The sequence below is a fragment of the Caretta caretta genome, chromosome 3 (genome assembly GCF_965140235.1).
Source record: "Caretta caretta isolate rCarCar2 chromosome 3, rCarCar1.hap1, whole genome shotgun sequence".
NCBI lineage: Eukaryota > Metazoa > Chordata > Testudines > Cheloniidae > Caretta > Caretta caretta.
In genome coordinates this window covers 1,096,781-1,147,409 of record NC_134208.1, presented here as the reverse complement: position 1 = coordinate 1,147,409, position 50,629 = coordinate 1,096,781, and the positions used below count along the sequence as shown (strand labels likewise).

General features: G+C 62.3%; 1 protein-coding gene across 8 annotated transcripts; it reads right to left on the bottom strand.

Moving 5' to 3' along the window:
* Window positions 1–19,485: 19,485 nt before the first annotated feature.
* On the bottom strand, window positions 19,486–47,813 carry TRIM54 (tripartite motif containing 54). 8 transcript variants are annotated; one of them, XM_048846148.2, is made up of 11 exons: window positions 47,445–47,808; window positions 42,934–43,106; window positions 41,603–41,774; window positions 41,004–41,099; window positions 28,024–28,257; window positions 27,601–27,623; window positions 26,039–26,163; window positions 25,339–25,446; window positions 22,825–22,863; window positions 21,004–21,039; window positions 19,486–20,489 (listed from the first exon to the last, which is right to left on the bottom strand). In XM_048846148.2, the coding sequence occupies exons 1-11, from the start codon at window positions 47,610–47,612 to the stop codon at window positions 20,479–20,481; spliced, it is 1,185 nt and encodes a 394-aa protein (XP_048702105.1). In that variant the 5' UTR covers window positions 47,613–47,808; the 3' UTR covers window positions 19,486–20,478. The 8 variants fall into 8 exon arrangements, 7 of the variants coding, with proteins under 7 accessions (XP_048702105.1, XP_048702107.1, XP_048702106.1 ...); XM_048846150.2 differs by lacking the exon at window positions 22,825–22,863 and having other exon boundaries at window positions 47,445–47,807; XM_048846149.2 differs by lacking the exon at window positions 22,825–22,863 and having other exon boundaries at window positions 21,004–21,042; window positions 47,445–47,806.
* Window positions 47,814–50,629: the final 2,816 nt, after the last annotated feature.

Here is a 50,629-nt window from a genome sequence, read left to right as displayed (position 1 = left end):
ACTGAATTTCATCTGCCATTTTGTTGCCCAGTCACCCAGTTTTGTGAGATCGCTTTGCAGGCTGCCTGGGACTTAACTATCTGGAGTAATTTTGAATCAACTGCAAAATTTCCCACCTCACTATTTACCCCTTTTTCCAGATTACTTATGTCTGTTGAACAGCACTGGTCCCAGTACACATACCTGGGGGACCCTGCAATTTACCTCTTTCCCCTATGAAAACTCACAGGTTTTTCCTACCTTTTGTTTCTTGTCTTTTAACCAGTTACTGATCCATGAGGGGACCTTCCCTCTTATCCCATGACAGCTTATGAGCCTTTGGTGAAAGATCCTGTCAAAGGTTTTCTGAAAGTCCAAATTACACTATATCCACTGACTCCCCCTTGTCCACAGGCTTGTTGACCCCCCCCCCCCCACACACACAGAATTCTAGATTGGTGAGGCAGGATTTCCCTTTACAAAAGCTGGGTTGATTCTTCCCCAACAAATCATGTTCGCCTTTGTGTCTGATCATCCTGTTCTTTACTCTAGTTTCAACCAATTGGCCCAGTACTGAAGTTAGGTTTAACAGCCTGTAATTGCCAGGGTCATCTCTGAAGCCTTCTTTAAAAATCAGTGCCACATTAGCTATCCACAGTCATCTGGACCCGAGGCAGATTTAAGGGATAGGTTACATACCATAGTTAGCAGTTCTGCAGTTTCATACTTGCTTTCCTTCAGAACTCTTGGGTGAATCCCACCTGGTCCTGGGGACTTATTACTGTTTAGTTTACCCATTTGTTCCAAAACCTCTTCAAATGACATCTCAGTTGCATCCAATTTACCAAGCCATCCAGATCGCTCTGTGTCACTGACCTGCCCTCTTCATTATTTCTCACTCTCCCCCCGCCCCCCCATCTTTGTGTCATCGGCAAACTTTATCCCGAATGATTTCATGTTTTCTTCCAGGTGATTGATAAAAATGTGTAACAGTGCAAGGCCAAGAACTGAGCCTTGCGGGACCACTCTGGAAATACACCCACATGTTGACGAGTCTTTGTCTACAATTACAGGGCCCGACCAGTTCGCCAGTTTTTAATCCATTTACTGTGCATCCGATGAAGTGAGCTGTAGCTCACGAAAGCTCATGCTCAAATAAATTGGTTAGTCTCTAAGGTGCCACAAGTCCTCCTGTTCTTTTTAGAGAAGTCTGAGTATTACATCCTCACTGTTACTAACGGCATTGGGTGGCCCCTGGTTCTTGTGTTATGTGAAGGAGTAAATCACACGTCCTGATTCACTTTCTTCACCACAGTCATGATTTTATAGACCTCAATCATATCCCCACTTAGTTGTCCCTTTTCCAACCTGAACACTCCCAGACTTATTAATCTCTCCTATACGGAAGCCGTTCCATACACCTAATAATTTTTGTTACCCTTTTCTGTACCTTTTCCAAATTCAATATATCTTTTTTGAGATGGGGTGACCACATCTGCATGCAGTATTCAAGGTGTGGGCATAGCATGGATTTATATAGAGGCAACATGATATTTTCTGACTTATTATCTATCCCTTTCTTAATTATTCCCAACTTTCTGTTCGCCTCTTTGCCATGCTAAACAGTCCCAGTCTTATTAATCTCTCCTCATACGGCAGCCGTTCCAGACCCTTAATCATTTTTGTTCCCCTTTTCTGTACCTTCTCCAATTCCAATATCTCTTTTTTGGGATGGGGCGACCACATCCGCACGCAGTATTCAAGGTGTGGGCGTCCCATGGATTTATATAGAATCAACAGGATATTTTCTGGCTCATTATCTATCCCTTTCCTGATGATTTTTTGGCTGCCGCTGCACATTGAGGCAATGTTTTCAGAGAACTCTCCACAGTGACTCCAAGATCTTTCTTGAGTGGAAACAGCTAATCTAGACCCCGTCCTTGTATATGAAGAGTTGGGATGACGTTTCCCACTGTGCATGACTTTGCATTGATCAACATTGAATCTCACCTGCCAGTTTGTTGCCCGGTCGCCCAGATCCCTTTTTAACCAGCACAGCCTTCTTTCTGACTGTTGGATTGTGGATTTTGGAGCACCTGGTACAGTGTCTTTAAATGATTCCCAGTTATCATTCACATTTTTCTGATTAAACTCTTCCTCCCAGCTGATCTGGCTCATAACTGTTTTCAGCTCTGTGAAATTGGCCCTGTTAAAGCACCAAGGGTGTATATTACTGGTCTGGACTTTATGTTGGTTACACATTATAAATGGGACCAAGTCATGACCACTTGTACTTAAGCTACCAGTAATTTTTCGCTCTGTGATCGGTTCCCCTCTGTTAGGACCAGGTCTCATGTACAATCCCCCCATCAGCTGCAACCCTTTTGGAGGTGGGGAATTGCCATTGGTAATGCTCAGCCATTCCAAGGACATGTTCGCGCTGGCAGGACAAGACCTCCAGCATGTCACTCAGTGTGAAGTCCCCACTGGTCACAGCTTGTTTCCCTGCATGTTGTAGGTAGGTGCGTAAGGAGCCGGTCATCCTGGCGGGTGGGGGTCTGTAACAGACAGCAACTCACACCCCGTCTGGTGCTCTAGCTGCTAGGACATTGAGCCAGAAACATCCAAGATCATTTTCTTCTGAGTTATCCATGACTTGGAACTGGGCAATGCCCCCTCCCCCCACCTTTGGCCCACCTGATCCTTCCTGGGTAGGGGACACTCCAGCTGTGCCATGCGTCTCCCCACCTCTGTCAAAACAACGAACACGCTCAGAAATGAGCAATCCCGACCCTCCGGGGTGCTACCCTGCCTCCGTGCATTGGTGCCTCGGCACATAGAGAATTCCTCCGGCTCCTTAACGAGTTGTGTTCTCAACAGCCCGATTCTGTTTGCAGCGCTCAGCTCTTCCCGCTTCTTACCACCTCTCGTGCTATTAGCTTAACCCCCCAGCCCCTCCAGCCAGCCCATCCCAAGGAGAGTGCCCCCCCTTGTGGAGGCCATGCAGCCCCCCCGCCCTGTAGAAGGGGGACCCATGTTCCACAGCCGCAAAGCCCTTCCCCTACACGCCTCACCTAGCCAGCAATTCCCCTCCTGCATCCTCTGGCTCCTTGCTCGAGGGACAGGAAGGCGCTCGGAGAAGAAGCCTGGCCATTCCTCATCACCAGGCTGCTGCATGCTCTGAAGTCTCCCCCTACCTGTGAGCCAGCCCGTCACACAGTGTCATTGGTGAGCACAGGATCCATCCCCAGGGATCCCTGCCTGTGGCCTTCAGCCGCCCGGCCAATCTTCACACACGACTCCAGGGAGGGAGCACCCCTTGGTGCTTGGGGAGGATGTTGCATGTGTGTGCATTGCTGGGGGAGGGACTGTGTGGGGGTGGGATGTGCTGTGAGGGGGTGGGATGTGCTGCACTGTGCTGTGGGGCGATGTGCTGTGTGGGGGTGGGATGCACCATGAGGGGGTGGGATGCGCCATGAGGGGGTGGGATGTGCTGCACTGTGCTGTGGGGGTGGGATGCACCGTGAGGGGGTGGGATGTGCTGTGAGGGGGTGGGATGTGCTGCACTGTGCTGTGGGGCGATGTGCTGTGTGGGGCTGGGATGCACCGTGAGGGGGTGGGATGCGCCATGAGGGGGTGGGATGTGCTGCACTGTGCTGTGGGGGTGGGATGCGCCATGAGGGGGTGGGATGCGCTGTAAAGGGGTGGGATGTGCTGCACTGTGCCGTGGGGCGATGTGCTGTGTGGGGCTGGGATGCACCGTGAGGGGGTGGGATGCGCCATGAGGGGGTGGGATGTGCTGCACTGTGCTGTGGGGGTGGGATGCGCCATGAGGGGGTGGGATGCGCTGTAAAGGGGTGGGATGTGCTGCACTGTGCCGTGGGGCGATGTGCTGTGTGGGGCTGGGATGCACCGTGAGGGGGTGGGATGCGCCATGAGGGGGTGGGATGTGCTGCACTGTGCTGTGGGGGTGGGATGTGCTGCACTGTGCTGTGGGGGTGGGATGCGCTGTGAGGGGGTGGGATGTGCTGCACTGTGCTGAGGGGGGGTGGGATGTGCTGTGAGGGGGTGGGATGCGCTGTGTGGGGGTGGGATGTGCTGCACTGTGCTGTGGGGCGATGTGCTGTGTGGGGGTGGGATGCACCATGAGGGGGTGGGATGTGCTGCACTGTGCTGTGGGGGTGGGATGTGCTGTGAGGGGGTGGGATGTGCTGCACTGTGCTGTGGGGGTGGGATGCGCCATGAGGGGGTGGGATGCACTGTAAAGGGGTGGGATGTGCTGCACTGTGCCGTGGGGCGATGTGCTGTGTGGGGGTGGGATGCACCGTGAGGGGGTGGGATGCGCCATGAGGGGGTGGGATGTGCTGCACTGTGCTGTGGGGGTGGGATGCACTGTGAGGGGGTGGGATGTGCTGCACTGTGCTGTGAGGGGGTGGGATGTGCTGTGAGGGGTGGGATGTGCTGCACTGTGCTGTGGGGGTGGGATGTGCTGCACTGTGCTGTGGGGGTGGGATGCGCTGTGAGGGGGTGGGATGCACTGTGAGGGGGTGGGATGTGCTACACTGTGCTGTGGGGGTGGGATGTGCTGTGAGGGGGTGGGATGTGCTGCACTGTGCTGTGGGGCGATGCGCTGTGAGGGGGTGGGATGCACCGTGAGGGGGTGGGATGCGCTGTGAGGGGGTGGGATGTGCTGCACTGTGCCGTGGGGCGATGTGCTGTGTGGGGCAGGATGGGTTGCACTGTGCTGTGGGAGTGGGATGTGCTGTGAGGGGGTGGGATGTGCTGCACTGTGCTGTGGGGGTGGGATGCACCGTGAGGGGGTGGGATGCGCTGTGAGGGGGTGGGATGTGCTGCACTGTGCCGTGGGGCGATGTGCTGTGTGGGGCAGGATGGGTGTCACGGAGTCCCTGGGCGATGCTCTGGAACTGCTCCCCATGAAGTCAGTCAGGACTCTGGGGCAGTCGCCTTTCTGTGAGCACCCTGTCTGCAGGACACACAGCTCACACAGCTTCCACCTTCCTGGGTCTGACCTCGGAGCATTCAGCATCCTCTGCCCCTCCGTGCGCTTCCCACAGCGAGTCCGCTCAGGCGGGGCTCCTGGGGAAGCCAGAGGGTCCTGCACCCCAACTTCGCAGTCAGACGTGACTCTCAGCCAGCCAGTAAAACAGAAGGTTTATTAGACGACAGGAACATGGTCTAAAACAGAGCTTGCAGGTGCAGAGAACGGGACCCCTCTGCTGGGTCCATTCTGGGGGGCAGTGAGCCAGACAACCAGGTCTGCACTTCACTCCATGTCCCAGCCAGCCCCAAACTGAAAACCCCTCCAGCCCCTCCTCCTCTGGGCTTTGTTCCTTTCCCGGGCCAGGTGGTCACCTGATTCCTTTGTTCTCCAACCCTTCAGCTCTCACCTTGCAGGGGGGGAAGGGCCCAGGCCATCAGTTGCCAGGAAACAGGGTGTCGGCCATTCTCTGTGTCCAGATCCCTGCACACACCTGCCCTCTAGGGCTCTGCAATGATCATACACCCTTACCCCACCACCTAGATACTTAAGAACTGCATAGGGGAAACTGAGGCACCCCCACACTATTCAGAGGAAACATTAAGAACAGGCCCACTTCGTCACATCTCTCCCCCCTTCGAGATTGAACTGAGCGGGGTCACTTTACCCGGTGACCTGGGGAAGTTCGAAGCCACCAATGTTCCCATGGATGCCCCGGCATCTCTCCCATTCCTTGGTAGGAGTTACACCAGGCCCTTCCAGTTTCACGCCCTCCCTTAGGTCGGGGGTGGTCGATAGCACTAGCAGGCTGCATGTGGGAAGGTTTCTGCAGCCCATGCCCTTTGGCCACCCCAAAACCCCAGGGGGTCAAACTGGGATTGGGTTTTCTCCCAGAGCTCCAGTCTGGAGGGCTGCAATTCGGGCTCTCTTGGTTAAGGGCCCCCATCTTGACCTGGGCCACATACTGTTCACTTACAGAACTAGCATGGAGACATCCCTTTCCCAACAACCTTGTCTCCCCAACAAGCTGGCCAAACACAGCCACTTGGTTATAGGACGGTATACCTTTCTTAATAGCTTTCACTCCATCTGAGACCTTCTCAAAGCTCTCCACACTGGATCTTTCAACAGGAAAGTCAGTGGATCCATTCACAACAGAAAATTTCTGGCTGTTAGGAACTGAAACTTTCTTGATTAAATCACTTTCACACCCTTCAGTGGCAGTAAACTGCTTGCAAAGACTCCATGAGGATTCCTTTCCCGAGGGCTTTTCTATGCAACAATTCACCCCCTCCCAGAAATTCTGCTCTTACCCTCTTTACCTAGGGCTTGCTCTAGGGGAACACTTTCCTGAGCAACTACAGACTCTTTCTGGGTCTCCCTTACATCCAGAATCACCTCTGGCCCATCAGGCGGATTCCTACACAATCCCCTTTCAGGCAAACTTACAGACTTCCTAGATAAAAGGTTAGAAGCCTTCTCCTTCCCTTTGCCACACACAAGTTCAGGAATCTTTTCCTCCTTGCTACAGGTTTCCACACCCTCAGTAGGTAACACAATCACACACCTTCATGCTCTCCTTGTGCCCTGGCTAGGATCTCACCCTGATTAGACAGAGTTGCTCCACCCTTTCCAACAACACACTAGCAACAGGCAAAATACAAGCACCAGAATTGTCTGGTCTCTGGGATTTTACATAGACCCTAACTGGATGCGACCTAGTTACAGGGCCATTCTCCCGAGCAGACAGAAACTTAGGACCCTTCCCTTCCTGGGCTTTAGCTGAATCCAGAACCAGCTCTGAGACAACTGCATGACCCTTAACCATCACAGGCTGAAAGGCCCCTTCTGTCTGCTCCACAGACCAAGAAGAGCCGGACACACTTTCTCCTTTACCAGACACACAGGTTGGGATCCCATTCCCTTTGTCCCAGCACACAAGGCTGGTCACAGACAACTGCTTGGAGATCAGGGTAGCTCCCTCCATAGGCAAGTCAATACCCCTGACAGAGAGACCCATTTCCTTCACTGTCCCAATTCTCCACCCAGCTAACAGGTAAGGTCCAGGGACTCTCATCTTCCACTCTCCTCGCCTTCCCACCCTGCTGACTGGACACAGCCATCAGCTCACAAGGCTGCCTAGGCTCATCCAAACTTCCCTTACCAAGCACCTTGCCACTCCCCACAGATCCCCTGCCCTGCCTGTGTCTCCCCCCACTCAGCTGGGGTCTCAGCTCCCACTGTGCTCAGCACTGCCCTTGCTGTCCCAGTGGGGGCAGGCCACTGCTTTCCTCACTGCATCAGAGCCAGCGAGAGTCCCCAGTCTGGTGTGCAAGGGGGCAGGGAGCATCTCTCTGTCCCACCGAGTCCCAGGGGTCTGGTTACAGGCAGGCAGGTAGCCTGAGCCTAGCGGCTCCTCCCTGCTGCCAGCCAGGTCATCTGCATTTTCACTGACCATTTCCCTCTCCACCGATTGGTTCCCTGGATTCAAATTCAAACCCTCGGCAGTTACAGGAGCAGGGCCTGGATCCTGTCCCAAAGAGACACAGTCACCCCACAACAGGGTCTCGCAGCTGGTGTCCTGGGGCACCCCAACGGCCAGCCAGCCCCACCCCTCCTGGGTCTGCACAGGGATCTGGGCCATAGGCAGGGCGAGGGGCTTCGTCCCTGGGACCCTCACCCAGATCACACAGGCCCTCAGCCTCTGAGGCTGCACCACCCAGGGTCTGACACCAGTTCTCTCTGTCCCAGGATCTCGCCACCCCAGGAATGTCTCCCCATTGACCATCCCCTTCTGCTCCCACTGGAGGTCCGAGGGGCCTGACCCCAGGGAACTCCACACAGACATATAGGTTGGGGTCAGGAGTGGGAGCCTGTCCACCTCCCCACCCATCTGGCTGATGGAGTCTGTGGCCTTGGGACCCAGCAAGGGAGCTAGACACCGGGGCTTTTCCGCAGGGTCCCCCGGTTCAGATCTCCAGCCTGCTCAAAGGCAGTGAGGTGGGCATCCACACCCCCCCCCCTTAACTAGGGGCAGCAATTTAGTCTCGAGGTTCCCTGCGGAACTGGCCCCCCGGGATCTATCCCCACTCACCCCGGGGAGGTCCCCTCGGCCTCTCCGCCCCACCACCGCCAGTTCATCCTGCTGCTGCTTCTGCAGCTCTTTCTCGGGCTCTCGCTGTCTCCCACGGTCCTCTTGCTCTCTCAGACTCCGCTCCAATCCCGTCCGTCTCGATCCCCCGATGGGGAACCCGATCGTGAAGACCCCCGTCTGGTCGGGGACAGGAGTCTTGGCGATGCCTGGCTCCCGCTCCAGCTGCTCCCAGATCCTGCTATAGCCCCAGTTGGGGTCAGGAATCTGTTCCTTAGAGCGGTCATCCTCCTCCAGCTGCACGATTAACTCTGCTTTGGTGAACTTTCCAACGCTCAACCCTCTCTTTCTGCACAGGGTTACAATGTCCTTCTTAAGGAGACGGTGACAGGCCATCACTCCGCTCCTCCCAAGTTGTTGTGGACTCACAGGCCCGTGTGCTCTCAGCTCCCCACGGTTTCCAGGGAGAACCCCTAGTGTGCCAGCCCTTCTCGAGGTCACCACCTCTTTGCCAGGGTCGAGCTGCAGACTCCTCCGCCCCTTGGACTGCTCGCTGCAGTCCCCAGGGGAACCCTGTTACTGCACAATCCTTCTCGCTGGTCACACACTCCCAGGGGTTAACCGCCCCCCGAAACCGCTCCTCTCTGAGCCTTCAGCAGGCCTGGTCCTCGGCAATCCCCCTTCGTGTTACTGCTCCCCAGTCACTTACTGCAGGAAGCACCATCCACGGGGTGCAGTACATCCCACCGCTGCCACCAGTTGTCACGGAGTCCCTGGGCGATGCTCTGGAACTGCTCCCCATGAAGTCAGTCAGGACTCTGGGGCAGTCGCCTTTCTGTGAGCACCCTGTCTGCAGGACACACAGCTCACACAGCTTCCACCTTCCTGGGTCTGACCTCGGAGCATTCAGCATCCTCTGCCCCTCCGTGCGCTTCCCACAGCGAGTCCGCTCAGGCGGGGCTCCTGGGGAAGCCAGAGGGTCCTGCACCCCAACTTCGCAGTCAGACGTGACTCTCAGCCAGCCAGTAAAACAGAAGGTTTATTAGACGACAGGAACATGGTCTAAAACAGAGCTTGCAGGTGCAGAGAACGGGACCCCTCTGCTGGGTCCATTCTGGGGGGCAGTGAGCCAGACAACCAGGTCTGCACTTCACTCCATGTCCCAGCCAGCCCCAAACTGAAAACCCCTCCAGCCCCTCCTCCTCTGGGCTTTGTTCCTTTCCCGGGCCAGGTGGTCACCTGATTCCTTTGTTCTCCAACCCTTCAGCTCTCACCTTGCAGGGGGGGAAGGGCCCAGGCCATCAGTTGCCAGGAAACAGGGTGTCGGCCATTCTCTGTGTCCAGATCCCTGCACACACCTGCCCTCTAGGGCTCTGCAATGATCATACACCCTTACCCCACCACCTAGATACTTAAGAACTGCATAGGGGAAACTGAGGCACCCCCACACTATTCAGAGGAAACATTAAGAACAGGCCCACTTCGTCACAATGGGTTGCACTGTGCTGTGGGGGTGGGATGTGCTGTGAGGGGGTGGGAAGTGCTGCACTGTGCTGTGGGGGTGGGATGCGCTGTGAGGGGGTGGGATGTGCTGCACTGTGCTGTGGGGCGATGTGCTGTGTGGGGCAGGATGGGTTGCACTGTGCTGTGGGGGCGGGGGATGTGCTGTTATCTATCTCTGGCACCCCCCCCCGACACACACACACTCTCGCTCTCTGCAGGGTAGAGGACACCATGGTCCAGGAGCCGTCTGGCAAGCTGCTCTCTGGAGCAGCGGATGGGAACTGCCCCTCCAGCCTTCAGGTGTTGGCCAGGATCCCAAGGGCTGCAAGTGGTTTGCAAAAATGGGAGAAAAGTCCAGCTGCCTCCTCTCTGCCAGCATGGAGGGGAGACCCACGAAGGCACCAAGCTGCTCCCCATGACAGCTGGACCTGGGGGCCAGGACCTGGCCGAGCTGGTGCCGGCTGCATGGAGTGCAGGTCACAGGCCCAGGCTGCTTCTTGCCACTGTCACAGGGATCTCCAGGGAATGCCCCAGACTGAGCCCGCGGGTCCCTCCCTGACTGATTCGACTGCCCCCCAGGATGGCCTCAGCCCCCGACCCTGCTGAGACAGGAGCAGACGTGTCCCCCTGGATGGCTGCAGGCAGAGGCTGGGAATTCCCATCTTCATAAACTTCCCGCCCAGGACCTCACCCCAGGGTCGGGGGGACGGGGCCTGGGAGCCATGGTGCTCAGGGCAGAGAGCCTGGGGGATAGTTTGCCCCCAGCAGAGACCCAGGGGGTGCTGCCTGCCCTGGGATCACCCCAGCCAGGGCGCTGGGGACAGGAGTGCCCTACATGCGCACAGTGCCCAGCCCACAGGGTCCTGTGTGTGATCGGGACCTGTGAGCACACGGAAATGCCTGACTGGATCCGAGCTAGGCCCAGCTTGCCCAGTGCCCTGTGGCTGACAACGGCAGCACCATACGCTGCAGGGGAAGGTGTGAGAGCCCCACACAGTTAGCCATCGCCCTCAGCCCCGAAGCCGGACATTTTCTCTCCGTTATGCCATTAACGGTGCTGGATCGTCTGGGGATCCCTAGGCATGGCCAGTCCCCTGGGATCACACTCAGCTCTTGACCCAGAGACTCCCAGCGGCAGAGAGTTCCACAAGCAACGTACACCTGGCATGGAAAAGCGTTTCCTCTTCTCACTCCTCACTGCCCCCTTTGTGCCACTGACCGTCCCCTTGGCCTTGTGTTCGGTGGCCAGGAGAACAGACACTTCCCTCTCCACCAGCCACTGGGTTCCATACGCGTGTCCTGGCCTCCCGTAGCCGTCTCCCCTCCGCGGCGCCAACCCCACCTTTCCACCCTCCCTCCCTGGCAGCCCCCGGGCTCCCGGTCAGGCTGGTCGCCCAGCTCTGGGCTAGGCCGGGGCGGGGGGGTGCCGTGCTGCAGGGCAGAGGTGCCTGCCCTGCTCTCTGACGACACCGCGGCACAGGCTTTGTGCCACTCGCCGTCCCACTCCCACAGCCGCCCTCGCTTGCTCCCGCTCTGGGCAGCGTGGGGGGTGGCACCTTCGTGGGCCGAGCCCTGGGGAGCAGCTCGCTCGGCACCCTAAGGCGAGCGCCAGACCTGCCAGGCAGCCCTCCTCAAACCCCAGCAGAGCGACGGGCACCGGCCAGCCCCCGGCAGCGCCCAGCGCTGCCAGCGGGGTCCCGGGGCAGGGCCGATGGATCCCAGTGCAGGCCAGGCCGGGAGCCCCGCGCCCCGTAACCGCGGCAGCCACTCCCCTGCCCCTGGGTTTCCGGGAGAGCAGCGGCCGGCAGGAGACTCAGCACCACGGACAGCGACACGCAGCGCCCGCCGCCTCCGGCCCGGGGGGAGGCATATGCGGGGGCAGAGTGTGGGGGGCTATGGGGGCAGTGGAGGGGGGCTAGGGAGGGCAGTGAGTGTGGGGGGCTATGGGGGGCAATGTGCTTATGGGGGCTGGCTCTAGGGGACGGCTGTGAGTATGTGGGGCTGTGGGTGGGGTGGTTATAGCTGGGGGGTTGCTCTGGGGGGCAGTGCCGGGGGGCAATACGCTATACGGGTGGTTATGGGGCAGCCAAGGAGGGGGCATGGCCACGCAGGAGGCGCTGAATGGGGGCCACACGCCTATGGGGCTGGCTATGGGTGGGGGAGGCTTTCTGGCCGCTGCGCCGCGCCCCTCCGGCAGCTAAGAATCTGAAAATAAAGCGCAGGGAGCGGAGAGACGCAGGGGCTGGGGCCGGGCCAGCACAAACCGTCCCCGAGCCTCGGCGCTCGGTCCCCCCGGGGCTCGGCCCCCGTCCCGCCCCGCCTGGCTCAGGCTCGCCAGTTGCCAGCGCTGCGCGGCCCGGTCCGACGGCGGGGGGCGCCCCCGCGGGCGGTCCCGGCGCTGGCCCCGGGGCTCCCCCGCCCCGCCCCGCCCGGGCCGGACCCTGGCTCGCTCCATCTCTAATCAGTTCATGTCCCACTGACGTCAATGGAGCTCCCGGCTCTATATAAACATCCCGCGAGCCGCGGCTCAGCGCGCTCGGGACGGACCGGACCGGACTCACCCCGCACGGCACCACTCGGTGAGGCCGCGCGATTCCGCAGGGCCGGGCTGGCCGCGGGACCCTGCCCGGGGCGCGCAGCCGGGGCGGGGGGAGGGGGCTCGGCGCGGCGGGGCGGGATGGGGGGTCGGCTCGGGGGAGCGGCTCGGCGGGGCGGGGAGGGGCGGGATGGGGGCGGGGCGGGATGGAGCTCGGGGGAGCGGCTCGGCGGCGGGGCGGGGGCGATGCGGGACGGGATGGAGCTCGGGGGAGCGGCTCGGCGGGGCGGGTCGCGATGGGGGCTCGGCGGGGCGGGGGCTCGGGGGAGCTGCTCGGGGCTCGGCGGGGCGGGTCGCGATGGGGGCTCGGCGGTGCGGGGGCTCGGGGGAGCGGCTCGGCGGCGGTGCGGGGGCGGTGCGGGACGGGATGGAGCTCGGGGGAGCGGCTCGGCGGGGCGGGGGCTCGGGGGAGCGGCTCGGGGCTCGGCTCGGGGCTCGGCTCGGCTCGGTCCCCGCTCACCGCCGGGCTCTCTCCGCAGGTCCCGGACGTGCCCGGCATGAGGCGGGCGCTGCTGACCGCGCTGCTGGCGTCGCTGCTGCTCTCCCCGCTGCGCCCCGCCGGGCCCCGCAGCAGCGCCGAGGCCGCGCCCCGCCCGAGCCGGTCCCTGCGGGGCCCCGCGCCGCGCCCGCCGCCCGCCCCGCTGCTGCGCGCCCTGCGGCCCGTGGGCGGCCTGGCGCGGGCGAGGCGCGAGGAGCCGCCGCTCTCCATCGACCTGACCTTCCACCTGCTGCGCCATATGCTGGACGTGGCGCGGGCGCAGAGCCAGCGCGCGCAGGCCGAGCAGAACCGGCTCATCTTCGACTCGGTGGGCAAGTGAGGAGGCCACGTGCGCGGGCCGCTGCGCTGCGCCGCGCCGCGCCGGGCCGGGCCGCCAGGGGGCGCGCAGAGAGCCCGGCCCGCCCCGCCCCGCAGCGCCCCGCAGCGCCCCGGTCCGGCCGGCCCCGGAGCCCCGCGCCAGGGCGCAGCTGGAGGCGCGCGCGGCCGCTGCGATTTTCTAATAAAATGTCTTGGGAAAAGCCCCGGCGTCTGCGCGTCTGTGCGGGGCGCGGGCGGGGGGGGCTCTCCCGGGCGCAGGGTCTGTGCGGGGCGCGGGTGGGGGAGGCTATCCCGGGCGCAGGGTCTGTGCGGGGCGCGGGGGGGGGGCTCTCCCGGGCGCAGGGTCTGTGCGGGGCGCGGGGGGGGGGCTCTCCCGGGCGCAGGGTCTGTGCGGGGCGCGGGGGGGGGGGCTCTCCCGGCCCCAGGATCTGTGCGGGGCGCGGGGGGGGGGCTCTCCCGGGCGCAGGGTCTGTGCGGGGCGCGGGGGGGGCGGCTCTCCCGGCCGCAGGGTCTGGAGCCGCTGGGGGGAGCCTGCCGGGGGCGATGCGGGGACGGGGGGCGGGAATCCGTGCGGGGACGAGCTCTACTGGGGCTGATCTGCCCGGAGCGCAGCTGGGCTGCGGGGACGGGGGACCTGGGCCCTGAGTGCGGAGCTGCCTGGGGTCCCAAGGAGCGGCCGGGCCAGGCCCCCATCGGCGGCTGGGCGGATCGTTAGCCTGGTCCCGCCGGCACCAGCACCCGGCCCGAGCCCCATCGCGGGGGAAAGGGGAGGCTGACCCCGAGGGAGGGAGCTGGGGGCGGGGAAGAGCCCAAGGGGGCAGACCCTGAGAGGGAGAGGCCAATATCTCTCAGGGGCTCCAGCCCCATTGCTGGGGGCCTCCCCCCTGCAGGGCTCTCTGCCGCAGGCTGGGGGCGCCAGTGGCCCAGCTCTGGGTAAGTACTGGGGGGCCCTGCCTGTCTATGGGAGCAGGGGCCTGAGGACCCCCTGGTGCCCAGGCCTGCTGCTGAGCCGCTGCCTGGTGGGGGACAAAGGGGCGAGGGGCGCCCCATCCAACACCCAGCCGGGCTGGGGGGCAGGTGCGAAGCCCTGAAACCTTGGTCTGCCCCACGGGGTGCCGGGAGATCAGGCAGTGAGGCGCCTCCCTCTGTGCCCAGGGCAGAGCGGGGTGCTGAGCCCCGAGCTCAGCCCACCACCCGCTTCTGGTTGCAGCCTGGGCACCCCCCTCCAGCTGCAGGCGGGGGGGGATTTCTATGGGGCAGGGAACCCCGATGGGCCAGGGGCATGGGGGGGGGGAAGGACCCTGGGTGCCCTGGGCGGCGTATCCTGGGCACAGTGGCTCGATGGTGTCTGCTCAGAGCCCAGGGGAAGGCAGCCGGGTGCCCATGGGGCTGGCCTCTGCCCCTGCTTCCTTTCCCCCAAGTGGGGGCAGGCTTTGTGCGGGTGTTTCCCTGCTCTCCGCAGGAGCCCAGCGTGCCAGGAGGGGCAGAGACTGGGGTGCCCGGGGGGGGGAGACAGGGCAGGGTCTGGCCCTTTGCGGCGCGATGCCAGGGCTGCCATGCTGCCCGCTGTTGCTGGCAGGGTGCCAGGGCCCAGGACGACCCAGACCTCAGCAACCTGGTGGGACCTAGGGGGCAGAGCGAGGTAGGCGCCTGTGTGGGCTGCAGCTGACCAGCCCCTCTGTGCAGCGAAGGCACCCGCGGCTCCCCTGAGTGCACCGCAGCTCCGCGTGGGCCTGGGGCTGGACGGGTTTGCCTGGCCACAGACATGGGGAGCGGGTCCAGCCCCCTGCACTGGGGGAAGCAGCCGCAAGTGCAGCCCAGGAGGAAGCAGCTTGTAGGGCACAGGTCTTGCTGGCTGGCACAGGGTTTGCAGGATGGGGGGACATTGGGAGGCACGGGGGAGCTGGGGGGCACGGGGGAGCTGGGGGGCACGGGGAACAGAGGTGCAGAGGAGGTGGGGGGCACAGGGACAGAGGCACGGGGGCATGGGGGGGACACCGGGGCAGAGGAGCGGAGGAGGTTGGGGCCATGGGGACAGAGGCGTGGGGGCACTGGGGGACACAGGGACAGAGACGCGGAGGAGGTGGGGGGCACGGAGACAGAGGCATGGGGGCATGGGGGGGACACAGGGACAGAGAAGTGGGTGGCATGGGGACAGAGGCACGGAAGTGCTGCCAGGGAATGGGCGGTTGTGGGAATACACAGGGTCACTCCAGGATTTCCCTGACGCTTGGCATCAACCCCTCTAATGGCAGCCGCCGTGTGAGGCCCGACTGCCAGCGACCGCGCAGGCCACGGAGTCCGGCGCCACCGCCAGAGCAGGGGCCTTGGCATGGCTGAGGAGGGGCTCAGCGCCCAGGATGTCATCTGCATGTCAGGGCAGGCTGTCACGGAGTCCCTGGGCGATGCTCTGGAACTGCTCCCCATGAAGCCAGTCAGGACTCTGGGGAAGTCTCCTCTCTGGGAGCAGCCTGTCTGCAGGACACACAGCTCCCCCGGCTTCCACCTTCCTGGGTCTGACCTCGGAGCAATCAGCCTCCTCTGCCCCTCCGTGCACCCAGGCGGGGTCCTGGGGAAGCCAGAGGGTCCTGCCCCCCAACTTCGCCATCAGACGGGACTCTCAGCCAGCCAGTAAAACAGAGGTTTATTAGACGACAGGAACATGGTCTAACACAGAGCTTGTAGGTGCAGAGAACGGGACCCCTCAGCTGGGTCCATTTTGGGGGGCAGTGAGCCAGACAACCACGTCTGCACTTCACTCCATGTCCCAGCCAGCCCCAAACTGAAACTCCCTCCAGCCCCTCCTCCTCTGGGCTTTGTCCCTTTCCCGGGCCAGGAGGGCACCGGATTCCTTTGTTCTCCAACCTTTTAGCTCTCACCTTGCAGGGGGAAGGGCCCAGGCCATCAGTTGCCGGGAAACAGGGTGTCGGCCATTCTCTGTGTCCAGACCTCTGCACACACCTGCCCTCTAGGGCTCTGCAACGACCATACACCCTTATCTCACCACCTAGATACTTAAGAACTGCCTAGGGGAAACTGAGGCACCCCACACTATTCAGAGGAAACATTAAGAACTGTCCCGGTTCGTCACAGAGGCTCTGGGGGCACCTGGAGCCTCACGGGGGGTGGGCACCGCTGGGGGGCCCAGGGAGATGGACCCTGTGATGAAGCGGGGCTTTCCCCTTGTTATGTTGCATGTGAGTCTTACTCTTTGCAGGGATGCTGTATGTGACTTTTGCGGAGGCTGCTCCAGCTGCCTGCAAGGATGCTCTGGCCACCCCCTCATCACCTGAGACCCAGGAGGGGGCTGTGAGCAGTTGACTCTTGGCCCAGGACGAAGGAGGAGCAACAGGCTGGGCAGGGGCCAGGCAGCTGGGAGGAGTCGGTCTTGTCACGGAGTGTGGGGGAGTCCAGGCCCTGCACCCCTCTTCCTGGGATTCACTGAGCCTCTCAGCCAGCCAGTAAAACAGAAGGTTTATTGGACAACAGGAACACAGTCCACAACAGAGCTTGTGGGTACAACCAGGACCCCTCAATCACGTCCTTCTGGGGGAGCAGGGAGCTTAGACCCCAGCCCTGGGGTTCCCTGCGTTCCTCCACCCAGCCCCAAACTGAAACTAAACCCCCCCAGCAGGCCCCCTCCTGCAGCCTCTGTTCACATTCCTGGGCAGAGGTGTCACCTCCCCCTCCCGCTCCTGGCTCAGGTGACAGGCTCTCAGGTCTCCCCTCCCCAGGGCACATTCCCAGGTCAACACCCCCTCTCCCTGCTGCGTCACATCGCCACAGGTCTCCACTGGTTTGGGGCGCAGGGGGAGGGCAGAGCCCTGGCTCTGGGCTCCCTCCCTTCAAGGTGGGCTTGGCTGAAAGTCACTGATTTCTGTGCTAACAAGTTCTGCCCTACGCTGTGATCCTGTCAACTAATAAACTTCTGTTTTACTGGCTGGCTGAGAGTCACGTCTGACTGCGGAGTTGGGGGGCAGGACCTTCTGGCTTCCCCAGGACCCCACCTGGGCGGACTCGCTGTGGGAAGCGCAGGGAGGGGCAGAGGAGGCTGAATGCTCCGAGGTCAGACCCAGGAAGGTGGAAGCCGGGTGAGCTTCTTGCCCTGGAGACAGTCCGCTCCCGGAGAGGAGACCTCCCCAGAGTCCTGCCTGGCTTCGTAGGGAGCAGTTCCAGAGCATCGCCCGGGGACCCTGTGACAGACCCACAGTTGGACAACCGTGGGGCCAGGCCCATTGCCAGGTGCCCGGGCCCATGGGGAGGAGCCCAGGGCTGGGTTCTGGGGGCGCTGGCAGGCCCTCGGCGTCCCAAGGCTGCTGACATGAGCCCCTGGCTGGCCCGGGCTACGGGTTCCTCACAGGCCCCAGCGTCACCCACTGCCCTTGGAAGTGGCTATAAAACTCTACTGCTCCGTGGTGCTGACACTGCGGACCTGGGGGGGCAGGGGGGCTGCGTCTTGTGCCTGCCCTGACGCTCCCCTGGCGTCCTGCAGCCCCCGTGTCCCTTGCATCAGATGTGGCATCTCGTACAGGGCTGGGCGTCTGCAGGCTGGATGGGCCGCCAGTCCCCACACCCGAGGGCCGTGGCTGGTGTCTGGGGGCCACAGCTCAGCCGGGCCGAGCTCCCAGCCGGGCCCCGGGCCCCAAGGAGCCAAGGCCACTCTGGGGCAGACTCCTGCGCTTTCCGGGCACTAGCAGTGAGCTGGGGAAGGGGATCTCAGCTTCCTTCTGTGACGAAGTGGGACTGTTCTTAATGTTTCCTCTGAATAGTGTGGGGGTGCCTCAGTTTCCCCTAGGCAGTTCTTAAGTATCTAGGGGGTGGGGTAAGGGTGTATGATCATTGCAGAGCCCTAGAGGGCAGGTGTGTGCAGGAGTCTGGACACAGAGAATGGCCGACACCCTGTTTCCTGGCAACTGATGGCCTGGGCCCTTCCCCCCCTGCAAGGTGAGAGCTGAAGGGTTGGAGAACAAAGGAATCAGGTGACCACCTGGCCCGGGAAAGGAACAAAGCCCAGAGGAGGAGGGGCTGGAGGGAGTTTCAGTTTGGGGCTGGCTGGGACATGGAGTGAAGTGCAGACGTGGTTGTCTGGCTCACTGCCCCCCAAAATGGACCCAGCTGAGGGGTCCCGTTCTCTGCACCTGCAAGCTCTGTGTTAGACCATGTTCCTGTCATCTAATAAACCTTCTGTTTTACTGGCTGGCTGAGAGTCACGTCTGACTGCGAAGTTGGGGTGCAGGACCCTCTGGCTTCCCCAGGAGCCCCGCCTGAGCGGACTCGCTGTGGGAAGCGCACGGAGGGGCAGAGGATGCTGAATGCTCCGAGGTCAGACCCAGGAAGGTGGAAGCTGAGTGAGCTGCGTGTCCTGAAGACAGGCTGCTCACAGAAAGGCGACTGCCCCAGAGTCCTGACTGGCTTCATGGGGAGCAGTTCCAGAGCATCGCCCAGGGACTCCGTGACACCTTCCGCCACAGGAGAGGGGAGGCCAGGCCTTGCCCCACAAGGGGGGCTATTCGGAGTGGGGGGCGGAGCCCCCCCATGCCACAAGTTCTGCACAGATCCGCCTTGGCAGTGGGGCTGGTGTCCTGCGGGCGCTGAGCCGGGGCTGGCTCCTGCGTCACTCCAGGGCCGGGGTCAGGTTTGTGGAGCTGGCGGGGGCTGCTGCAGGCACAGTGCGGGGGGGCGGGGGGGCGCGTCTCCCCGCTCATGGCACTAATTGCACACGGCCCCGCGCTGCCGGCCGCCCCCTCGGTCCAGCCCTGTTTGCTCGCTGCCGCCAGAGGAAATTGCTTGTGAGACACCCAGCACCTGCCCGCTCCGCACAGGCCCCTGGCAATGGGGGGGCTGGGGCCGCCGTGCTGCTCCCCCTCCCCAGCCAGGCCCACAGCTCCTTCCCAAGGGGGAGCCACCACCCCCACAGCCGGATACAACTGGGGGCCCAGCAGGCTCAGGAGGGCAAAGCCAGAGCCCTGCACCCCAGCGTGGGCAAGGTGAGCAGGACGGGAACGCAGGATGCCTGGCTTCCATTCCCTGACACCCCCCATGTGTTAATACCTCACAGCACCGACCCCAGGGTGGCGCTAGGGGGCGCTGGGGGGCAGGGAGAGGGCTGGGGGGGCTCAGCAGGGGGCGCTCTCCCCTGGCAGGCAGGGCTGCCCCCAGGCTGGGGCTAGGGGCCATGATGCCGGGAGCGGGGCAGGGGGGTGCGCTGGGGTGCTCTCCTGTTGCAGTCGCTGGGGCACTATCCAGTGTTGCCCTGGTTGGCGGAGGTGTCAGATCGGGGGGGGGGGTGTGTGTGACAGGCCTGGCCATTGGGCCTGGGGGGGCTTTGATGGCTGGGGCCCCACCCCCTGTTTATGACCAGGGCTCTGTGGGACGGGGGCCTGATGGCCCTCAGGGCTAGTGCAACTGGTGACACAATGGGGAGATCCCCCTCCCCCGGTGTTTTCTAAAGCCCAGCCCCCCACTCCGACCCCAGCACCACCCAGCCAGTGACACAGGAGGGTTTTTCACAGGCTTTTAACAAAATTACAAACAAAATTCCATTATTCTGGGAACATAGAAAACCTGAGGGAAGGGGGCCAGGAACGCAGGGTCTCTGGCCAGGGGAAAGGGGGCCAGGAACGCAGGGTCTCTGGCCGGAGGAGAGGGGGCCAGGAACGCAGGGTATCAGGCCGGGGGAAAAGGGGACAGGAACGCAGGGTCTCGGGCTGGGGGAGACGGGGCCAGGAACGCAGGGTCTCGGGCCGGGGAAGAAGGGGCCAAGAACGCAGGGTCTCGGGCCGGGGGAGAAGGGGCCAAGAACGCAGGGTCTCGGGCCGGGGGAGAGGGGGCCAGGAACGCAGGGTCTCGGGCCGGGGGAGACGGGGCCAGGAACGCAGGGTCTCGGGCCAGGGGAGAGGGGGCCAAGAACGCAGGGTCTCGGGCCGGGGGAGACGGGGCCAGGAACGCAGTGTCTCGGGCCGGGGGAGAGGGGGCCAGGAACGCAGGGTCTCGGGCCGGGGGAAAAGGGGACAGGAACGCAGGGTCTCGGGCTGGGGGAGACGGGGCCAGGAACGCAGGGTCTCGGGCCGGGGAAGAAGGGGCCAAGAACGCAGGGTCTCGGGCCGGGGGAGACGGGGCCAGGAACGCAGGGTCTCGAGCCGGGGGAGAGGGGGCCAGGAACGCAGGGTCTCGGGCCAGGGGAGAAGGGGCCAGGAATGCAGGGTCTCGGACCGGGGCAGAAGGGGCCAAGAACGCAGGGTCTCGGGCCGGGGGAGAGGGGGCCAGGAACGCAGGGTCTCGGCCAGCGGAGAAGGGGCCAGGAACGCAGGGTCTCAGGCCAGGGGAAAGGGGACCAGGAACGCAGGGTCTCAGCGAGGGGAGAAGGGGCCAGGAACGCAGGGTCTTGGCGTGGGGAGAAGGGGCCAGGAATGCAGAGTCTCGGCTGGGGGAAATCAGTTGCTGATGACACCATGTCCTGGAGGTCTCACTCGTGGGCTCCTCCTGCATGGCTCTCAGTGCTGACCTGGCGTGGGGAGAGTGGGAATCAGCACCTGCCCCCTCCGCTGGAGTCCCCTGGGCTGGCACTGGCTGAGATCCCAGAGGGTCAGGCCTGGTGCTGGGCTGAGCACATGGAAGGGGCTCTGGGGGGCAAGGGCTGGAGGCTCCCATCCCAGCCAGGCCAGGGCAGGGTCTGGGCAGGGTCTGGGGCAGGCCTGTCCTGACATTCGGGGCTACAGGGCTCTCCCCTGGCTGGTTCCTAAGCGTCCGAGCAGCCAGGCCTCTGGCTCCCCGGGAGACACACCCCCGGCTGCACCCATCTCCCTGCTGGGGAGTTTGCAGTTCCAGCCACTCAACCTGTAGCCCCCCTTTCCCCATGGCCTTTGCCATCTTATCAGCTCCTGCCCCCAACTACACCCTCCCCTGTGGGTTGGGACCTCCAGCTGGACGTCAGCTGCCCGCAGTGTAGGGCCCCCCACCCCCAGGCTGGCCCAGCTGCGCCTCAGCCCAGTGGGGGCCTGGCCGGGAATGTCACTTACCATGCGGGGAGCTCGATGGCTTCTGCCTGGGCCCCACTGCTAGGGAGGGAGAACGAGAGGGCGGGTGAGCTGGAGAGGGAGGCTGCCTGCATCTGCCCCTCCCTGAATATTCCCCCTCTGCCCCCGCTGCCCAGCACCCAGACCCAGTCAGTGGTGGGCCAAGAGTGGGGCCCAGCAGTGTGGGAGCGAAGGTGCGTGGGGCCCTGGGCTCAGGCCTGCATGGCCTCCAGCCAGACCCCCAGTGTAGGCCGCGCCTGCCCCTCCCACCTCCCTGTGGCCCAAGTCGCAGCCTCTGACCCGTGCGGGCCCCAGGGCTGTCAGGCTGGGACTAGGGGGCATTTCTTGTAATATTTTATGAGCCCTGTGTGTGCCTCAGTTTCCTCTCTGTGCTGCATCATTACTGAGCGGGTGGATGTGACGAAGTGGGACTGTTCTTAATGGTTACTCTGAACAGTGTGGAAGTGCCTCAGTTTCCCCTAGGCAGTTCTTAAGTATCTAGGGGGTGGAGTAAGGATGTATGATGGTTGCGGAGCCCTAGCGGGCAGGTGTGTGCAGGGGTCTGGACACAGAGAATGGCCGACACCCTGTTTCCTGGCAACTGATGGCCTGGGCCCTTCCCCCCTGCAAGGTGAGAGCTAAAGGGTTGGAGAACAAAGGAATCCGGTGACCTCCTGGCCCGGGAAAGGGACAAAGCCCAGAGGAGGAGGGGCTGGAGGGAGTTTCAGTTTGGGGCTGGCTGGGACATGGAGTGAAGGGCAGATGTGGTTGTATGGCTCCCTGCCCCCCAAAATGGACCCAGCTGAGGGGTCCCGTTCTCTGCACCTACAAGCTCTGTGTTAGACCATGTTCCTGTCGTCTAATAAACCTCTGTTTTACTGGCTGGCTGAGAGTCACGTCTGACTGCGGAGTTGGGGGGCAGGACCCTCTGGCTTCCCCACGAGCCCCGCCTGAGCAGACTCGCTGTGGGAAGCACATGGAGGGGCAGAGGAGGCTGAATGCTCCGAGGTCAGACCCAGGAAGGTGGAAGCTGTGTGAGCTGTGTGTCCTGAAGACAGGCTGCTCACAGAAAGGCGACTGCCCCAGAGTCCTGACTGGCTTCATGGGGAGCAGTTCCAGAGCATCGCCCAGGGACTCCGTGACATTGGAAAAGGGCTGTGTGCTCTCAGGGCAGGGGGAGAACTGCCCAGGCCCCCTACCAGAGGCAACAGTGGCAGCTCCAAGGGGGAGAAGATCATGTCCCACCTCTCCACAGGGCAGCTGAACACCACTCCCCAGCAGAGAGCAACAGGCAGGCGGGGGGATAAGCGTTGGCTGCTGGAAGCACTGCCCGGGGCTCGGACCAAGGAGCGAGCCGGAGCCAGACAGAGCTTGAACCCCGGGGGTCGCTGCGGCTGGGCTGGGCGCTGGCTGCCCAGAACGGACTCTGCTGGAACCACTTCTCTGTGTGCCAGGCCACCGATACACCCGCCTGTCTGCCTGCGCTGGCTGGGTGTCCCTGCAGACGCTGGAGGGGGGGTGCTGCTCCCCCAGATGGGACACATCTCCCCCAGGGTCTGAACTTGCTACCTGGAGCTCCCGGGGTGGGGCAGGGGGCTGCAGGCCCAGGGGCCCAGTCTCAGGAGGTGATGAGGCCTCGTGGCTCACCCTGGCGGAAGAGCGAGACCCCAGGGGGGTCTAGGTCACCGAAGGGCTCCTCCCTGAGACTGTTCACAGGCTGGGGCCGGCCCTGGGGGTCCATGACAGTGTGACATTGTGAGTGTAATATAATAGCTCATGGAAAGGTGACAGGGCCAGAAAGAGTTAATGAACTCCCAGACTGACCTGACCCAGGGCCGGACTGTAAAGACTGGTTAGGAGGATCTGTAAATGAACAGAGCTGTGAAATGCAGCCGGCATTGTGAGAGAGAGAAGGGGAGCTGTGTGCTCAGGTCTTGTGATGTCAGCAAACAAGTCTTGTCTATGGCTCTGGCTTTGATTCAAAGATCAAAAGAGGAATATTAACATTTAGGAAGACACTGGAGTGACATGGTATTATTGTCTATATGGCTCTTTGAAGGTTGTGGTAACCGGTATCTGAACTGTTCATGGATAAATGACCCTGGGCTAATTGCCAGGATGTTTGGGAGAAGGAAAGAGAAGCCGATTATTTTCTCAGGCCAAGGGGCTGCTGGAAATGTATAAATACCCTGGGACACGATCCTTCTTCATCTCCAATCTGCTTTGGGTTTCAGGAGGGGGAAACCCTGAGCCTTAAGGATTGAGATCCCCAGTCACTGACTGGAGTCACCCTGAACATGGACATTGGACTGTAACCCGTGGACTATTTCTAAAAGGACTTTTGGCAACTACAGACTCACCATCTCTGCTCTGTATCTGAACCTCAAGAACTGAACTCAAGTCTGTCGGTATACTGATCTTTTAACCAGCACGCGCTCTCTTTTCTTTTTTTTAATACATTTTAGTTTAGTTACTAAGGATTGACTGTAAGTGTGTATTTGGGGTAAGATCTAAGTTTTATATTGACCTGGGTCTGGGGCTTGGTCCTTTGGGGTCAGGAGAACCTTTTCTTTTCTGTGATGAAATAAGATTTTCAGAATTTAGCATCCTATGTTTGACGTGTGTGTCTGGATGGAGGCCTGCGGCTGGGCACTTTAAGGGCACTGCGTTGTTTGGATGTCTAAGTACCCAGGGAGGTGCTGGAGAAGCTGGTTTGGGCTGGCTGGGTAACTCTAAGGAGTGGAATATCCACCAGCGTTTGGGGTTTGCCCGCCCCGGTCTGTCTGCAGTTCACCCTGACTGAGTGACCTCAGCTGGCTCCCACGGGCAGCCCCGTCACAGACAGACATGCCCCTGCCGAGATCGGCCGACCGGCCCCAGCACTAAGAGCCCGGGGGTGAGATCAGGAACTGGAGAGGGGTCAGGGAAGAGCCGTGGGAATGATCGAAGGGTTAGAAACCTGCCTCAGTGACACGCCAGGAGCTCAAATGAGACAAAGGGAGGGTCTAAGGGGTGATGTGATCCCAGCCTAGAGCAGTGGCTGCTTCTCCACCTTTGTGGGCTCAAGGCCCATCTGTGAATGTCGCGACCCAGTAACTAGTCTGGGGGTGGGGGCCCTGGGGTGGTTTTGAACAGGTCCTGCCCCTTCAGGGGGCTTGGGTCCTGCCCAGCTCCTGTGCTATGCGGGGGTTGGGCTTGGCTCTCTGCCCTGGGCCTTGCACCTCGGGGTGGCAGGGCCGCTCAGGTTTGGCCCCGCCCAAACTGGCGTGAGTGGAGCTGTGCCCTGGATCACGGGGATGGCAGCACCAGCCACTGGAACCCGGCCTACCCTGACTGCCGTCGTCATGACGTCTGGGCCAAACCTGAGTGGGGCAGGGACCCGAGGTGCCGGAACGGGAAGTGAACGAGCCTGGCCTGTCCGCTTTTCGCCCCCGCCCCCGCGAAGCCTGCCCCCAAGCTGGAAGCTGGAGCCCGGGCCGGGGAAAAGCAGCCCGTGGAGCCCAGGCAGCTGTGGAGAGCCACGGACCTGCTGCCTGCCCGGGGCAGGGACGGGGGCCGAGAGCAGCCCCTGGCCCATGTCCCCGCCCCATGGTCCGGCTGCGGCTCTTGGGCCCCAGAGGACCCGCCCCCCGGCCAGGCTGGAAGCCGGAGCCAGGTCAGGGTAAGAGCCACGGACCCTCCACCTGCCCTGGGCGGGGGGCCCGGGGGTCGGGGATACAGGCTACAGGCTGCTCTTGGCTCCCCCACCCTGGGCAGGTGAAGGGGCCCAGCCTCCCTGGCCCAGCTCCAGCTTCTGGCTTGGCCGGGGGGGCCTCGGGGGAAGAGGAGGGGCAGGGGCGGGGCCATGGAGGGGGCCTCGTGGCCCCCCCACCTTTAGGAAGACTCGTAGCCCCTGGCAGGGAGGGACCAAGAGGTTGCAGTGCCTGGAGCAGGGATGGGAGCACAGCCAGCCCCGTGGGACAGGAGCTGCCATACGACCCTGCGGCACAGCCTGGGGCCGACTGTGGGTCCCGACCCCAGGTGGAGAAGCCCTGCTCTGGCAGCACCTCCATGGGAACAAGCCTTGACCAGGTGCTCTGCGGGCAGGTGGAGGAAGGGCGAAGCGGGACAGATTCCCACTGGCGATGGGGGTCGGCGTTTAACGGGGAGGTAATTAGCCATTGGACAATCAGTGCATCCGGCTCTGCTCTGGGGCAAGTCTCGGGCCCGGGTCGGACAGGGGGCAGAGCACATGGTCATGGGCCTTGCTAGCCGGGGCTCTGGGGGTCTCTGAACAGCAGGAGGAGGCTGTTACCTGCGTGTGGCCCGGGGGGACTGTCCCTCACCCCAGTCACTCACCTTCGGCCTCCTCTAGCGCCTCTGGCCCCTCTGGCCTGTCCTCGTCGGCTCCAGCATCTCCTCCATCCCCGCCTGCAAACCCGTCCGAGTCGTCCTCACCCAGCGAGTCTGGGAGAGCGAGGGAATCCCAGAGTCAGCAACCGCACCGGGGGGGGGGCCAAGCCTGCCCCACCCTCCCCACTGAGGGTCCCTGGCCAGGCCTCCCCAGAGAGCCCAGCAGGGCAGAGGCCTGGAGCAGCCAGAAGGGAGGCTCTGGCCATGCCACCTGCACCCAGCTCAGCCAGTCCTGGGGTCCCTGCCAGGCATCCTGCCCCCAGCACATAGCCAGCTGCGTGTGGAGAGGGGCAGAAGCCAGGACCCACTGCTGGGGAGGGGCCGTGCTGGCAGCCGCCCCAGGAGGCTGAGATCAGTGCTCTGCCACCCCCTTCTGTACCCCAGCCCCCCACCTGCAAGCCAGCCACACCCCCTTAGGGAGCCCGTACACCCTGGGCCCCACACCCCTCCCCGGGGGGTCCCTGATACAGCTAACGCCAGCCCTGCCCCCGCCTCGTTGCATGTCAGACAGACACACAGATGGACATGGGGGCTGAGGAGCAGCTCTGCCCACCCCACACAGCACCCAGGACAGGGGCTCACACCATGGCCCCAGGGCGACCTGCTGGTGCCAGACCCCCCTCGCCCTGCAGCGCCCCTGGGTCACCTGTCTGAAATTCGATGGTTCTCAGCATCTCGGCCAGGTAGTCCACATTGACAAAGAAGTGGTCCATCTTCTCGTAGCCAGGCTCCGGGCGGCTGCTCATCGACACCTTCGACATGTCTGTGATCCTGCCAGGCAGAGCCAGGGGCATCTCAGCCTCACAAATCTGGCCTGACTTCTTCCTTCAGAGCCATTGCAGAGCACCGGGCCTGTGACTCCACAACACCCCCGCACAGCCCGACCAACCACCCCACTCTGGGATTGGGGGCCCTGGCTGAGCTGTGTGTGGGGAGCCCAGGGCTGGGGCAGCAGAGGGCTGCGGGGTGGGATTGGGGCACCGGCAGAGCTGGGGAAGCGGAGCCCAGGGCTGGGGTAGCCAGGGGGCTGTGGGGAGGGATTGGGGGCACTGGCCGAGCTGGGGGAGGGGAGCCCAGGGCTGGGGCAGCAGGGGGCTGCGGGTCAGGATTGGGGGCACTGGCAGAGCTGGGGGAGGTGAGTCCAGGGCAGGGCTGGCAGGGGGCTGTGGGGCAGGATTTTTGTGCTCACACCCTCCCACAGATACAGGCAGCGCCTCATGGGATCCCAGCCAAGGTCCGTCCAGCCCAGTGTCTCATCCCCAACAGCAGCGCAGGCTGCTGGGGGCAAGTGTGTGAGAGCCCCATGGCAACTGCTGTGGGACAACCTGCCTGTGAGGACGTGGGGATATTTTGTAATATTTTTATGAAGCCTATGTGTGCCTCAGTTTCCCCTCTATGCTGCATTGTTACCCAGGATGGGGGAGGCTGGGCACCTCTAGGCAGGCTCAGGCACAGATGGGAATGGCACCCAGGTGTCTGGGACTCCATGGGTCATTGGGAAAGGACTGGCTGAAGCCAACCTCATATCAATGGAGAATCTATGGCAACAATGGCAAATCTAATTGCCAGGAATGGACACCTGGCCCCACCTCTCGGCAGGAGATGAGAAGCATCCCCCCACCTGGAGAATGAAGGGCTGGGAGGTGCGAGGCGGGTGATAAGAGCTGGGGGCTGGAAGGAGTCGGGCTCTCGCCTGGAGTCTGACCAAGGAGGTTGGATGGAGAGACAGACAGAGCGTGAACCATGGGGGTCACTGCAGCTGGGCTGGGCTGTAACCGTCAGTTCTCTGGGCCGCCCGGGGGGCTGCCTGGGCCATGCGCCAGGTGACCAATAAACCCACCTGGTTTCACAGCGCTGGGCGAGTGGCCCTGCAGACACTGGGCGAGGGGCAGTGATCCCTGAGGAGAGGACACGTCTCCCCCAGGGTCTGTCCCAGACTCGCTGCCCAGGGCTCCCGGGGTGGGGCAGGGGGCTGCAGCCCCAGGGGCCCAGTCTCAGGAGGCGGTGAGACCACGTGGCTCACCCTGGGGGAAGAGCGAGACCCCGGGGGTCTGGGTCACTGCAGGCCCCTCCCAGAGACTGTTCCCAGGCTGGGGGCTTAGCACCGGCCCCGTGGATCCATGACTCTGCCCAAAGGACCCCTGACCCCTACAGAGATGGGCTCCAACCGGAGGTTTCTCTCTCCTGTTGTCTCCCCCCCAGACTTACTTTTTAAGCAGCTCCTTGGATTGCTGCAGGGAGGGAGAGGCAGAGAGCTTGGTTAGCATCAGCACCTGCTCCTGGAGCCCAGCCCCCACCAGCCCCTGAGCCCAGGGCCCTGTTCGACCAGCCTGCAGGCTGGCGCTGGCCTTGGCCCCAGCTCTGGCTGGGGGCAGGCTCAAGACCACGTTTCCTTTCCAAGCAGCCTGCAGCATGATCCGCCCTCGGGCTTTACCACTCAGCCAAGCAGGACCTCCTGGCTGGGGGCAGAGAGGCAACCACAGGCGCCCGTGGCCTAGCAGGCCCCTGCCCCCGAGCCCTTGGCCCAGGCCCTTATTCCGGGAGGATGGTGCCCACGGCGTGGCCAGGTACCAGTGTGGAGAAGCCCCTCCCCTGCCCTCCCCTGCCCAGACGCCCCCGCCCCGCACAGACCTGCAGGTACGCGGCCATCTGGGGCTCCTCCATGGCCTGGATGGCCGACTCCACCAGCTTGGAGGCGATCTCCAGGTGCTCCCCGTACTGGCGGATGAGGGAGCGCACGTGGCTCACCCGCTCCTCCTGCTCCCGGCTGATGCGTTGCACCAGCTCCTTCTTACGCTCCTCCAGGGAGCTGCACAGGGAGTCGAAGCGCTGGCAGAGATGCTGCTTCTGCCGCCGACTGTTCTCCTGCGGGGGGAGCCGCCCCCACGTCACTGCAGGGGCTCGGGGCCACCCCTCCTCCAGCCCCCGCCCGGTCCCCTGACCTCCAGGAAGAGCAAAGGGGCCAGGGCTCCGGGGTTCTCTCCCCAGCTCCGGGAGAGGAAGGGGTCGAGCGCCGGGCCAGGAGCCGGGACTTGCGGGCTGGATTAGCCATCAGGTCACGGATGCGCTGTGGCCGTTCCCTTCTGGTCTCCAGAGTCAGGAGATCACCCCCCTGAGCCCTGTGCTGCTCTGGCCTGAGACCCCCCCCCAGCGATTCCTGCATCAAGCCCCACCATGGGCCCAGCGGGTCCAGTACAGATGCCTGGCCTGTGACAAAGTGGAAATGTTCTTAATGTTTTCTCCAAATACTGTGTGTGCCTCAGTTTCCCCTGTGTGTTATTCGAGTATCTAGGTGGAGGGATAAGGATGTGTGATCATTGCAGAGGCCCCTCAATGGCAGGTCTGGCTGAACAGAACAGGGAATCATCAAGTGATCCATCCCCTGTCACCCATTCCCAGCTCCTGACAAACAGAGGCTAGGGACACCATCCCTGCCCATCCTGGCTGCCTGCGCCCAGAAACAGCTGACACTGTATCCTGGCAATTGATGGCTGGGCCCCCTCCTCTGCAGCAGGCAGGCGGAGGAGTTGGTGTAGCCCAGGTGACCTGCTTGCTGGGGAAAGAGCCAAATGACGGAGGAGCAGCAATGGGGGTGAGGAGACCAGGCAGCTGGAACTAATCAGTCTCATGCTTTGAGCCTCAGAGGGGAGAGTCCAGGGCGCTAAGCCCTGGATCCCACTAAGATGGACTTTGCTGCTGTAAGCAGGGTCTGGATGATTTCTCCCGACAGCCAGCAGAGAGTGGGAGAGACTTCAGGGGCAAACCGTATTTACAAGAACACACCTACTCTGCGTCGGTATCCAGCAGACAGACCTGTGCTGCTCAAAGTGATCAGCTTTGTCCGGCGTTGGGTACAAATCATGTTACTACTGAATGCAGGGGGACTGACATGCTGTTGTCTTTATTGTATGAATAAAGAGGAGCAGAGCTGTGCTTAACCTGTCCTGATTGAGGGGTCACCCTCAGCTGAAAGCACCTCGTTAAGCCAGGAGCTCGAATGCCAGGAAGATAAGAGGGGTGGGGACAGGTGTTTGTGGCCTTTTTCTAAGGGGTCCTGGTCAGGGTTAACCTGTTCCTCCCTATTGCTTAAAGCTAGAGTGAAATGGGCTTTGTTAGGAGCCTTTCGTTAAGTTAAATGCTCAAAAGAGCTGAAATGGCTTGTGGTGGGGCAGTGTCTCTTTGTGACGAAGCGGGACTGTTCTTAATATGTTTCCTCTGAATAGTGTGGGGGGTGCCTCAGTTTCCCCTAGGCAGTTCTTAAGTATCTAGGGGGTGGGATAAGGGTGTATGGTCATTGCAGAGCCCTAGAGGACAGGTGTGTGCAGGGGTCTGGACACAGAGAATGGCCGACACCCTGTTTCCTGGCAACTGATGGCCTGGGCCCTTCCCCCTGCAAGGTGAGAGCTAAAGGGTTGGAGAACAAAGGAATCCGGTGCCCTCCTGGCCCGGGAAAGGAACAAAGCCCAGAGGAGGAGGGGCTGGAGGGAGTTTCAGTTGGGGGCTGGCTGGGACATGGAGTGAAGGGAAGACGTGGTTGTCTGGCTCACTGCCCCCCAGAATGGACCCAGCTGAGGGGTCCTGTTCTCTGCACCTACAAGCTCTGTGTTAGACCATGTTCCTGTCGTCTAATAAACCTCTGTTTTACTGGCTGGCTGAGAGTCACTTCTGACTGTGGAGTTGGGGGGCAGGACCCTCTGGCTTCCCCCAGAGAGTCTGCCCAGGCAGGGTCCTGGGGAAGCCAGAGGGTCCTGCCCCACAACTCCGCAGCCAGACGGGACTCTCAGCCAGCCAGTAAAACGAAAGGTTTATTAGACGACAGGAACATGGTCTAACACAGAGCTTGTAGGTGCAGAGAACAGGCCCCCTCAGCTGGGTCCATAATGGGGGGCAGTGAGCCAGACAACCACATCAGCCCTTCACTCTATGTCTCCAGCCAGCCTCAAACTGAAACTCCCTCCAGCCCCTCCTCTTCTGGGCTTTGTCTCTTCCCCCCCCCCCCCTTCCCGGCCAGGAGGTCACCTGATTCCTTTGTTCTCTAACCCTTCAGCTCTCACCTTGCAGGGGGGAAGGGCCCAGGCCATCAGCTGCCAGGAAACAGGGTGTCGGCCATTCTCTGTGTTCAGACCCCTGCACACACCTGCCCTCCAGGGCTCTGCAGTGATCATACACCCTTATTCCACCCCCTAGATTGTTAAGAACTGCCTAGGGGAAACTGAGGCACCCCCCACACTATTCAGAGGAAACATTAAGAACAGTCCCACTTTGTCACATGATTATACATTTTCTTGCTGTGTAAACGAGCCTTGTTTTACTGTTGCAAGGTGACAGGTTTCAGAGTAGCAGCCGTGTTAGTCTGTATTCGCAAAAAGAACAGGAGTACTTGTGGCACCTTAGAGACTAACCAATTTATTTGAGCATGAGCTTTCGTGAGCTACAGCTCACTTCATCGGATGTATACTGTGGAAACTGCAGCAGACTTTATATACACACAGAGAATATGAAACAATACCTCCTCCCACCCCACTGTCCTGCTGGATGGGCTATCACCAGCAGGAGAGTGAATTTGTGTGAGGGGGTGGAGGGTGAGAAAACCTGGATTTGTGCTGGAAATGGCCCACCTGTTGATCACTTTAGATAAGCTATTACCAGCAGGACAGTGGGGTGGGAGGAGGTATTGTTTCATATTCTCTGTGTGTATATAAAGTCTGCTGCAGTTTCCACGGTATGCATCCGATGAAGTGAGCTGTAGCTCGCGAAAGCTCATGCTCAAATAAATTGGTTAGTCTCTAAGGTGCCACAAGTCCTCCTTTTCTTGTTGCAAGATGTGACAATGTGACGCAGCAGGGCGGGGGGACTGTTGACCTGGGAATGTGCCCTGGGGATGGGAGACCTGAGAGCCTGTCACCTGAGCCAGGAGGGGGCGGGGGAGGTGACACCTCTGCCCAGGAATGTGAAGACAGGCTGCAGGAGAGAGCCTGCTGGGGGGGTTTGGTTTCAGTTTGGGGCTGGGTGGAGGAACACAGGGAACCCCAGGGCTGGGGTCTAAGCTCCCTGCTCCCCCAGAAGGACTTGACTGAGGGGTCCTGGGTGTACCCCACAAGCTCTGTTTTGGACTGTGTTCCTGTTGCCCAATAAACCTCCTGTTTTACTGGCTGGCTGAGAGTCTCAGTGGATCCCAGGAAGAGGGGTGCAGGGCCTGGACTCCCCCACACTCCGTGACAACTGGTGGTAGCGGTGGGATGTACTGCACCCCGTGAACGGCGCTTCCTGCAGTAAGTGACTGGGGAATAGTAAAACGAAGGGGGATTGACGGGGACCAGGCATGCTGAAGAGTCAGAGAGAGACGGTTCCAGGGGGCGGTTAACCCCTGGGAGTGTGTGACCAAAGAGAAGGACTTTTGCAGTAACAGGGTCCCCCGGGGGATCGCAGCGAGCGGTCCCAGGGACGGAGGTTCTGCAGCTCGACCCTGGCAAAGAGGTGGTGACCTCAAGAAGGACTGGCACACGAGGGGTTTTTCTTGGAAACCGTGGAAAGCTGCCCGGCCTGCGAGTGGCCAGCAGGGAGATGTACGCTAAACACCTTAAGAGCGACCTGGTGGAGCTGTGCAGGCAGAGGGGGCTGCGCATCGGGAGGTCCACCAAGGCACAGCTGATTGCCCAGCTGGAGGAGAGGGATCGCTTGGATGACCCGATCTCTGTCCCTGAGGGAAGCCGCCCGGCGGACGCAGCATGGGCCCTGGGACCTGACCGGGCTGGGAGGGGTCAGACTGCTGCCCAGGACACCCCGAGACCCTTCCTACCTAGGCCTGGGGGAGGGGTTGGGGGAAGCCCGGCGAATACCAAGGGCACCCTGACCCCGGCACCCAGCAGGGGATCCTCCCAGCAGAGCTCCCCATCCCTGGAGTGGATGCGGCTGGAATGGGAGAGGGAGATGAAAATGAGGGAGCTGGAGGATCATGAAAAACAACATCAACATGAGGAGAAACAACGTCAACATGAGCAGGAGGAGAAGGAGAAACAACGTCAACATGAGCAGGAGAAGAAGGAGAGGGAACGTCAGGAGAAGGAGAAACAAAGACAGCATGAACTGGAGCTGGCCAGGCTGAGGAGCAGTGGGGCCCCGGCTGCGGTGAGTGTGGGGGGACCCAAGACGGCAAAGAGCTTTGATAAGTGCTTCCTGGCCCAGCGAAGGAGGGGGAGGACATAGATAGCTTCCTGACGGCCTTTGAGAATGCCTGTGAGCTGCACAGGGTTGACCCTGCAGACAGGCTCCAGTTTCTCACCCCCTTACTGGACCCCAAAGCCGTGGAGGTGTACAGCCGGATGACAGGGCCGGAGGCAGGGGACTATGAACTGTTCAACCAGGCCCTGCTCCGTGAGTTTGGGCTGACCCCCGAGATGTACCGGAGAAGGTTCCGGAGTCAGCGTAAAACGCCTGAGGTCACCTACCTACAACTGGTCAACCGGATGCAGGGGTATGCCCGCAAGTGGACAGCTGGGGCCCAAGCTAAAGAGGACCTGCTTGACCTAATCGTACTGGAGCAACTGTATGAACAGTGCCCTTCCGACCTGAGGCTGTGGTTGGTGGACAAAAAGCTCGAGAACCCCCAGCACGCAGGGCAGCTGGCCGACGAGTTTGTGAACAGTCGGTCAGGGGGTAGCCGGGAGGAGTCCCAAAAGAACAGGCCCCCCCCGATGCAGAGAGAGAGTCACCATGGGGCCCCCTAGCGGGGAAATAGGGAGAACCCCCTCCCAAGGGGAATGCCTGCCGTCGGGCCCCTCCGACCTGCTCGAGGGGACCAACGTGACCTGAGCTGCTATCACGGTGGCCAGAGAGGCCACGTACGGACAGAGTGCCACGGGCTCAAGGACAGACTGAGCAGACCCAACCTACCCAGGATTAACTGGGTAGGGACTCAGCTGGACAAGGGGCAGACGACCCAGGCAAGGGGGGCTGCCAGTTTACCACCTGCTCAGGAGGGAAGAGTACCCCAGGCCAGCTTCGCCAGAGGGCTGGAGGCTCTGGACTCAGGGTGCTCGGTTTACAGGGTGGGCGCGGGGCTGTCCCTCCGGAGAGAGTGCCTTGTTCCCCTGGAGGTGGATGGGAGGAAGGTCAATGGATACTGGGATACGGGCGCGGAGGTGACGCTGGCCCGGCCCGAGGTGGTGGCCCCAGATCGGGTGGTGCCCAACACCTACCTGACCCTGATGGGGGTGGGCGGGACCCCATTTAAGGTGCCCGTGGCAAGGGTACACCTGAAATGGGGGGCCAAGGAGGGCCCCAAGGATGTGGGGGTACACCACCATTTGCCCACTGAAGTTTTGATGGGGGGAGACCTAGAGGACTGGCCAAGCAAGCCCCAGACCGCCCTGGTTGTGACCCGTAGCCAGAGCCGGCGAGGGGCACTGCGCCCTGACCTTGGGGAGGGTACCACACCAGAGGCGCAGGACCCTACCCTGGTGGGGAGGGAGCGCCGAGGGGCACGGCTCAGAGAGGCTGAGGCCTCAGACCTGGCCACTGAGGGGGAACCGGTCCCCATCCCTTCCCCAGCTGCTGAGTTCCAGGCCGAGTTGAGGAAAGATCCCTCCTTGCGGAAGCTCAGGGACCTGGCCGACCTCAGGGTGGTACGGACCATGAGCAGAGGCTGCCAGGAGAGGCTCCTGTGGGAGAAGGGGTTCCTATACCGAGAATGGGCTCCCACAAGGGAAGTGGAGTCCTGTGGGATCAGGAGGCAGCTGGTGGTCCCCCAGAAGTATCGCCGCAAGCTCCTGTACCTGGCCCATGACATCCCCCTCGCAGGGCACCAGGGAATCCGGCGCACCCGGCAGAGGTTGCTACAGAACTTTTACTGGCCCGGGGTCTTTACCACGGTCCGGCAGTATTGCCGATCCTGTGACCCCTGTCAGAGGGTGGGGAAGGCCCGGGACAAGGGGAAAGCGGCTTTGAGACCTTTGCCCATCATAGAGGAGCCTTTCCAGAAGGTGGCCATGGACATCGTGGGGCCTCTCAGCAAGACGACCCGGTCGGGGAAGAAATACATTCTGGTGGTGGTAGATTTTGCCACCCGCTACCCCGAGGCAGTGCCCTTAGCTTCCATTGAAGCAGACACCGTGGCCGATGCGCTCCTGACCATTTTCAGCCGAGTGGGGTTCCCCAAGGAAGTCTTGACAGACCAAGGCTCCAACTTCATGTCGGCCCTGCTCCGGTGCTTGTGGGAGAAATGTGGGGTCCGGCACGACTGGGCCTCAGCGTATCACCCCCAGTCCAATGGGCTGGTGGAGAGGTTCAATGGGACGCTAAAGATGATGCTGAAAACCTTTATGAACCAGCACCCGCAGGATTGGACAAGTACTTACCTCACCTGCTGTTCGCGTACAGGGAGGTGCCCCAGGAGTCTACCGGATTTTCACCTTTCGAACTGTTATATGGCAGGAGGGTGAGGGGCCCCCTGGACCTGATGAGAGACGAGTGGGAGGGGAAGGCCACTCCCGATGGAGAGTCAGTGGTGGAGTATGTCCTGATCTTCCGAGAGAGACTGGCTGAACTCATGGGCCTGGCCAGGGAGAATCTGGCCCGAGCCCAGAGGAAGCAGAAGGTCTGGTATGACCGCACGGCGCGGGCCCGTGCCTACGCCACCGGGGATCCGGTGATGGTTCTCATCCCCGTGAGAAAGAACAAACTACAGGCCACCTGGGAGGGCCCTTTCAAGGTCGTCAAGCAGCTCAATGAGGTAAACTATGTGGTGGAGCTGTCGAACCGGGCGCACCACCGCCGGGTGTACCATGTGAATATGATGAAGCCATATTATGCCAGGGGGAATGTGGTGTTGGCCGTGTGTGGACAGTGGGAGGAGCAGGGAGATGACCCTTTAGTAGATCTATTCCCTGGGACCAGAGCTGGTTCCCCCCTGGAAACAATTCCCCTCTCGGATCAGCTAACCCCTGCCCAGCAAGCTGAGGTCAGGGGGGTGCTGCATCTGTACCGACAGCTGTTTTCCAACCAGCCTGGACGCACTAATCTGACTGTCCACCGGGTGCAGACAGGGTCGCACCCACCGATAAGATGCTCCCCCTTCCGAGTCACAGGGAAAACTGCTCAGGACCTGGAAAGAGAGGTCCGGGACATGCTGGCTTTGGGGGTGATCCAGCCATCTGCCAGCCCTTGGGCCTCGCCGGTGGTGCTGGTCCCCAAAAAGGACGGGTCGGTCCGGTTCTGTGTGGACTATCGGAAGCTCAATGCCATCACTGTATCTGATGCCTACCCCATGCCCAGGCCGGACGAGCTCCTAGGCAAGCTGGGAGGAGCTCGGTACCTCACCACCATGGACCTTACAAAGGGCTACTGGCAAGTGCCGCTGGATGCAGATGCCTGGCTGAAATCGGCCTTTATCACCCCTCTGGGGCGCTATGAGTTCCTGACCCTGCCTTTCGGCCTCAAGGGAGCGCCGGCCACCTTCCAGCGCCTGGTGGACCAGCTCCTGAGGGGGATGGAGAGTTTTGCCGTGGCGTATATTGATGACATCTGTGTCTTTAGCCAGACCTGGGAGGACCACGTGTCCCAGGTTAGACAAGTGCTGGACCGACTCCAGGGGGCTTGGCTGACGGTAAAAGCAGAGAAGTGCAAGGTGGGGATGGCTGAAGTATCTTACCTGGGCCATCGGGTGGGGAGCGGCCGCCTAAAGCCGGAACCAGCCAAGGTGGAGGTGATCAGAGACCGGCCCGCTCCCCACACCAAAAAGCAGGTCCAAGCCTTTATTGGGATGGCAGGATACTACCGAAGATTTGTGCCCCACTTTAGCGCCATAGCCACCCCCATTACGGAGCTATGCAAGAAGGGGAAGCCAGACAAGGTGGTCTGGACTGAGCAGTGCCAGGAGGCTTTCCGGGCGCTGAAGGAGGCTCTGGTCAGTGGCCCAGTCCTGGCAAACCCAGACTTTGACAAGCCCTTTGTGGTGTTCACCGACGCCTCCGACACGGGACTGGGGGCGGTGTTAATGCAGGAGGATGAAAAGGGGGAGAGACACCCCATCGTGTACCTGAGCAAGAAGTTGCTACCCCGGGAGCAACACTACGCGGCCATCGAGAAGGAGTGCCTGGCCATGGTGTGGGCCCTCAAGAAACTAGAGCCCTATCTCTTCGGGCGACACTTCACCGTCTACACCGACCACTCTCCCCTGACCTGGCTGCACCAGATGAAAGGAGCCAACGCCAAGCTCCTGAGATGGAGCCTGCTCCTGCAGGATTACGACATGGACGTGGTCCACGTGAAGGGAAGTGCCAACCTGATAGCGGATGCGCTGTCCCGGAGAGGGGGCCCCGAACTTCCCCAGGTCACTGGTCACAGTGACCCCGCTCAGTTCAGTCTCGAAGGGGGGAGAGATGTGACGATGTGACGCAGCGGGGGGGAGGGAGGGGGTGTTGACCTGGGAATGTGCCCTGGGGATGGGAGACCTGAGAGCCTGTCACCTGAGCCAGGAGCGGGAGGGGGAGGTGACACCTCTGCCCGGGAATGTGGACAGAGGCTGCAGGAGGGGGCCTGCTGGGGGAGTTTAGTTTCAGTTTGGGGCTGGGTGGTGGAACGCAGGGAACCCCAGGGCTGGGGTCTAAGCTCCCTGCTCCCCCAGAAGGACGTGACTGAGGGGTCCTGGGTGTACCCACAAGCTCTGTTTTGGACTGTGTTCCTGTTGTCCAATAAACCTTCTGTTTTACTGGCTGGCTGAGAGCCTCAGTGAATCCCAGGAAGAGGGGTGCAGGGCCTAGACTCCCCCACACTCGGTGACACAAGTCACTTATTGCAAAAAAAATTCTGGTGCATCCTGGATCCCACCTCTGCCACCACCTGTCACGGCTCCACAGGATCAGTGCTATGGCCTCAGCTCGGGCACAGTCTCTGGAAGGACTCTTCAGTGGGCCAGACCCCCTGGGGGCCTCATTCTTCCTTCAGTCTAGGCCACATGGCCACACCACCTCCTTAGACTGATTTCAGAGTAACAGCCGTGTTAGTCTGTATTTGCAAAAAGAAAAGGAGTAATGTGGTACCTTAGAGACTAACCAAGTTATTTGAGCATAAGCTTTTGTGAGCTACAGCTCACTTCATCGGATGCATCCTGTGGAAAATACAGAAGATGTTTTTATACACAAAGACCATGAAAAAATGGGTGATTATCACTACAAAAGGTTTTCTCTCCCCCCACCCCACTCTCCTGCTGGTAATAGCTTATGTAAAGTGATCACTCTCCTTACAATAAGAAAAGGAGTACTTGTGGCACTGTCACGGAGTTCCTGGGCGATGCTCTGGAACTGCTCCCCATGAAGTCAGTCAGGACTCTGGGGTAGTCGCCTTTCTGTGAGCAGCCTGTCTTCAGGACACACAGCTCACACAGCTTCCACCTTCCTGGGTCTGACCTCGGAGCATTCAGCATCCTCTGCCTCTCCGTGCGCTTCCCACAGCGAGTCCGCTCAGGCGGTGCTCCTGGGGAAGCCAGAGGGTCCTGCACCCCAACTTCGCAGTCAGACGTGACTCTCAGCCAGCCAGTAAAACAGAAGGTTTATTAGACGACAGGAACATGGTCTAAAACAGAGCTTGCAGGTGCAGAGAACGGGACCCCTCAGCTGGGTCCATTCTGGGGGGCAGTGAGCCAGACAACCACGTCTGCACTTCACTCCATGTCCCAGCCAGCCCCAAACTGAAAAACCCCTCCAGCCCCTCCTCCTCTGGGCTTTGTTCCTTTCCCGGGCCAGGAGGTCACCTGATTCCTTTGTTCTCCAACCCTTCAGCTCTCACCTTGCAGGGGGGGAAGGGCCCAGGCCATCAGTTGCCAGGAAACAGGGTGTCGGCCATTCTCTGTGTCCAGACTCCTGCACACACATGCCCTCTAGGGCTCTGCAATGATCATACACCCTTACTCCACCCCCTAGATACTTAAGAACTGCCATGGGGAAACTGAGGCACCCCCACACTATTCAGAGGAAACATTAAGAACAGTCCCACTTCGTCACAGGCACCTTAGAGACTAACCAATTTATTTGAGCATGAGCTTTCGTGAGCCACAGCTCACTTCATCAGATGTGTACCGTGGAAACTGCAGCAGACTTTATATACACACAGAGAATATGAAACAATACCTCCTCCCACCCCACTGTCCTGCTGGTAATAGCTTATCTAAAGTGATCAACAGGTGGGCCATTTCCAGCACAAATCCAGGTTTTCTCACCCTCCACCCCCCCACACAAATTCACTCTCCTGCTGGTGCTAGCCCATCCAAAGTGACAACTCTTTACATAATCAAGTCGGGCTACAAGTACTCCTTTTCTTTTTGCGAATACAGACTAACACGGCTGTTCCTCTGAAACCTGTCATTATGCAAGGCACTGCATTTAGCCGTATGGAGTGGAAATCTATCAACTGCATGAAAAAACTTGTACAGATACAGAATAGCTCGACTTGATTATGTAAAGAGTTGTCACTTTGGATGGGCTAGCACCAGCAGGAGAGTGAATTTGTGTGGGGGGGTGGAGGGTGAGAAAACCTGGATTTGTGCTGGAAATGGCCCACCTGCTGATCACTTTAGATAAGCTATTACCAGCAGGACAGTGGGGTGGGAGGAGGTATTGTTTCATATTCTCTGTGTGTATATAAAGTCTGCTGCAGTTTCCACGGTACACATCTGATGAAGTGAGCTGTGGCTCACGAAAGCTCATGCTCAAATAAATTGGTTAGTCTCTAAGGTGCCACAAGTACTCCTTTTCTTTTTGCGAATACAGACTAACACGGCTGTTCCTCTGAAACCTCTCCTTACAATGTGTATGATAATCAAGGTGGGCCATTTCCAGCACAAATCCAGGTTTTCTCCCCCCCACCCCCTCCCCCAAATACGTTATGCAAGGTAACCTATTTCCCCTTGTTTTTTCCTGCCTCCCCCCCGGCCACTTCCTCAGACGTTCTTGTTAAACCCTGGATTTGTGCTGGAAACGGCCCACCTTGATTATCATACACATTGTAAGGAGAGTGATCACTTTACATAAGCTATTACCAGCAGGAGAGTGGGGTGGGGGGAGAGAAAACCTTTTGTAGTGATAATCACCCATTTTTTCATGGTTTGTGTGTATAAAAACGTCTTATGTATTTTCCACAGCATGCATCCGATGAAGTGAGCTGTAGCTCACAAAAGCTTAGGCTCAAATAAATTGGCTAGTCTCTAAGGTGCCACAAGTCCTCCTTTCCTTAGACTGAACTTCTGGGGCTCCAAACCTCCTGTTTCACCCCTTGAGCTCTGTTCAGTGACTGTAACTGAGCCAGACCCTGGAGGAGACGTGTCCTCTCCTCAGGGATCAGTGCCCCTCGCCCAGTGTCTGCAGGGCCACTCACCCAGCGCTGTGAAACCAGGCGGGTTTATTGGTCACCTGGCGCATGGCCCAGGCAGCCCCTCGGGCGGCCCAGAGAACTGACGGTTACAGCCCAGCCCAGCTGCAGTGACCCCCTTGGTTCAAGCTCTGTCTGTCTCTCCATCCAACCTCCTTGGTCAGACTCCAGGTGAGCGCCCTGCCCCAGACACCTTCCAGCTCCCTGCTCTTATATCCCTCTCCCACTGGGGCGTTGGGTGCCTGGTGTCAATGTCCCGGTGATCGGATCAGCCACTGATGTGAGGTCAGCCTCGGCCAGTCCTTTGTAATGACCCACCAGGCTCAGATTGCTGGGCGCCATTCCCACCTCCGTTCCTTAGCCTGTCCTGAGAGCAAACGGTCCCTTTCCCACCACTGGGTAACACTGCTACACAAAGAAAAAACTGAGGCACACACCAGCATCATAAAAATATTACAGAAAATTCCCTCTTTGTCCCACCCTCCCTATTAGACATCTGTACCTTGTTCCTAGGCTGAATTCATGTAGTGCTCGCTCCCAGCCGGCGGCTCATGTTCGACGGTCTGGAAGATGGAAGAGAAGTCTGCTTTCACAGACCTCTTCCCACACAGGTGCGAGCAGACCCTGAGCAAGTCACCTTTCAGGCGTCTCTTTGGCGAGAGAGTCAGACCCACCTCCTTCAGGCTCTCCGCAGCCAGCGGATTTTCTAGCCCTCTGTCCTGCTCCCTGAACCCTTTCCAGTCCATTAACCTCCCGTTGGCAGAGCAGGCCCCAGATCCCAGCTCACTGTCCCTGTCTGGAGAGTGAACACCATCTGCTAGTCCACCTTGTACATCAAAGGAGCGCACTTGCCCTCTTAGCTACAGCATCACACAGGGCTATGCTGGGCCAGCTGGTTTCTCTCAGGAGCGCTTCCCTGCCTTCCCGGCTCGGCCCCCAGCCCCATGGAACCTAGGCTGTGACCGTAGGTGGGAGGGCCTGGCATTTGGCTAGGTTACAAGGTATAGGGCCCCGCTCCGCAAGCCATGCAGGCCTTGCTGACCCGGGGCTATTTACCTCTCCACTGTCCCTGGCAGATTTGACCAGCAGGGATTTTTATCTTTGCTGCCAGGTCCCTGATGAAGACCCTGAAGAGCCGTAGGCTGCTCCTGGTGAGAGCCCACTCCCAATCCCCACAGGAGGCGAGTTCCCCCTGCCCACAGCCTCTGGCTGCTCTCACCCCATGCGGGGGCCGCCCAGGGACCCCTCACCTCGATGGCCTTGCAGATCTCCTCCATCTGGGTCACGATGGCCTGGATGCGGTCGTTCCCAGCCACTAGCATGGCGACCCCGTCGCTCAGCTCGCTCTGCCACAGGGGGTGGGGAGGTCAGTGCTGGGCACGGGGCGGTAGCCCCCCCAACGCTGCCGGAGGGGGCCTGGCCAGCAGTCCCCACAGCAATGAATGCACGGGGAGCTCAGCAAGCGCAGACTGGGTCCTGCAGGCTCCCTGCCAGCCCCCCCACTCCCCAGCCCTCTGCCAGGAGCCCCACAGAGCCTGCACCTGGGGCAGCTCTGGCCTCTCAGCGCCCCCTGGGGAGGAGAGACCTGCCCCTGGCCCAGAAGGGGAGGCAGCCGCTGAATTGCAAAGACCTGGGGGTGAGGCTGCCCCACTCCTGTTGCTCCAGCAAGGATGGGCCAGGCCGGCCCCTGAGTGGGATCAGGACAGCCCAAGGGCCCCCACGGCCACATGGGCTCCCACTGCAGCAGAGGAGAACGTGGCACGGGGCCCCCGCCACGCCCCCTCCCCGAGCCACGCTCCCCCTGCCCCGGTCCCTGGCCCCCCAGGCCGTGGCACGCAGCCCCAGGTACCTTCTGGCGCTTGTAGACGCTGGGCAGTGGGGCCACCTCGCAGTCCTTGTGGGCCCCGAACACCTTGCACAGGGAGCAGGTGGGCACCTCGCAGGTCAGGCAGTAGATGTTGATCTTCTCGTCCTCGTGCTCATCACACATCAGCTGCTGCTCTGCCTTGGCGTGCAGGGGCCTGGGCGACGGGCAGAGCATGGGCCCCGCTCCCTGCGCCCCCCCGCCGGCCCACAGGCCCCCCGTCCTCCTCCGTGTGCCCCACAGCCGCCCCGCACGGCCCGGAATCACCCCCTGCCCTCAGGAAAACCCCACTCAGCCCCCCCGCCGGCCCACAGGGCCCCCCCGCTCCTCCGTGTGCCCCACAGCCGCCCCGCACGGCCCGGAATCACCCCCCGCCCTCAGGAAAACCCCACTCAGCCCCCCCGTCGGCCCACAGGGCCCCCCCGCTCCTCCGTGTGCCCCACAGCCGCCCCGCACGGCCCGGAATTGCCCCCCCGCCCTCAGGAAAACCCCACTCAGCCCCCCCGCCGGCCCACAGGGCCCCCGCCCCCCTCCGTGTGCCCCACAGCCGCCCCGCACGGCCCGGAATCACCTCCCGCCCTCAGGAAAACCCCACTCAGCCCCACCGCCGGCCCACAGGGCCCCCCCGCTCCTCCGTGTGCCCCACAGCCGCCCCGCACGGCCCGGAATCACCCCCCGCCCTCAGGAAAACCCCACTCAGCCCCCCCGCCGGCCCACAGGGCCCCCGCCCCCCTCCGTGTGCCCCACAGCCGCCCCGCACGGCCCGGAATTGCCCCCCCGCCCTCAGGAAAACCCCACTCAGCCCCCCCGCCGGCCCACAGGGCCCCCCCGCTCCTCCGTGTGCCCCACAGCCGCCCCGCACGGCCCGGAATCACCCCCCGCCCTCAGGAAAACCCCACTCAGCCCCCCCGCCGGCCCACAGGGCCCCCCCGCTCCTCCGTGTGCCCCACAGCTGCCCCGCACGGCCCGGAATCACCTCCTGCCCTCAGGAAAACCCCGCTCAGCCCCCCCGTCGGCCCTCAGGGTCCCCACCCTCCTCCGTGTGCCCCACAACTGCCCCGCACGGCCCAGAAACGCCCCCCGCCCTCAGAAAAACCTGCTCGCCCCCCCCCGCCGGCCCACAGGGCCCCCTCCATCCGTGTGCCCCACAGCCGCCCCGCACGGCCCGGAATCGCCCCCCGCCCTCAGGAAAACCCCGCTCAGCCCCCTCCCTGACCCCTCAAGACCCCCCCCCCCGCACAGATCTTCCACTCCCCCAAGCCCTTGGCCCCCCCGGCCCCAGCAGACCCAGGCCCTCGGCGGGCCTCTGCCCGCACCTGGTGGACTCCTGCTTGTAGATGTCGATGATGTTCTCCACGAGCAGGTTACGCTGCAGCCCGTAGACGCCGTGCCGGTCCAGGACGACCTCGTGGCGGCAGGAGGGGCACCGGAATCGCCCCCCCGACGACACCGAGCTCGAGCCCCGCGACTGCCACAGCGGGTTGGACGCCTGGCAGGGAACGGGCACGAGTCAGGGAGCGGGGCCAGGAGGCCATGGGGGAGACCCCAATACGCCTGCCCAGACCTGGGCACCCAGCCTGGGGTTGCCCCTCCGGGCTCCAGCCCCGGGCGCCTGGCACAAAGTCAGCAGCGCCCAGGGGAAGGGCAGGGCAGAGTCACAGACTCAGGCCAGGCCAGGGCTGGGCCGCGACGGGGGCAGCCCAGGGGCCAGCGCTGCCCGGCTCAGAGGAGTGAGCCCCTCCAATAGGCCAGCCAGCCCCACCCACAGCCCCACACCAGCCCCACCCATAACCCTGCCAGCCCCACCCACAGCCCCGTCCACAACCCTGCCAGCCCCACCCAGAGCCCTGCCAGGGCCCCACCAGCCCCACACCAGCCCCTCCCACAACCCTGCCAGCCCCACCCACAGCCCCGTCCACAACCCTGCCAGCCCCACCCAGAGCCCTGCCAGGGCCCCACCAGCCCCACACCAGCCCCTCCCACAACCCTGCCAGCCCCACCCACAGCCCCGTCCACAACCCTGCCAGCCCCACCCAGAGCCCTGCCAGGGCCCCACCAGCCCCACACCAGCCCCTCCCACAACCCTGCCAGCCCCACCCACAGCCCCGTCCACAGCCCCACCCACAGCCCCACACCAGCCCCTCCCACAACCCTGCCAGCCCCACCCACAGCCCCGTCCACAACCCTGCCAGCCCCACCCAGAGCCCTGCCAGGGCCCCACCAGCCCCACACCAGCCCCTCCCACAACCCTGCCAGCCCCACCCACAGCCCCGTCCACAACCCTGCCAGCCCCACCCAGAGCCCTGCCAGGGCCCCACCAGCCCCACCCACAGCCCCACCCATAACCCTGCCAGCCCCACCCACAGCCCCGTCCACAACCCTGCCAGCCCCACCCAGAGCCCTGCCAGGGCCCCACCAGCCCCACACCAGCCCCTCCCACAACCCTGCCAGCCCCACCCACAGCCCCGTCCACAGCCCCACCCACAGCCCCACACCAGCCCCTCCCACAACCCTGCCAGCCCCACCCACAGCCCCGTCCACAACCCTGCCAGCCCCACCCAGAGCCCTGCCAGGGCCCCACCAGCCCCACACCAGCCCCTCCCACAACCCTGCCAGCCCCACCCACAGCCCCGTCCACAACCCTGCCAGCCCCACCCAGAGCCCTGCCAGGGCCCCACCAGCCCCACACCAGCCCCTCCCACAACCCTGCCAGCCCCACCCACAGCCCCGTCCACAACCCTGCCAGCCCCACCCAGAGCCCTGCCAGGGCCCCACCAGCCCCACCCACAGCCCCACCCATAACCCTGCCAGCCCCACCCACAGCCCCGTCCACAACCCTGCCAGCCCCACCCAGAGCCCTGCCAGGGCCCCACCAGCCCCACACCAGCCCCTCCCACAACCCTGCCAGCCCCACCCACAGCCCCGTCCACAACCCTGCCAGCCCCACCCAGAGCCCTGCCAGGGCCCCACCAGCCCCACACCAGCCCCTCCCACAACCCTGCCAGCCCCACCCACAGCCCCGTCCACAACCCTGCCAGCCCCACCCAGAGCCCTGCCAGGGCCCCACCAGCCCCACCCACAGCCCCACACCAGCCCCGTCCACAACCCTGCCAGCCCCACCCAGAGCCCTGCCAGGGCCACACCAGCCCCACCCACAGCCCCACACCAGCCCCGCCCACAACCCTGCCAGCCCCACCCACAGCCCCGTCCACAGCCCCACCCACAGCCCCACACCAGCCCCTCCCACAACCCTGCCAGCCCCACCCACAGCCCCGTCCACAACCCTGCCAGCCCCACCCAGAGCCCTGCCAGGGCCCCACCAGCCCCACACCAGCCCCTCCCACAACCCTGCCAGCCCCACCCACAGCCCCGTCCACAACCCTGCCAGCCCCACCCAGAGCCCTGCCAGGGCCCCACCAGCCCCACCCACAGCCCCACCCATAACCCTGCCAGCCCCACCCACAGCCCCGTCCACAACCCTGCCAGCCCCACCCAGAGCCCTGCCAGGGCCCCACCAGCCCCACACCAGCCCCTCCCACAACCCTGCCAGCCCCACCCACAGCCCCGTCCACAACCCTGCCAGCCCCACCCAGAGCCCTGCCAGGGCCCCACCAGCCCCACCCACAGCCCCACCCATAACCCTGCCAGCCCCACCCACAGCCCCGTCCACAACCCTGCCAGCCCCACCCAGAGCCCTGCCAGGGCCCCACCAGCCCCACCCACAGCCCCACACCAGCCCCATCCACAACCCTGCCAGCCCCACCCAGAGCCCTGCCAGGGCCACACCAGCCCCGCCCACAACCCTGCCCACAGCCCCACACCAGCCCCACCCACAGCCCCACACCAGCCCCGTCCACAACCCTGCCAGCCCCACCCAGAGCCCTGCCAGGGCCACACCAGCCCCACCCACAGCCCCACACCAGCCCCGTCCACAACCCTGCCAGCCCCACCCAGAGCCCTGCCAGGGCCACACCAGCCCCGTCCACAACCCTGCCCACAGCCTCACACCAGCCCCGCCCACAACCCTGCCAGTCCCACCCACAGCCCCACCAGAGCCACACCAGCCCCATCCACAGCCCCACCCACACCCCTGCCAGGACCACACCAGACCCACCAGGGCCCCACCAGCCCCGCCCACAACCCTGCCAGCCCCGCCAGAGCCCTGCCAGCTCCGCCCACAGCCCCACCAGAGCCACACCAGCCCCACCCACAGCCCTGCCAGGGCCACACCAGCCCCACCCACAGCCCCGCGAGGGCCATTGCCAGCAGATCGAGGGACGTGATCGTTCCCCTCTATTCGCCATTGGTGAGGCCTCATCTGGAGTACTGTGTCCAGTTTTGGGCCCCACACTTCAAGAAGGATGTGGATAAATTGGAGAGAGTCCAGCGAAGGGCAACAAAAATGATTAGGGGTCTGGAACACATGACTTATGAGGAGAGGCTGAGGGAGCTGGGATTGTTTAGCCTGCAGAAGAGAAGAATGAGGGGGGATTTGATAGCTGCTTCCAACTACCTGAAAGGGGGTTCCAAAGAGGATGGCTCTAGACTGTTCTCAATGGTAGCAGATGACAGAACGAGGAGTAATGGTCTCAAGTTGCAGTGGGGGAGGTTTAGGTTGGATATTAGGAAAAACTTTTTCACTAGGAGGGTGGTGAAACACTGGAATGCGTTACCAAGGGAGGTGGTAGAATCTCCTTCCTTAGAGGTTTTTAAGGTCAGGCTTGACAAAGCCCTGGCTGGGATGATTTAGTTGGGGATTGGTCCTGCTTTGAGCAGGGGGTTGGACTAGATGACCTCCTGAGGTCCCTTCCAACCCTGATATTCTATGATTCCATGATTCTACGTTTCCGGAGGGGGTTGCAGAGGCGGGGTCCCCAGGGTGCCCTTGGGAGCCCCAGACCGGGCGCTCGGCAGGAGCCCAGGGCGGAGGCCAATTGCTATTGGAGATAGAGATGGGACGTGCAGGCTTGTGAGGAGGCCACAGGCAGTGCCAGGAGCTGCGGAAAACCACAGAGCCCCCCCCGACGAGCCGTGGGGTGGGGAGTTGCACGGAGGGGAGACAAGGCTGGGGGCCACTGCAGGGCCGGACGTGGGACACCGACTCTGGCCAGGCTCTGCAGGTGGATGAGAGTGTTGCGGGGGTGGGGGGCAGTAATCACAGTGGGGAGCAAAATCCCAGGGACAAGTTTCTTAGCACAGCCTGGCTCGCCATGCAGCCACCCTTCCCATCCCCCAGTGTCACTCCCAGCCCCGCACGCAGCCCCCATCCCATCCCCCAGTGCTGCTCCCAGTCCCCCACGCAGCCCCCCATCCCATCCCCCAGTGCTGCTCCCAGTCCCCCACGCAGCCCCCCATCCCATCCCCCAGTGCTGCTCCCAGCCCCCCATGTAGTCCCCATCCCCTCCCACCCCCAGTGCGGCTCCCAGACAGCCATGCAGCCCCCATCCCATCCCCCAGTGCTGCTCCCAGTCCCCCACGCAGCCCCCCATCCCCTCCCACCCCCAGTGCGGCTCCCAGACAGCCATGCAGCCCCCCATCCTATCCCCCAGTGCTGCTCCCAGTCCCCCACGCAGCCCCCCATCCCATCCCCCAGTGCGGCTCCCAGACAGCCATGCAGCCCCCATCCCATCCCCCAGTGCTGCTCCCAGTCCCCCACACAGCCCCCCATCCTATCCCCCAGTGCTGCTCCCAGTCCCCCACGCAGCCCCCCATCCCATCCCCCAGTGCTGCTCCCAGCCCCCCACGTAGTCCCCATCCCCTCCCATCCCCCATAGCCTCTCCCCCCGCCGCCCCGCATTCTCGCCCAGCCTGCCCGGCTGCGCCTCACCTGGAAGATGTCGTTGGCACACTTACGGCAGAGGTTGTGCTGGCAGGGCAGGATGACCACAGGCTTGCTGAACATCTCCAGGCAGATGGGGCAGATCAGCTGTTTCTCCAGGCTGTCCGTGCTGTGCGAGTCCCCCAGCATGGGCTTGAAGCCCACCGCAAAGTTCATCCCCGCGGCCCAGCCCTGCCCCCGCAGCCCTGCCCTGTGCCCCGCGCCTGCTCCCACCGGCTCGGCCCCGGCCTCCCCTTGGGCTGGCTGCCTGGCCCTGGCCTGCCCTCGCCCCACCGGTGCCCCTAGCTCCCTGCGTCCGCCTGCCCCAGAGCCGCTGCCCTGCCCGTCTGCACTCGCTGCCCGCTCCGGCCGCGGCCCCAGCCCCAGCCCCAGCGGTGAGCACGGGCGCTAATTTTAGCAGCCCTCTGTGCCGGGCCACGTGGGCCCCGTGGAATCCCAGAGCCAATTTTATCTGCAGCTGTCAGCGGCGTCGGGTGACACTGAGTCACACTGCTGCCTCGGCGGGGCCTGGCTCCAGCGCGGAGCCCGGGGGCAGCCGGAGGGCCAGGCGCTCTCCGAGACCCAGCCGCTGGCTCCTGGGCCTGGCTGGACACGGGAGACGCTCGGGCAGTGGCTGGAGGCCGCGGCTTCCACCGGGCCCGGCTGGTGACGCTGGGTCCTGGCAGGCCCCTGTGCTCCTCCCCATCGCAGCCAGTGGCTCTGCGGTGCTGTCCCGGGGAGGCCCGCAGGAGGCCGGGGGGGGGGGGGGGAAGAGGCAGAGACCGGAAGGGGAGCGGCCCCCGCAGCCGCGGACCCTGCCCAGATTTGCTCGCAGGCCAGGCCGCGAGGTCCCGCAGGGAGAGCCGGCAGAGGGTGGCCAGGCCAAGGCGAGCCAGGGCCTGTGCACCTGCCCCCAGCGCGTGCCGGTGACTCCAGGCCTGCCGGGTGGGTGCACCTGCAGCCCCCCAGGTTCAGGGGCTGACGTCGCTGCAGGGGAGCGGCCTGGGCTCCTGGTGACTCTGTGCCACACGCCAGGGCCACTGCGCTGGTACCTCCCGCACAGCTCGCCTGCGTCACCCAAGCACTAGCCGTCTGGAGGGAGGGAGAGAGAGGGGGTTGCAGGATCCCACCTCAAGGAAGGGGACAGTTGGAGGCCTGAGGGGGGGTGTCAGAGTGGCAGGTACCTTGGGGCAGGGGCAGCATGCATACGAGGGCAGTGTGGGAGCAGGGGTGTGACGAAGCGGGACTGTTCTTAATGTTTCCTCTGAATAGTGTGGGGGTGCCTCAGTTTCCCCTAGGCAGTTCTTAAGTATAGGGGGTGGGATAAGGGTGTATGGTCCTTGCAGAGCCCTGGAGGGCAGGTGTGTGCAGGGGTCTGGACACAGAGAATGGCCGACACCCTGTTTCCTGGCCAGTGATGGCCTGGGCCCTTCCCCCTGCAAGGTGAGAGCTAAAGAGTTGGAGAACAAGGGGATCAGGTGCCCTCCTGGCCTGGGAAAGGGACAAAGCCCTGAGGAGGAGGGGCTGGGGGGAGTTTCAGTTGGGGGCTGGCTGGGACATGGAGTGAAGGGCAGACGGGGTTGTCTGGCTCACTGCCCCCAAAATGGACCCAGCTGAGGGGGTCCTGTTCTCTGCACCTACAAGCTCTGTGTTAGACCATGTTCCTGTCGTCTAATAAACCTCTGTTTTACTGGCTGGCTGAGAGTCACGTCTGACTGCGGAGTTGGGGGGCAGGACCCTCTGGCTTCCCCAGGAGCCCCGCCTGAGCGGACTCGCTGGGGGAAAGCGCAGGGAGGGGCAGAGGAGGCTGAATGCTCCGAGGTCAGACCCAGGAAGGTGGAAGCTGGGTGAGCTGTGTGTCCTGCAGACAGGCTGCTCACAGAGAGGAGGCTCCCCCAGAGTCCTGCCTGACTTCATGGGGAGCAGGTCCAGAGCATCGCCCGGGGACGCCGTTGTCACGGAGTCCCTGGGCGATGCTCTGGAACTGCTCCCCATGAAGCCAGTCAGGACTCTGGGGCAGTCGCCTTTCTGTGAGCAGCCTGTCTTCAGGACACGCAGCTCACACAGCTTCCACCTTCCTGGGTCTGACCTCGGAGCATTCAGCATCCTCTGCCCCTCCGTGCGCTTCCCACAGCGAGTCCGCTCAGGCGGGGCTCCTGGGGAAGCCAGAGGGTCCTGCACCCCAACTTCGCAGTCAGACGTGACTCTCAGCCAGCCAGTAAAACAGAAGGTTTATTAGACGACAGGAACATGGTCTAAAACAGAGCTTGCAGGTGCAGAGAACGGGACCCCTCAGCTGGGTCCATTTTGGGGGGCAGTGAGCCAGACAACCACGTCTGCACTTCACTCCATGTCCCAGCCAGCCCCAAACTGAAAACCCCCTCCAGCCCCTCCTCCTCTGGGCTTTGTTCCTTTCCCGGGCCAGGTGGTCACCTGATTCCTTTGTTCTCCAACCCTTCAGCTCTCACCTTGCAGGGGGGAAAGGGCCCAGGCCATTAGTTGCCAGGAAACAGGGTGTCGGCCATTGTCTGTGTCCAGACTCCTGCACACACATGCCCTCTAGGGCTCTGCAATGATCATACACCCTTACTCCACCCCCTAGATACTTAAGAACTGCCTAGGGGAAACTGAGGCACCCCCACACTATTCAGAGGAAACATTAAGAACAGTCCCACTTTGTCACATCTCTCCCCCCTTCGAGATCGAACTGAGCGGGGTCACTTTAGCTGGTGACCTGGGGAAGTTCGAAGCCACCAACGTTCCCATGGATGACCCAGCATCTCTCCCATTCCTTGATAGGAGTTACACCAGGCCCTTCCAGTTTCACGCCCTCCCTTAGGTCAGGGGTGGTCGATAGCACTCGCAGGCCGCATGTGGGAAGGTTTATGCAGCCCATGCCCTTTGGCCACCCCAAGAATGTCTCCCCATTGACCATCACCTTCTGCTCCCACTGGAGGTCCAAAGGGCCTGGCCCCAGGAAACTCCACACAGACATATAGGTTGGGGTCAGGAGTGGGAGCCTGTCCACATCCCCACCCATCTGGCTGACGGAGTCTATGGCCTTGGGACCCAGCAAGGGAGCTAGACACCGGGGCTTTTCCGCAGGGTCCCCTTGGTTCAAATCGCCAGCCTGCTCAAAGGCAGTGAGGTGGGCATCCACACCCCCCCCTCCTTAACCAGGGGCAGCAATTTAG

Bases quoted from the DNA above. Each gene is read 5' to 3' on its own strand.
- TRIM54 (XM_075126248.1), bottom strand. From the start codon at position 47,612: ATGAACTTTGCGGTGGGCTTCAAGCCCATGCTGGGGGACTCGCACAGC. The intron at 41,775-42,933 runs GTGCGGGCAGAG...CCCGTCGCCCAG, and splicing joins TACAAGCAGGAGTCCACCAG to GCCCCTGCACGCCAAGGCAG. The intron at 25,447-26,038 runs GTGACCCAGGGG...TCGCTCTCCCAG, and splicing joins AACCATCGAATTTCAGACAG to ACTCGCTGGGTGAGGACGAC.